This window comes from Xyrauchen texanus, chromosome 11 (genome assembly GCF_025860055.1).
Source record: "Xyrauchen texanus isolate HMW12.3.18 chromosome 11, RBS_HiC_50CHRs, whole genome shotgun sequence".
NCBI lineage: Eukaryota > Metazoa > Chordata > Actinopteri > Cypriniformes > Catostomidae > Xyrauchen > Xyrauchen texanus.
This window is the reverse complement of record NC_068286.1, coordinates 14225717-14297805: the sequence shown is the minus strand read 5'-3', so window position 1 is coordinate 14297805 and position 72089 is coordinate 14225717. Positions and strand designations below refer to the sequence as shown.

At 38.3% G+C, this 72089-nt stretch overlaps 4 protein-coding genes and 1 pseudogene across 6 annotated transcripts in view; 4 read left to right on the top strand and 1 right to left on the bottom strand.

Moving 5' to 3' along the window:
* Nucleotides 1–9052, bottom strand: part of LOC127651829 (uncharacterized) — a 9933-nt gene extending 881 nt beyond the window's left edge. Inside the window, exons 1-4 of the mRNA XM_052137860.1 lie at nt 8745–9052; nt 8298–8449; nt 2709–2820; nt 1–1641 (exon numbers count right to left, since the gene is read on the bottom strand). The exon at nt 1–1641 is cut by the window's left edge and continues 881 nt beyond it. Of these exons, the coding sequence (XP_051993820.1) occupies nt 1–1641; nt 2709–2820; nt 8298–8449; nt 8745–9000 (2161 nt within the window). The 5' untranslated portion in view covers nt 9001–9052. The remainder of the gene's footprint in view (nt 1642–2708; nt 2821–8297; nt 8450–8744) is intronic.
* Nucleotides 9053–13177: 4125 nt separating this feature from the next.
* On the top strand, nt 13178–22353 carry LOC127651308 (zinc finger protein 879-like; annotated as a pseudogene).
* A 1413-nt stretch (nt 22354–23766) lies between these two features.
* Nucleotides 23767–28400, top strand: LOC127651835 (zinc finger protein 229-like). The gene is made up of 3 exons (XM_052137868.1): nt 23767–24488; nt 24575–24699; nt 26134–28400. Exons 1-3 carry the CDS (start codon nt 24206–24208, stop codon nt 27244–27246), a joined length of 1521 nt encoding a protein of 506 aa, XP_051993828.1. The 5' UTR covers nt 23767–24205; the 3' UTR covers nt 27247–28400.
* Nucleotides 28401–40877: 12477 nt separating this feature from the next.
* On the top strand, nt 40878–54295 carry LOC127651833 (zinc finger protein 16-like). Of its 3 annotated transcripts, XM_052137867.1 has the most exons (7): nt 42427–42545; nt 42940–43313; nt 45171–45721; nt 52210–52287; nt 52380–52469; nt 52607–52711; nt 54021–54295. In XM_052137867.1, the coding sequence occupies exons 2-7, from the start codon at nt 43031–43033 to the stop codon at nt 54093–54095; spliced, it is 1182 nt and encodes a 393-aa protein (XP_051993827.1). In that variant the 5' UTR covers nt 42427–42545; nt 42940–43030; the 3' UTR covers nt 54096–54295. The 3 variants fall into 3 exon arrangements, with proteins under 3 accessions (XP_051993826.1, XP_051993827.1, XP_051993825.1); XM_052137866.1 differs by lacking the exons at nt 42427–42545; nt 52210–52287; nt 52380–52469; nt 52607–52711; nt 54021–54295 and adding an exon at nt 40878–41474 and having other exon boundaries at nt 45171–50509; XM_052137865.1 differs by lacking the exons at nt 52210–52287; nt 52380–52469; nt 52607–52711; nt 54021–54295 and having other exon boundaries at nt 45171–50509.
* A 381-nt stretch (nt 54296–54676) lies between these two features.
* Nucleotides 54677–71794, top strand: LOC127651832 (zinc finger protein 14-like). The gene is made up of 7 exons (XM_052137864.1): nt 54677–54756; nt 58143–58538; nt 58832–58934; nt 60628–61680; nt 61788–61855; nt 61966–62009; nt 70952–71794. Exons 2-7 carry the CDS (start codon nt 58245–58247, stop codon nt 71019–71021), a joined length of 1632 nt encoding a protein of 543 aa, XP_051993824.1. The 5' UTR covers nt 54677–54756; nt 58143–58244; the 3' UTR covers nt 71022–71794.
* Nucleotides 71795–72089: the final 295 nt, after the last annotated feature.

Here is a 72089-nt window from a genome sequence, read left to right as displayed (position 1 = left end):
CTTTACAAGGAAAGGGCCTTTCTCCTGAGTGGATGAGCTTATGTTTGGTAAGGGTAAAGTGGTAAACAAAACTTTTTCCACACTCCTCACACTGATACCGCTTCTCTTCTGTGTGGACTTTTACGTGCCGGTTAAGACCTCGTGCACTAGGGAAGGCCTTTCCACACTGAGAACAGGTATAAGGCCTCTCACCTGTATGAAGTCTCATGTGGTTCTCCAAAGCAGATGCATTGCTGAGCACCCTTCCACACTCAGCACACTCAGTACTCCTCTGCAGTGTTTTGCTTGAAGCTTTCGTTAATGCTTGACTTCCGTAATTTGTGGAAAAACTTGTGCCACAATGTGCTGCTTCATTAAACAGGTCGTTCTGCACCCCATTTATCCCCATATCCTCGAAAGTGAATGTGCTGACCTCATCTGCTAAACTTATTTGTCTGGATTTGGAAAAAGCTTTTCTCTGTTTTCTCAGTCTAGACTGGAGTGTGGGACTATTGTACTCACTATACTCTGGGAGGTCTTCATCATCATCTGTGGCAACTGATTTAGTCTCTCCAGTATAGACTTCAAAGTGATTGACTGGAGAAACAGCAGTCTCTAAAGGTATAATAGGTACTCTCCCTAAAACACTTGAATGGGTGGAAGTTGCAGCTCGCTGTTCCTTCAGTGTTAGCAGAGGTGCAAGTGGCCCTGATGGCTGTAAATGGGGCATAGACGACTGCTCTAGGGCATCTTGGGGCGTCATCAAAATGGGTGAGTGCAAAGGCAGAGTATCCAGAGATTCAAGCAAACATGTGGTGTTATCAGGTGGAGGAAAAAAATGGTCCAAAGAGGTGAACTGATCGGATTGTGCTGAATATTGTGATTGCAGAAGTTGAGGTGGGGTTGGAGTACCAGTTGACAGAGCTGGAAGTGAGGGGACAGATCCCTGAATTGGTGTAACTGGATTGTGGGAATAAGAAAATGGAACATGTGTTGGCAGATAAGAAGGCTCAGCTGCATGAGACGGATTGTGCTGTGGCACCAAAGGGAACTGTAATAATGGACTTGAACTTGCAGAATGCACTGGCATTATCTTTGGTGATGAAGCAAAAACCTGGGTTTGAGAGACTCCAAGACTGGTCGAGAGAATTGGATCCTGGACTGGTGAAATTGTATTTGATGCTGAAGTATCTGGAACATGGTTTAATGGCATGAAAGCTTGTACTAGTGGAGTCACCTCCTGGGCTAGTGGCATAATGGACTGTGGTGAAATGGTCTTGTTTATTGTTTCATGATTCTGATTTGGTCGACGGTGAACCTGAGTTATTGGTGTGCAACCTGGAGCACAAGACAGCTCAATCATTGGAACAGACAACTCAACCGAGGAAACAAGATTCTGGGTTGAATTGGCGTGTTCTACTGAAGTAGTTGATGTCTCGACTGGTGCAAATGCACTTTCTCGTTCTTTTTCATTTTGGGAAGACAAGCCATCTCTGTTTTCTGATGTTCTTTCAGCTGTACCTCGGGCTGGGCAGGTAGACTGGTTGGATTGGTGACCACAGGGATTCACTCTGTGACTACATGAGGAACGAGTCACTAATGAATTTCCTCCAGAGTTGCCATAGTGCCTGCTTATTGTTTGAAATGTTGTTGGGATCACAACTGTAGATAAAGAGAGGTGAAGATTCAAAAGAGGAGAACATGAAAATACATGGAAATATAGAGGATGTGTCTTTTGGTTACTTTGACTATTCAGGGTGGAGAGGGGCAATAGAGCGAGTTAATGCGATTTTCAATTGTTGGTGTATAAATATACATATGAATTAGATGAATGTCTTTGGCCATAGCATTAAGTCTTGCTGTTTTTTCAGTGTAACACAGATGGTGTATCAAGTAAAAACTTTAAAAACCGTGTCTCAAGACCCATGCATTCTGTTCCAGTTAATTTAATCAGTTGGGCTCTGTCTAGTAGTTCTGAAAACAACAACATCCCTAATCCTCTACAAAAAGTGTTGAGTGCTGTTGCTGTCCCGACTCTAACAAAGCAGACATCAAGGCACTTGGGATGTGCAAAACGACACATTTTCATAATCAACAGATAGTCAGTGGGTTGTTTGAATAACTAGTTGTCTAGTCAGTGTTAAGGAACCCATGTAATTAGGCTATGTTACGCTGCCTGGCCAAAAAAAAAACAAGTTGCATTCCCTAATATTTTGTTGGACCGCCTTTTCCCATCATCCAAGATCTCGGCCAAAAATGAATGCAACTCTGGATGGAAATAAATGTTGTGACATTGCATAAGGTTGTCGAATAATGCCATGATGAATGAGCACCGTAATCAAAGCTAAAGGCGTCCAACAAAATATTCAAATTACCCCAATCAGACACGTTTCAGAGGGATATACGGATGCCAAGCACAGCACTTAAACATAGTAGCTAAAGAATATTTAATAAATAAATAGGCTAAATAACTATAACATCTTTTTGCAGAAAACTATCAAAGTAACAATTGTAAGAGATAAGAAAGGCTCCAATACAGAGCAGCACAAAACCACTTATGCACATCCTGAAAGCAGAATGACGTGCCTCAATGTACTCAGAGTGCTTTACGGCAAGTAATTGGGTATTCTTGCCCATCCTTAATAATAAGTAAGTTTTTTCAATATATGGAGGAACAGCATATAAAAGCTGAGAAAATGTTCTTCCCAATTTATGATATACTCTTGTACCTCTTTCCATGGTATCGTTATTTGGCTCTCTGCGCACCAGTATTGGCTCAGCACCCTCTTGCTTAAGTAGAAAGTATCCTGGTTTGTAGTGGTCATGTTCAGTCTCTTGAGGCTAAAGATCAAGAACAAAATTTAAAATGTAGTGTGAATATGAAAACGAAGATAAAAAATAAAAAAATGTCTCATCATTTACTCATACTGCCCCAATCTTGTATGACTTTCTTACTTCTGAAGAACATAAAAGGGTTGCTGCAGAGATTTTAAAATCAAATTTATCTGATTTCAAGACATTTTTCAAGACCTAAACAAATTAAATCAACACTATGCCCATACAAAACAAACACACACAATCTCAAAATAAATCATGTATCAGACGCTTACTTAAAAAGGCAGAGGCACACATTCAACATGGCCTTAACAATGCTTATCAGTAAAACACGGTACAATTATGTTAAGTTAAAAATTCAAGTTAAATATGTTTTCCACAAACAGTATATATCAAATTCAAATTGGTGTATGTACCATCATATAAATAAATACAAATTAGAGGTCGACCAATATAGGATTTTGCTAATACGATAAAGTGTTGTTAGAAAGGCAATTAATCTGCCAATAGTTTTTTAAATAGGTAGCTTATATTAAATATTCTTAGTCTTTCCTTCCTGAAATAGGGAGGGTCCAAAATTAATTACATACCAGATGCAGTTTATGGTGAAACCAAAATACCATTTACCAGGGGGAGGGTTTAGATTCATAGTGCAGAAATCTTTACTTTAAAGGCTGAAATACACCGGGACTCTTATTTTGAAATGTATGCACTTCACTGCTTCCAGCTGCTCATTCAAACAGATAAGGGAAATAAAATGATCACTCATACAATAATTGTATTACAATATAAACAAACATATTACAATATAAACAATTAAAAGTAAACATTGTCATATTTCTGCTTGACATATGTTTCCGATATGGCCTAATGATTGTGAACTGCTCTGCAAAAGCAGGAAACACAAACCCCAGCATACTTGGAGAAAACTCTGCAGGACGTACATGCATTTATTTAATCAGATCATAATCTTTTGAAGTTGGATAATCACATTAATTCATAGCAAGATTCCTGTCTTTTCGCTATAACTCGATGAATGATAATTGAGAATTTTGTTATATCATTTAAGATATTTAAGACTTTTTATGATCTTAAATTTTGGAAAAATTAATTAAAGACATTAAGACTTTTAGTATCCGTGAGAACCCTGCATAAATGAAGATATTTTGAAGAATGGATGAGTTTTGTATTGTCCATGTCAATAGGGTCCAAAACTTTCAAGCTCCAAATGGGAAATAAAGGCAGCATGGTTTAATCAGAAGCTTACTTACACCTTAGCCAAATACATTTAAACTCAGTTTTTCACAATTCCTGAAATTTAATCATAGAAAACATTCTCTGTTTAGGTCAGTCAGTTAGGATCACTATTTTAAGAATGTGAAAAGGATAACAGTAGAGAGAATTATTTAATTTAGCTTTTCTTTCTTTCATCATATTCTCAGTGGGTCAGTAGTTTACATACACTTTGTTAGTATTTGGTAGCATCACCTTTAAATTGTTTAACTTGGGTCAAACTTTTTGGGTAGCCATCCACAATCTTCTCACAATAATTTGCTGGAATTTTCGCGCATTCCTCCAGACAGAACTGGTGTAACTCAGTCAGGTGTGTAGCCCTCCTTGCTCGCACACAATTTTTCAGTTCTGCCCACTAATTTTCTATCGGATTGAGGTCAGGGCTTAGTGATGGCCACTCCAATACCTTGACTTTGTTGTCCTTAAGCCATTTTGCCACAACTTTTGAGGTATGCTTGGGGTAATTGTCCATTTGGAAGACCAATTTGCGACCGAGTTTCAACTTCTTGGCTAATTTCTTGAGATCGAGCTTCAATATATCCACATAATTTTCCTTCCTCATGATGCCATCTATTTTGAGAAGTGCACCAGTCCTTCCTGCAGCAAAGCACCCCAACAACATGATGCTGTCACTCCTATGCTTTACGATTGGGATGGTGTTCTTTGGCTTGCAAGCTTCACCTTTTTCCTCTGAACATAATGATGGTCATTATGGCCAAACAGTCAAAAAAGATATTTTAATCAGACCAGAGGACATTTCTCCAAAAGATCTTTGTCCCCATGTGCACTTGCAAACTATAGTCTGGCTTTTTTATGGGGTTTCAGAGCATTGGTTACTTTCTTGTTGAGTAGCCTTTCAGGTTGTGTCGATATTGGACTCATTTTCCTGTGGATATAGATACTTGTCCTCCAGCATCTTCACAAGGTCCTTTGCTGTTGTTCTGGGATTGATTCGCACTTTTCGTACCAAACTACATTCATCTCTAGGCATCAGAATGCGTCTCATTCCTGAGCTGTATGATGGCTGTGTGGTCCCTTAGTGTTTTTACTTGCTTACAATTGTTTGTACAGATGAACGTGGTACCATTCAGGCATTTAGAAATTGCTCCCAAGGATCAACCAGACTTGTGGAGGTCCACAATTCTTTCTCTGAGGTCTTGGCTGATTCCTTTTGATTTTCCCATGATGTCAAGCAAAGAGGCACTGAGTTTGAAGGTCAGACTTAAAATACATCCACAGATACACCTCTTATCAGAAGACAATTAGCTAATTGTTTAAAGGCTTAAAATCATTTTCTGGAATTATCCAAGCTGCTTAAAGGCACAGTTAACTTAGTGTAAGTAAACTTCTGACCCACTGGAATAGTCATATAGTCAATTAAATGTGAATCAATCTGTCTGTAAACAATTATTGGAAAAATGACTCATGTCATGCACAAAGTAGATGTCCTAAACGACTTGCCAAACCTAAAGTTTTCTAATATTAAATCTGTGGAGTGGTTAATTTTTTTTTTTAAATGACTTAACTAAGTGTATGTGAACTTCAGACTTCAACTGTAAATCTTGACATCTGGTCAAACTGGACCAAAGAGCAGGCTTCAAGAGGGAAATGCTTTTTGACAATGCCAGATCCTCAATCCAGTTATCATTGTACATCTATGAGACATTTCATTTTCATTTTGTAGCATTTACCTTTAACATTTTTGTGCACTGTGGTACATAAAAGTATCAACCCCCCCCTGTATTTTCAAAACAGAAACTGGATGTGAAAAACACAAACCTGGCCACACTGTGTCTGATTTTTCAACAGCAATCTGTGCATACATCAATCATTTACATTTATGCATTTGGCAGACGCTTTTATCCAAAGTGACTTACAGTGCTCTTATTACAGGAACAATCCCCCCAGAGCAACCTGGAGTTAACCTGGTCACAATGTGGCTGTGGGGTTCGAACCAGCGACCTTCTGATTACCAGTTCAGTGCTTTAGCCCACTACGCCACCAGCACTCCTAGAGAAAATCACTAGGAAGTATGTGAACAAACCTCACACGAACGTGTCATGGTCAATGCAGATGCCAAGATTAATAGAGAATAAATACTTTTTACCCAAAGTGATCGAAACTTCAGAAGACATGGATTCAACCACTCGCGTCGTATGCATTAATTTTTTGCTGCCTTTATGTCCTTTTTGGAGCTTGAAAGTTTTGGACCCCATTGACTTTCAATGTATGGACAAAACACTTCCTACATTCTTCAAAATATCGTTGTTTGTGTTCCACAGAGGCAAGTAAGTCATATGAGTTTGGAAAAGTATGAGGGTGAGATGAGAAAATATTTGATGGAAAATGTTGGGATAACTATTCCTTTAAAATTTAAACACACACACACACACACACACACATGTGTAATATATATATATATATATATATATATATATATATATATATATATATATTAGGGCTGTCGATTTAACGCATTAATTCAGTGCGATTAATTTTATTAAAAATAATCCGCAATGCCCCCAGACCATAATAAGGACGATTCTTGAGAAATGCAAGCTTGTAGTACCACCTGTTTACTTCAGAGGGCAGTAATTGAAGTTTCAGCTGTATGGGCAACATGGAGTTTATACAGTGACAAAAACAACCCACAACACAAATGCATGTGCCTTATGTTCTTGCATTCAAAACACTTGGAGCGCAAATCCGAATGAAGGGATCTCAAGCTGTGTTATAAGTATTAAACTATATTTATCTTGACACAGTGACCTAAAAATGTTATGTTTATGACGCAACGCACCCAAGACGCTACACAAGCATGTCTGACGTAGGTGTAAATTGACGGGCCCTTAAACAAGCCCTCATAATAAATCTCGAACTGATTGACAAATTCACTTGTGAAATGGATTGCTGTGAACTGTATGCCAATGATTATGTTCAATAATATGGTAGTAAACAATACATTGTATTCTAAAGCCGCTTTTTGTATTGCCTTATCAATGATTAACACTTCTGTCACAAGAATGTAATGCACTTAATTATCTGAATATATATTATCATATATATATATATATATATATATATATATATATATATATATATAGGGCTGTCGATTTAACACGTTAATTCAGTGCGATTAATTTGACTAAAAATAACGCGTTAAAAAAATTTACGCCATTAATCGCAATGCCCCCCGGAACGTAATATGGAAGATTCCTGAGAAATGCAAGCTTGTAGTACCACCTGTTTACTCCAGAGGGCAGTAAGTGAAAATTCAGCTGCGTGGCAATGCACAGTTTATATAGTGAAGAAAAGGACCCTTGAGCAGCAGAACAACACAAACATGCATTACGTTCTTGTGTTCAAAACACTCGATGGAGTGCAAATCCGAACTAAGGGATCTCAATATGTGTTCTAAGTATTAAACTATATTTATCTTGACACAGTGACCTAAAAATGTTATGTTTATGATGCAACGCATCCAAGGCACTACACAAGCATGTCTGACGCAGTGTTCATTGACGGGCCCTTAAACAAGCCCTCATAATAAATCTCGAACTGATTGACAAATTCATTTGTGAAATGGATTGCTGTGAACTGTATGCCAATGATTGGATTATGTTCAATAATATGGTAGTTAACAATACATTGTATTCTAAAACCGCTTTTTGTATCGTCTTATCAATGATTAACTCTTCTGCTACAAGAATGTAATGCACTTGAATTATCTGAATATGTTTTTATTTTATTTATATATATATAAAATTTTAAATATTTAAAGATAACTATGTATCATTATTTCATCATTATATATTGAGTTATTGTTATATTATGGGCTTTCTCAGCAAATATTTGTATATAATGATTAATCACGAGTAATTAATCGGGACACCATGTAATTCATTTTATTAACATTTGTAATCGATTGACAGCCCTAATATATATATATATATATATATATATATATATATATATATATATATAAGCTAAAAATAAGTGAATAAATATATAATTATAAAATATAATAAAAATTCTTAGCGTGTGTGTATGCGTTTGTGTGTGTGTGGTGGGTCCAGTTGAAAAAACAAACAAACATATAATAAACTAAATGTCCAGAAAGCACATACATGTGTAGTAGTTTATTTTTTACTGAAAAGACTGTCAATGAGCCTAGATATTTCATTTCTTACCTCTTGTTTGATGAGGAGTAAAGCAAGCTGTCTATTTTCATCCTCATTGGTGCACAGCTCTGCCAGTTTATCACTTGTAATGTCTCCAACGTGAAGACGTTGTCCTATAAACTGAAGAGTGTTACAGCCCCGGTCAACGAAAACGGCCTTTTCTGTCAAACAAACATTAGGGGGGAAAGTATTACCCACTGTCGAAACCTGCAGGAATCATTATAAACGTTTAAAATACTAAATAATGGCGCGCGTAGTTGCTGCAGTTCGCCGGTACATTCACAAGATCAATTAACAATGACTGGTGTTCATAAAGAATACATTATAAGAGCAGTAAAGTAATTGCTTTGTGGTGCTTGCTTTAAGTTTCTATCCGCTGTTAAAAGTCGTTATAACTTTCCAGGAAGTGTTTAATGAACGCCACAACCCAGAAATAGTGTAACGAAAAAGACCTACCACACTGCACGCCAACATCGCGATTTTTAGAAGCATTGTCATTCCTCTGATTCCCAAATCCAGTGCATCTTGTTTTGACTTGGCTGGATGAATCACCTTTCTTCAGCTTGACATTCTCCCTTCTGAGTATCACCAGCTCCGCTTTCAAATGCTGCAAAGTGCCTTCAAAAAGTTGTGTTGCTTCCCTGACAGCGGTCTGTAAGACTGTTGCCATTATGGATGTGAACTGGGTTTGAAACACCTCGTAATCTTCCATCCTCACATTCGGATTAATTTAATGTGTAGATAGGAGCAGATGTTATGTCCTTTGTGACAGCTACGAGGTTAACGCGTCCAGGGGAGGGCGGTGTTTTAAACTTCCGCAATGAATTTTAAATACCATTTATAGAAGGCTTCATTGAAAGGGAAGTTATGGTGCCCTAGGGGTGCACAAAAAACCCCCACAGCGAACAAAAGTTGAAACAAATTTAAATAAATAAATAAACGACGAAAAAGGAAATAAACAACGAAATTAAGTCACAACGCAACGTACTAATTCGCAACATAACACAATTTTTAAACAATTATTTTTGTTGATTTTGTGCTTGCTTTAATTTGTTGTGGCTTAATTTTGTTGTGTTGTGAATGCCTTTTCTGTTGTGTAGTGGCTTAATTTCGTTGTACTTTTTTTTTATTATTTCGTTGTGTTTTCAGCATTTGCTTTGCTAATTTTTTTTTTTTTTTTTTGCACCCCTGGGCCACAGTAGAAATTGGATGAGAGTTGCATCCTTTAAAGGTGCACTTAGTATTTTTTTCCTCATTTAAAATGTTTAACTTTATTAAGAAATGAATTGTAATTTTAAAATATATGTATAAAATCATGAGCACTCACGTGAGATGAAGACTTCAAACATATTAGTAACCTTACAAATGCTGTTTTATTCAACCTTTTATTCTACATGGAGAGGGTCCACTCGTGGGTGCTGCCACATTATGATCACATGACCAGTCGAATACAACTTGCTTAATCTCAGTAAACATCCTGTTGGAACTCGTGGATTAAATTCATCATAGCTGACTGTCAATAGTGAATTTATAAAATGGCATCAGAAACCAAAAACTACTGCGTTTAAATAACGCTGCATCCACAGAGGTGCCAGTGTATGTCCAAGTCGTGATATACACATATAATATAAAATAAATACTGAGTGTAGGCCTATTGTTTAAGCCAATGAGCATTAAACTGTGTTGTCAGCAAGTCATTTCCAGTGCCACCTGCCTGCTACAACAGCTACCGCCTCGCTCTGTGGGACATTTTTTAACATACGTCGTCATGACATCACGGCAATTCGGACAGATTTGTACCGGCATGCACCAGCCGGTGATTGGTTCTGCGCAGAACTTGCTCTTCTCAAACAAGTTTAATATCGGCAGCTATCATGACAGAAGACACTGCTTTATCTCACAGAGATTGGAGTGCGTCTGCCGTTTTTCATTCCTCATTTGCATAAAGCAGAGGAATTTGAACTTTTTCGAAGCCCTCGACTGCCCTCAATGCTTTCTCCGCGCCGTTCTCATTCCCACAATGCACCACTCGAGCGTAGGGCTCAATTTCCATAGGAATTAATTAATAATGCTTGCTCACCTTCGCTCAAAATGCGCCAGTGGACACCTACCGTTATGATAAATTGAGTCCCCATGGGTGTAACCATTTGTACAATAGGCTACTACTTTTTCGCTAGAAATGGAATCAAAAGTTGGAAAAAGTGAATAAAAACATACATTTATCACAAATTGGCTATCAGCTGCTTCAGCCGCCTTTTTTTTCTTCAGTTAAACTACTGTGGATCTGCACGCACAGGATTGTGGGATTTCATTGGCAGCGAAGGATGCATCTATGCTGCCTTCAAAAAAAGATGAAGTTATCTCAGTAGACTTTTACAAGTTATTCTGTATCTCACTTCTAAATAATACTAATAATAATAATAATTCCTTACATTTATATAGCGCTTTTCTAGGCACTCATAGCTCTTTACATAGCATAATGATTACATAATGTTTTTTGGAGAGATTGCTGATAGATTAAAGATAGGACTTCCTAAAATAATTAGTGAGATGCAATCTGGATTCCTTAAGAGTAGATCAATACATAACAATATGCGGCTAGTACTTGACATCTTGGAATATAGCTACCTAATAGAGGATGATGGTTTTATTTTAATTTTAGATTTTTTTTAAAGCCTTTGATATGATTGAACACACTTTATTTTCCAGACACTTTATCACTTTGGTTTTGGTCCAAAATGTATAAATATCATCAAGATGTTAGAGACATATAGATTGTGGCTCTCCTGAAAGGAACATGCCGAGGATTTCAGGTAAAGAGAGGGATAAGGCAGGGTTGTGGAAGTTCACCGCTGTTGTTCATTATGGTTACGGAATTGTTAGCCATCCTAGTAAACAATGATAATATTGCAGGTATTAACTGAATTTATTGCAGGTATGAACACAAATTTGTTATGAGCCAACTTGCGGATGTTACCACACTTTTTTTAAAAGACCAATGGCAGATCCCTGTAGCTCTCATTCTGTAAAATGCTTCACTAAAGCATCAAGCCTTCAGTTATCTAAATGTGAGCTGATGGCTATTCATGAGCACCCTGCGTCCTCCATATTGCAATGAAAAGGGAGGTGAAATACTTAGGAATTACAATTTCTAAAGATAAGGAGAGATTGGAAAGGATTAATATTGATGAAAAATCAGATAAATGTAAAAAAATTATAAATATGTGGCTGATGAGAGATATTACAATATTTGAAGGAATATTGCTTACGAAAATAGAAAGTATCTCTATATTGATCTATTCTAGTTGTTCTTTGCCAATCTCATAGAAAAACAAAAGCGATTACGGTAATAAACTCAACTTTGATATCATTTGGAGAAACGAATATCATTATATTAGGAACAATTATATAATAAAAGACTATGAAGAAGGAGGGCTTAGGGTAATATACTTTGAAATCATGAATGTGGTTCTTAAACTCAAATGGTTAAGATCCTTTATTAAAAATGAAAATTCATATTGATTGCTATTCCATCTTGTCTGTTTAGAAAATGTGGAGGTATAAAGTTTGTTTTACAATGTGACTATCAACTATCAGCTTTTCATAAACAAGTCCTATTATATTGGAAAATGCTGTACAAACATCATTTCTGTCCACATAATGTATCCTTATGGATTAACCACTGTATATTATTCCAGAGAAAATCTTTATTGTGGGAGGAATGGTGGACAAGGGGGATTTGGTCTGTGTTACACGTTATGGATCAAAGAGGATGCGTCCTGAACCAGAATGATTTCTGCACAAAATTTCAATTTAACTGTGATAAAAAGGATTATATCAAAATTATTACATGTTTTCCTTTATCGCTATCTATTATGTTAAAAGTGTTTTTAACACATGATTTGATCACTCCCAGACTAGCTCAACTTAATTTAGATGATATAAGTTTTGTTGATAAGAAATGCACTTATAAGAGTATAAGAAAATGTCTTGTACAAGAATGCTATCCTGGTCGGATAAGAGGATATATTTTAATCTTAAAATGTAATGCTTTAATTAAATGATTTCCAAATTTGTAACAATGATACAGAAACAGTGGATCATTTATTTTTTAAATGTGACATGGTTAAACCACTGTAGACTGATATATTGAATTGGATATGTCAAAAAATAGTGAACTTGGATGATACAAATTTCAACTGTTATAAATTGTATACTTCGTATGTAAAAAAATAAATAAAAAAAACACAAATGTAAAACTCCAGCTTATAATATTTTAAAAATGCTTGTCTTATATATTGAGGCCTTAAAAGTAATGAGAAGTCACAGAGCCAGGAAACTATTTGAGTTATTAAATTATTATAAATGTTTGTAAACCCCTACAATACCTTCTTATTTATTTATTTTTGTTTTTATCTGTTTGTGGGATAGTTCCTTGCTGAAGAATGTACTTTACACATCTGTATCTCAGTCTGCTGTGATGCATATATGTTAGCCTAAAATGTTCTGTTATTGTTGAATTTCAATATAATTTTATTAAAAAAAGAAAGAAAGAAAAAAAGGTTTCTCAGTAGACAGGATGTGACATGAACATTGGATTCGGACTTGCCTTGGTCTCTTCCTACATCAGCATACAGCCTCCAGATGCAGCAATTGATTTAATGCTGATACTAATTCAAGTGGCCTCTCCACATTGTGCGTGTGTGTGTCTATGCATTCATTTGTCGTTCATCGAATTTAGAAATTAAACGGGCATTTTGAAAACCACGTGGAAATACAATTGATGTGGAATGATGCAGTTCTCAGCTCTTAAAGTTGTTCCTAACTTCCATCCGTATATTTACTACAAAACAGGAAGTACGTCCAGGTATTCCATTGCATGACAAGAATGCTGCTGCATCAACATCCAGGATATAATTTATTCATCATAAACTGTTTGCTATTCAGAATGTTTGAATGTTATGAATGAGTAATAAACATCCGTTTGCGTTGTAAGACTTAAAGCAGGAGAACAGACCGTCAAACAGTCGTCGTCTGTGTTGTTATCCTTTGCTTGTAAGTTTATGGACTACATTACACCAACACCTGACAAAACTTAAAGACGATTCAATTAAAAACGCAGTGAAACCTGCATCGCGTCGTGATACGCCTGCAAACAAAAGCAGATGGTCTGTTTTGGTTGATACTTCTAATGAGGAGCTGAAGGAAAATTATTGTGTGTTTATGATCAAAGGAAGGCGCTAAACCAGTATTGGTTGGTGTAAGTCTTGTTTTCCACCGTCATTATGTCCTATGTCAACCTCACGTTTCAGTCTCAGCTGTCTGTGGTCATGAAGACCGTTTTTAAAGCTGCCACATTTGAGATAACCCGGCTCGTGGAGGAGAGTTTCCGTAAGGAAAGAAGCTGTGAGTTGAAGACTACTGAAACACCTTTAGTAAAAGAGAGATCAGAAGACCAAACCAGATCCAGTGACACAAGAGAAGTGAGTAGCCATCTAGACCAGGATCGGGAAACACTGCTGTGGCCATGTTTCATAGTGAAATGTATCAATTAGTGACTTAATTTGTATACAAGTGATATTCGAGTTTTGTGACCCTTTTATGAGTTCCTGATAAAATATAAATTGCTTGCAGTAATTACAGTACAGATTTGCATTATTATGCCAAACACCAGCTAGCCAGCTATAATTAATTGTACAGAAATAATATCTCCATTTAAGGAATAGTTCTACCAAAAATAAGAATTCTCTCATAATTTACTCACCCTCATGCCATTCCAGATGTTTGACTTTATTTCGTCTGCAGAACACAAACAAAGATTTTTAGAAGAGTATCTCAGCTGTGTTGGTACATACAATGCAAGTTAATGGTGACCAAAACTTTGATACTCCAAAAGGCAAATAAAGGCAGCATACAAGTAATCCATAAGACTCCTGTGCTTTAATCCATGTCGTCTTACGCAATCTAAATGATTTTTGGTGAGACTAGACCAAAACTATAACATTATTTTTTAATTTTAATTTTTTGACTGTACATCTTGTCAATGCAGTCTCTAGGCAAAATCAGGATTTCAAGCTCAATAACACTTCCTAGTGTTTGATGCCCTAGGAAGAGTAATGTCAATGTCACTTTTATTTATAGAGCACTATTAAAAACAACAACAGTTGACCAATATCATAACATAATATCATGAAAATATAATAGAACAAACTACAGTACATGATGTACATAATATGGTACACAATGATGTACAGTCATAATACACAATACAAACAATGCATAACGTGTAAAACAGCAGACAGCAGAAAACATCATTGGTTGAAAAGCTATTGAAATTTTTTTTTTGGAGCTTTGATTTAAACTCGTTTACTGCTGTGGCAGTTTGAATAAAAACAGGCAGGCTATTCCAAAGCTGCTGTGCAGCTACAGCAAATGCACGGTCACCTCTTAATTCTGGTCTTGTCCTTGGGACTTTTAATAACCTCTGGTTTGAGGACATCAGAGACCATTGTGTGATACAGAGTGATACATTTAAGGATTTATAAGCGAGGAATAGGACTTTGAAATCAATTCTGTAGCGAACTGGAAGCCAATGTAACGAGAATAAAATAAATAAAATGGGTGATATGTTCACATTTCCTAGCAGCTGCATCCTGTACAGTTTGCAACTGGGAATGATATGATCGACTAATACCCATATAAAGTGCATTCCAATAGTCAAGCAGCAAAGTAATAAAAGCATGAATCGCACTTATACATTTCTTAAAAGAAAGATCTTCACCTTGGCCAATGCTTGTAAATGGGAAAAAGTTAACATCAGAGTTGACTTGTTTTTCAAACACAAGAGCATTATCAAAGAACACTCGATCACACACGAATTAACATTTGGAGACAGAGAGCCAAAATTATGATCAGAGGGCTTCACTGGGCCTTAACACAATCTCAGTCTTGCTTTCATTCATGTTTAAAAAATTTAAGGACATCCAATCCTTTAAGTCAGAGAGGCATGCCAGTAGCGAGTCAATACAATTCTTAGGTAATTTGCTTAATCAAATATTTTCATCTAAAATTACCCCTTTTAAAGGGATAGTTCAATCAAAAATGAAAATTCTCTCATCATGCCAGATGTGTAAGGCAGAACACAAAAAAATATTTTTAGTAGAAAATCTCAGCACTCTAGGTCCATACAATGCAAGTGAATTTTGACCAGAACTTTTAAGCTCAAATAAGCACATAAAGGCAATCCATACGAATATTTAAGTAATTATTTTACTGTAAATCTCCACTTTAACGTCCTTATTCAGCCACCTACTGGTTGGGGCAAATCAAAGGTGGAGATTTATAGTAAAAAAGACTTAAATATTTATCTGATTCTTATCCACACCTTTCATATTGCTTTTGAAGATAAATATTTAACCAATGGATTCATTTAGTGCTTTGTCCTTTTTGGACATTCTGAGTTCTGGTCACCATTCACTTGCATTGTATGGACCTATGGAGCTGAGATATTCTTCAAAAAAATCTTCATTTATGTTCAGCAAAAGAAAGTCAGTCATACACATCTAGGATAGCATGAGGGTGAGTAAATTATGAGAGAAATTTCATTCTTGGGTGAATTTTCCCTTTATTATACCCATGACATTATGCTCCTGTTATGATGAATAACTTATGCTCTTCTTACTTTGTGCTCTCTACAGACTGCAGATACTGAGGACAGGAAACAGGACTGCATACTTAAGAAGAGGCCTTTTATGCTACCGCCAATAATACAGAGCTTCAGGATGGGTGGACGCTTGATACTGAAGGTGTGGTTTAAACATCTGCTTCAACACACAAACTATCTGTGGTCCAGCCACTTTTATTTAACTTTAATAGAGGTAGCAGTTTTAAAATGCTGCAATTCACATTTGCATGCAATAAAGTGCTCAATTATACAGTATTATACACTTTTTTTTTTTACAAGCTAAAAAACATTGCACAAATACAGACATGTCATTTTGTATATGTAATCAAACGCTAAAATAAATTCAGATTAATTTGCATTTGTACACTGATTCAGAAATAGTCAAGAACGGCATGTGGCCTAGTTGATGATGATGCATAACTTTGCAACAGTGTTTCAAAGTAAAGACTGAAGGGGCGGTCACACTTGGCTTTAAGCACACAAATTTGTTTCGAAAAACGCAACAAACCAATAAATGATGTCACACGGTAGGGCTTCTGGCCTAAGTAAATGATACATCACAAATAATATTAGGAAGGTCAGGCCACCAAGGACGACACCACCCCTCACGCCTTGGACCCTGGAGGGTAGCGTGTGCGGCCGACGAACCGAGCTCATGCCTGGGCCATGGGGCATTCACGGAGCCCCATCTCACCGCGAGGATGTCTAATTCCCCCTTTACTATGAACACTTTTCCCCCTTGGACACTTTATTATCCTCCCTTTATGAACATTTTATGTTTATTATTATTTCCAATAAATGCCTCTCCGAGGCTTGATGTCACACCCACTGTGTCTGTCTCTTGCTCACCCCACCACAATATAGTGTCTACAATCTTTTATGCCAAAAAAAAACAAAAAAACACGCAGCTTTAAAATATGTATTCTTTGTATTAAGCCAAGAGGTCAGGGTGTGACGTTTCGATCATCAAATGGTCACACATCCTCTCGTTGTACAAATTAATGGTTCAGAGTTCACCAAGCTTGAATTTTGGTACACAACGTCATACAACAATTCTTAGCATGAGCTTGCATTTCCATTTGGATGCATTTGTATGGGAGTGATTGGAGATGTGAAGTGTAGTTTAACCGCCCCTTTATTTGGTTAATAGTTCAAGAGGACTGTAGCGCGATGATTTAGTGGATTTCATCTTCTACGACATGGACATCCATTACATAGTAGATTAAATCCATGTTTTAATGGATATAAAACGTTCTGAGCTGTAAAAAGAAGAAGTGAGCGAGTGCAATAATGATTGTATTTCCTTACTTTTTTAATATTAAAAGTATAGTATATAATACTAATAACTTTTGAGCATCGGGGATTTTAGTCTTCTAAAGAATATGAGAGGTTGCTGATTATTTTGAGTGAATTTGTTTCAAGAACATATACAGCCATATTCCTTTAATTTGGGATTAAAATCTTATTTTAATATAACGTCTTATACTCTGTGATGTATTTCACAGAGGGATCGAGAAATATATAGCCTTTATTTGATTCATACATTAATGAATATACCACAGTTAGTTCCGATCCTCGAATCTGATTGGACGAGAGACATTCCATGAGCACTGATGGTGTGACACCATCGTCACTCCGACGCTTCACTGTGTGTGTATCACTCCGTTTGTGTTTGTGCTGTACTAAACTAAAGTGTATCTGTTAGGAGTTACTGGCTTTATTTTTGAAATCACATATGTTAGCCAGCAGGCAGTGGCAAAAGATAATTTTTGTGTGTAATATGTAATATTCAGTTGGTGACTTGAAGTAAATCTGTTAGTCATTGTTTACATAGAACTGCACACCGTGATTGCTCGTATTACTAGTACATTACCAAAACTAGGAAATGGCTTTAAGCGGCTTTAAACGACAACTTCAGTATTAAGGCTCATGCTGAGAGACACAACAGACTGATTTATTACAGATCTCAACTGCTTACCTTTTATCAGAGTTTCCACATTGGATACATACTGTTTAAAATGGCGGTGGACATCGCTGTATCTATAGTGACTGACTCTTGCAGACCGGCTACCACGAAATAGAGAGGAATACCCCCTCTTGGACATCTATTTTCCATTCTAAAAGCTGACAGCATCTCTGATTGGGTGTGGCAACAGGTGATTGCGCGCGCTCTCTCTCTCTCTCTCTCTCTCTCTCTCTCTCACACACACACACACACACACACACACACACAGTAGTGTTTCCATGTTTTATGGGGACTTTCCATAGACATAATGGTTTTTATACTGTACAAACTTTATATTGTATCCCCTAAACCTAACCCTACCCCTAAACCTAACCCTCACAGAAAATTTTCTGCATTTTTACATTTTCAAAAAACATAATTTAGTATGATTTATAAGATGTTTTCCTCATGGGGACCGACAAAATGTCCCCACAAGGTCAAAAATTTCGGGTTTTACTATCCTTATGGGGACATTTGGTCCCCACCAAGTGATAAATACATGCTCACACACACACACACACACACACACACACACACACACATCCAGCCATCTATCCTTGTTTATCCAATAACTTGTTAGAAACAGCACAAGCCGTGATACTATTTCTGAAGTCAACTTTTTGAATTACTAATGGAGGCTTGGACGCATCATTTGTTTTGAACCAGCAATGGCAGATTCTGATCAGTCGCGTAAGAAAGTAGTTCCATGCACAAATGCGTTTTTATGACCATACTCTGTTTTTCTTATTTTTCTAAAATGTACTTGTTCATTGAACTGTCGTATATAAGCAACATCACACTCACCATCATGCTATATGGCCCTAAATCAGCACTGCTGTAATTACCTACAGCACAGGCCTCGTGCCTGCGGCCGAATCACAGCAGTGCTGATGTAGGGCCATATAGCATGATTGCGAGTGTGATATTGCTTGTGGCATATTTTGGACTGCAAAAGATAATTTAAAAATACAAATGTGTAGGCTAGTATATTTTTATTTCCAAAACGATGTTATGTGGATTATGGACAACACATATATTGCTATAAAATATGACTTACTTAAGATGACAAGAATAAGAACAATCTTTATGTATGCTGCAGTGGTCGATTACGATATGGCACAAGTAGAGCAGTTTGTGGAGATAAAATGCAAATATCCAGTCTTTAAAATAAACACCAAACTTTGTAGCTTCCCGAGAGAGAAATAACATTTATTATATGGATGAATTTAAACATTAGGCTAAAGCTTATACAGACACTACTGGCAGAAGTTATACTAAATTTAGTTTGCCACTAGGCAAATATAATCTGTCAAACAAAATTGCGTATAGGCTATATGCCATACTGACAACACAACATAATATTGTAAAGAAAATCTAATGTAATATGTAGCTGTGGGCGTGTGCATTAAATACATCAAGTACGTCATGGAAATTGATTACATAGTGGATTAAATCCACTACGTCATCGTGCTACAGTCTGCAGCGAGGACAGTCTCAAATAGTTTGCAAATCAGTGTGTGACTTAATCAATTGATTTGCTCACTGACAAACAAATGATTAGTCTGTAATTTTAATGGTAGGTTAATTTGAACAGTGAGAGACAGAATAACAACAAAAAAATCCAGAAAACGCATGTCAAAAATGGTATAAATTGAATTGCATTTTAATGAGGGAAATATGTATTCGACCTCTCAGCAAAACATGAATTAGTACTTGGTGGCAAAACCCTTGTTGGCAATCAAAGAGTTCAGATGTTTCTTGTAGTTGGCCACCAGGTTTGCACACATCTCAGGAGGGATTTTGTCCCACTCCTCTTTGCAGATCTTCTCCAAGTCATTATGGTTTCGAGGCTGACGTTTGGCAACTCGAACCTTCAGCTCCCTCCACAGATTTTCTATGGGATTAAGGTCTGGAGACTGGCTAGGCCACTCTAGGAACTTAATGTGCTTCTTGAGCCACTCCTTTGTTGCCTTGGCCGTGTGTTTTGGGTCATTGTCATGCTGGAATACCCATCCACAACCCATTTTCAATGCCCTGGCTGAGGGAAGGAGGTTCTCACCCAAGATTTGATGGTACATGGCCCCGTCCATCGTCCCTTTGATGTGGTGAAGTTGTCCTGTCCCCTTAGCAGAAAAACACCCCCAAAGCATAATGTTTCCACCTCCATGTTTGACGGTGGGGATGGTGTTCTTGGGGTTATAGGCAGCATTCCTCCTCCTCCAAACAGCGAGTTGAGTTGATGCCAAAGAGCTCGATTTTGGTCTCATCTGACCACAACACTTTCACCCAGTTCTCCTCTGAATCATTCAGATGTACGTTGGCAAACTTCAAACGAGCCTGTACATGTGCTTTCTTGAGCAGGGGGACCTTGCGGGCACTGCAGGATTTCAGTCCTTCACGGCGTAGTGTGTTACCAATTGTTTTCTTGGTGACCATGGTCCCAGCTGCCTTAAGATCATTGACAAGATCATCCCGTGTAGTTCTGGGCTGATTCCTCACCGTTCTCATGATCATTGCAACTCCACGTGGTGAGATCTTGCATGGAGCCCCAGACCGACGGAGATTGACAGTTCTTTTGTGTTTCTTCCATTTGCGAATAATCGCACCAACTGTTGTCACCTTCTCACCAAGCTGCTTGGCGATGGTCTTGTTGCCCATTCCAGCCTTGTGTAGATCTACAATCTTGTCCCTGACATCCTTGGACAGCTCTTTGGTCTTAGCCATGGTGGAGAGTTTGGAATCTGATTGATTGATTGCTTCTGTGAACAGGATTTTTTATACAGGTAACAAACTGAGATTAGGAGTACTCCCTTTAAGAGTGTGCTCCTAATCTCAGCTCGTTACCTGTATAAATACATCCTTCAAAAATGATCCATAACAAACTCTCAATTTTAACATACAACTACTCTGAACACATATTTAATGTCATTTATAAGCATTTTGTGTAAAATGTTATATTTACCCAAAAAATTCTCAAACGATGAACAAAACCAGGAGCTCACTTGCAAACCATATGTTCTCACGTCTCTAACACGAGAGAGTGCCGGAAAGCAGTTGCAAAACTCCATGTCAAATGACTAGAGTTAAATTACATGAAATGTCTCCACTTGGCTAAGTATATAGTATATTTTGCCCACTTGTCACTTATTGCAATTGTTTCTTCTATGTTATTTTCCAGGAGCTGAGACCTCTGATTTCCCAGCGCACAGTTACAGTGAGCAGGAACTACAACAGATTCAGGAAGACTGGAGCTCTGGACTTGATGAGACCACTGACAATGAGCCTTACACAGATATTGTAGATGCCCAGGGATTGCCATACCAAACATGTTACAACACAGAGGAACTAGCAAGCTACAGTGTACATGAACTGAACATGGGAGACCTGGATGATCTTGGAGAAAGAACCGAAGGCAAACTGGGTAATGAGGCATTGGATGGGCCCATTCAAAATAAGCAGGGCATAGCTGAGGAAGGCGGAAGACATCCCAGCACTTCCTTTAGCAGTAAAATAGAGAATCTTTGCCTGCTGAAGTTAACCCTGACATGCACTGTTTGCTGATTAATGAAGAGTGCCACTTGCAGGACATGAATGTCCTCGTGGAAGCAGCTGGGCATAGAGGGCACTCTTTTTATGTTGGGGAAACAGCTGATGATGACACAGGACTTTATAAGAGACATGCATTTAATCACTCTTTAGAGCTTAAAGATGGGAGACAACAGGGCTTCCCTGACTGGCTACCTGTTCTCCCACCGAGTCAGTTCAAGTTCAGTTTACACCTGTAACCAATGTGGGAAAAAGTCCACCAACGTGTCCACCAGCGGGAAGGTCTTCATTTGTGCAATCATTGTGGCAAAGGTTACTCCTCCTTCAGTGACCTGCATAAGCACCGATGCAGTCAGACCGGAGACAAGCCTTACACCTGCACGCTTTTTTGGGAACAAGTTCAGTCGACTGTGGAATCTCAAGCTGCACAAACACATTCACACACAGGAGAAACCGCACAAGTGTACTATGTGCAATAAGAGCTTTACCCGGGCAGATATCTTGAAAGTCCATCAACGTACCCACACAGAAGAAAGACCGTACTGCTGTGGTATCTGTGGACTGCGCTTCAAATGACAAGACCAGCTCAGGTCACATCAGCGCAAACATAGTGTTGAACTAAACAATCTTAGAAAAAATGACACCATACAACCATAAAGACTTGTTTAGACTTTTACATTGTGGAAGGGTCAGAAAACCTGATTGGAATTTAGCATAATCATACAGCCACCTTCATTAATTTCAACTGAAACTGCAAAACAGTATCTACTGTATGTACAGTATTTGATTTTCTACAAACAAACTTTGAGAAACGATTTTTACTCTTTTCTTAGGTGTTTTGGAGTTACATTATGGATTGGGCAACTTTGTATTAGATGAAAATGTTTATAATGTTTAATAAAGAAAACAGCATTTATTCAATTTTCTCTTCCACACTATTTAAGATCTTCCATTGCTCATTAAATAATAACATGAAACATTATCAGAGTATATTTATTTTAATGTCACCGAACATGTGTCTTATAAAATTTATATTAAAACTTGCCATTTTAATCCAGTTATCCGTTTCAGCACTTCGTTTGCAAAATTAAATCACTTTATTGCCTCTCAACCATATACACAAGTGCAACAATGGGTGAAAGTCTTGGGTGCAGTTCCTAGCAACATAGCAGTGAAGAGACATATACCAATCTACTATAAACATCTAAGTTACACATAACACAATTTACAGTATGCACCTAATAATATACAGTATACAATATACACAATATAAAATACACTGTCTGTCTACAATAATAAATCACAGTACCCCCCTCCATGGGAAACATTCTTGACAATGTAGAACTTACTAAATGATGCTGCAAATAATGCACGTTCCTATGCATACCATAGAAGATGCTCATTGCATAAAAAGGCATTGGGAATGGGAAGACAATTGTTATGCAAGTCTACTTTTTTTAAATTGGGATCTAATTGATGTTGAATTAATGTAATAGAAAACCTCGAAATATCAGGGAAACTTAAACTTGATTTCCAGGCCTGGTAAAGTCATGGAAATGTTTAATACCTATCATTTTGTTCTTGTTCTGCTAAGCTCTAAAACATTTTGTTTGCTAGAGCTCTTTATTATCTCCATAAAAATTATAATTTAAAAAGTCTTATTCAGTAGTCACAAACGTAATGAAAAGTAATGGAAACCCTTTGGTCATAGGTGTGGGAACCATATTTATAAAACACTAACTCATAATGCAGTAAAAAGTTATATTTGTAATTACATGATTTAAAAAAAAAGTCAGTGTTCAGGAACGACTAGGAATACTAATTGGAAGTAATGGAAATTCTTTGGTCATAAGGTGTTGTCATAGAATATTTATAAAACAGTAATTAATAATGCAATAAAAAGTTATATTTGTACCTTTTTTCTTTTTAAACTTTTTAGTATTCAGGAATAACTGTAAACGTTTCGCAAATATATATTATAAAAATATATATTTGCAATATAAAACAGTCGTTTTAAAAAATGCATGGAAAATTGTTGTTCAAGGTGTGGAAACTATGGAGTATCTATAATGCAATTCATAATGCAGAACACATTTCTATATTTTATATATTCATGATATATTGAATTTCATATAGTATTATCTCCTTTCAACTTTGAAAACAATGAAGGATTACCGTGCTGTCCATCAAGGCCACCGTACAACTCGTGACGTCACCCACAACAACATTATTATTGTCCGTCTGCCGCGCTCCGTCCTGACATGCTGAATGATACATTCCGTTGCTCACACAAAATAAAATTGATAGCATTTACTGCATTCATCTAAGCGCTATCCGATGAGTTATGCGTGCTTAGTGAGCATTTATTTCTTATTGCGGCTCGTACTGTCAAGTAAATCTTTTCAGCTACGTGCTAACACTGTTAAACCTGCTTGGATTTCATGAATCAAGCTTTGAATGACTGTCTATATAAGTATAAAGTGCCAGAGTACACCTGTTGGTGTGAGTGAAATTGTTAACCAGAATGTTCATGTCTAGACTTTGCTCTAAATTAATAAAACAAAACAGCTAAAACACAAATCAATATCAATGATAACTGTCAGTCGTCTCTCGATGCCCTCAGCGTTTAATTGATTTCTATTAAGTACGCCGTTTTCGACACTCGAGGACGTCAGATAGAGGATGACGGACACACTCGTCCTCTCATTCCAGACCCAGCTGTCTGCGGTCATGGAAACTGTCCTCAAGACCACCATGTACGAGGTCACCAGGTTGGTGGAGGAGAGCTTCTTGGACCAGATGGATCGCGGGAAACGCGAGGCGGAGGCGTTGAGAAGGAGGCTGATATTGTCAGAAGCCAAACTGAGAGAACGGGAGAGGTTCAAGAGGGTGCGATGTGTTGACTGTGGCCGGTCAGCAATCTCCAAGAGGAGAATACTAAACAGAGGCCCAGAAACACAGAGCAGTGAGTATAAAGCAATGACTTGAGGCTCTTCTATAGACCGGAATCTGTCACTGAATCTTCATCTTTTCTCTGTTCACTTTTTAAAGGTTTGGGCCAACCCCTTCTTCTAAAGCAGGAGAATGCCTCTGACAGTAGTTGGAGGCATAGTGCCAAGGGAAGCATGATGTCAAACCAAGAGAAGCCTTCAACTGTCCTAGAAACTCAGCAAAATGTGTGTTTGATGTTTTAATGCTATTATACAGTAGAGCCATAAGTATTTGGACACTTAAAGGATAGTTCAACAAAAAATGAAAATCCAATCATAATTAACTCACCGTCATGCTATCATAGATGTGTATGATTTTCTTTCTTCTGCTGAGCAAAACCAAATATTTTTAGAGGAATATCTCAGCTTTGTTGGTCCATACAATTCAAGTGAATGGTGACCAGAGCGTTGAAGCTCCAAAAGCACATAAAGGCAGCATAAAAGTAATTCCAGTGGAAAATCCATATATCCAGAAGTGATATGATAAATTTGGGTTAGAAACATATATTGAAGTCCTTTTTTACTATAAATCTTCACTTTTACTTTCATGTTCTTTCAGATTTTGAAAGTGAAAGTGGAGATTTATAGTAAAAAAATGACTTAAATATTGATATGTTTCTCACCCGAACTTATCATTTCTGAATATATGGATTTAATTGCTGGAGTCGTATGGATTAATTTTATGCTGCCTTTATGTGCTTTTGGGACCTTCTGAGTGCTAGTCACCATTAACTTACTCTGTATGGACCTACAAAGCTGAGATATTCCTCTAAAAAAATCTTCATTTGTATTCAGCAGAAGAAAGAAAGTCATACACGTCTGTGATGGCATGAGGGTGAGTCGACTGAGAGAATTTTAATTTTTGGGTGAACTATTCCTGTAAGACACAATGTATGAATGTTATTACTCAGGGGTTTTCAAACCGGGCTCTAGGGACACCCATGGGGCCACAAGAGGATGCTAGTGTGTCTGCAGAAAATCTGAAAACAATTTAAGTGTGAAAAGTTTCATTCTGCTTTCTCAAGACTGGTTGGAAATCGAGAATAATCAGGATTATTTTGTTCTATTGACCTCCCTAATTTTTTACTGTTAAAAATTAAATAATAATAATCTACATATAGGTTTGTTATTAAAAATGTGTGAAACTTTAGCTATCATTTTTAGCTTGCTCAATTTGGGTTGTAAGGCCATATTCTCAGTTAAGCTGCATTAGAATAATAATAATAATAATAATAGTGAATATGCCATACAAATACATTTATATTTAATTTAAATGGTTAAACATTAATAGTGAAAATAAGACCATAAAAAGGTAAAAACAATATAAACTTAATACAAATATAAATAATTTGGAATATTTTTTATAACAAAAAGTATATTTTAGGAACAAGGGTCCTTCAAGGTAAAAGTAAAAAAAAAACTGCATTAGACAAGATATCAAACCAGGTGAGATTTCTTTTAAAGAAAGATAGCAGATATTTTGTTATTTATGCAGTGAAATTCATAAACTAAGTGTGTCAAAATACTTTAGTTTGCTAAGATGTTTTGTTTGAAACTGAAAAGTTACAGGTAAATTTGTTTTAAATGGTCCATCATTCATGAATATTTTGTCCTTGGCAGGCTGTTCAAGTGGATGGACCCAAGGATGTAGGAGAAGTGAAAGAGGAGGCCTCCGTGGCTAGAGACAATCAAGCTTGCTTAGTAATGTGCTCTCAAATACACAAACAACAGGATTCACAAAGCCGGTTGGAAGAAACCAATGGACTCAACAATACTGATTCTGACCACAGGCCACTAAAGGACAAACCATGTGGTGGCACATCTTGCAATGAGAAGCCTGGGAATGAGGATGAAGGGTTACACAGGAACCAGACAAAATGGTTTGGTTCTAAAGCAGATCCTCCTTGTCAGCCAGAAGCAGTCAAGACTTCACCATCTTCTCAGTCTCAGGGATTGAGACCACATGTAGGCAGCCTAGATTCAGGACCCATTAAACAGGAAGTTGTAGTGATGCTTCCACCAGACTGGGAAGACATGGAGAGGATTAGGCCTCCAATGGTTTCTTCTCACAACAATGCTAAAAAGACTCAGTTGGAACTTCAGCCCGGAGATCCCATCTCAACTAGACCTCAATTTGAGGAGCGAGCTCCACGTGCTGCACCTCCTGTCATGGTTCAAGGCCTTGCGCCACAAGCCATGCAGCATCTGAGATCGCCTGTTAGGAAGAACACAAACGTTGTTGTACACCCCAATGCGGTTGTATCAGATCAAGGTGCCATTGATGTAAACAGGGTGCATTCTATCTGCAAAGGCCTTCCTGGATCAAAACCCTCTCAAGTTCATCAATACCCTGAGGGAGCTGGTACAGGTGAAAGAAGCTTCAGCACTGTGCACCCAGAAAGGAGTCTCCCACAAGTGGTCAGTGTGAGGGTTCAGGGAGACATGCGGCACCATTCGGAGAGGACCATGCACAATTGCAACCAGTGTGGAAAAGGCTTTACTCACCTGTGCCACCTTCGAGTTCACCAACAGATCCACACAGGAGATAGGCAGTTCTGCTGTACAATCTGTGGCCGGAGCTTCACAAAACTGAGTAACTTGAAAGCTCACCGCAGGGTCCACACAGGTGAGAGACCTTACATCTGCACAGACTGTGGAAAAAGGTTTACCCAGAAATGCAACTTGAAAAGACATCAGAGAATTCACTCTGAATTCATACACTCCAATATATGACAAGTGGATCTGTAATTGGTGTACAATGAATCTGCCACTAAAGGAATACGTCCTTCATTTATCGGTCTCACACACAGGAGATATGTGGAGGCTCTTTGTTTTGTTGACTGGCTGAATTATTTTTAATATCATACATCAGATTGGAACTCATGCTAATTTTCAAACCTCATTTTCATAGAGAGACAAATGACTAAATCACTCAGGGGCAATTTCCAATCATATAATGATACTGTGACAGATCTCAGGTCAGTTTCGAGGGCAAAATGAGGAAGTGAGAACCAGCGCATGCTCTTTAGCGTCGTTTATTTTCCAGCACACACACCAACAAAAGAAACACTCCGTAGCTCAATGATAAACACAACAATAATTCTTGACTCACACTCATCTTGGGACTCTGATTCCTCTCTCTCCCTCCACTGTGGCTCTGGGTGAACCCTTTATCTCCCTCCAGCTCTCACTGTAACACAAATCAGCTGTCAGAGATAATTTCCCACAGGTGATAATCCTTACCGCTCTCCTCTCACAAACTCGCTCTCCATTCACAAACTGGTGCTCGACCATGCCCCCACCATCACAGATACATATGGGAAGAAAAATAAAGCAGGACACTTTTCCTGCTTTAAGAAATGATATTTTACCTATTATATTATTTGCATAAATGAAGCCTATTTTTAGGACCAAGATTGTTTGCATCATGACATTATATTCATGACAAGTATATTTCCATAAATTAAAATAGTCTCATAATTTACTCACCCTCATGCCATCCCATGACTTTCTATTCTTCTGAGAACACAAAGATTTTTAGAAGAATATTTTATCTCTGTGTGTCCACTCAATGCAAGTTGATTTTTGGTTGGAAATTTGAAGCTCCATAAAGCACATAAAGGCAGCATAAAATGTATCCATATGACTCCAGTGGTTAAATCCATATTTTCTTTAGCAATATTATAGGTGTGGATGAGAAACAATTTGATATTTCATTACATTTTTACTATAAATTCTCCTCCCGTACCTGTAGGTGGCAATTTGCATGAAGACTGGGAATCGTCAAAAACAAAAGAAGAAGAATTTGGAAGTGAAAGTAGAGATTTATACTTAAAAAGATCTAAAATAATGAAGTTTTTCTCACCCACACCTTTCATATTTCTTCAGAAGACATGGATTTAACCACTGGAGTCGTTGTATATTCATCTAAAACTCTTCATTTGTGTTCAGCAGAAGAAAGAAAGTCATACACATCTGGGATGGCATGAAGGTGAGTAAGTGATGAGAAAAGTTTTTTTTTTTTTGTGAACTATCCCTTTAAGCACATTTCCCCCCAAAAACTCTCATTACTGTAACGTGAAATGAAAATCATCCTGTCTGGAAACAAATACTAAACACAACCATGATGTATACTTATAATTGCAGTTTCTTTACCCATGATATGATGTTTTTGTGAGATTCACTCAAGTTTTTGGAATTTTTCCCTGCTTTCTTGTGCGATTTGGTTGTTTGTATCATTTTACATGGGACTTTTTTTTGATCGAAAAAAACTTTTTTGAAACTTCTTAAAATAATATTCCTGGTTCAATACAAGTTAAGCTCAATAGACGGCATTTGTAGCATAAAGCGAGGCACTTACAATGAAAGTGAATGGGAGCCAATTGTTTAATGTTAAATACATGCTGTTTCAAAAGTTTAGCTACAAGATGTAAACAGTATGCATGTTAACATGATTTTAGAGTGATAAAATTGCTAAATAAGCTTTTCTGTGTAATGTTAAGGCCAATTTTACATCATTGCCATGATGATATAATGTTAACAAAACCTAAAATCCTAAACAGTAAAAAATTATGATTTAAACAACTTTACAGCTCAAATAATACATGAGTTTTAACAGAAAATGAATGTAAGTGCTTTTATAAAATTATAAGCTTCACATTTCTGCTTTCACATTCCACATTTCTGCATTCATTTTCATTGTAAGTGCCTCATTGTAACCTCCATTTTTGCTTTTTTGTTTTAAAGGAGGGAAGAGTCTAAATTAATTTTTGCGGTAATCAACATTATGCCACAAATGCTGTCAATTGGGCTTAAATTGTACTGAATCCGGAACATTCCTTTACATTTACTGTGAAATTAGATTCATTTTGTTTTGTTTGTATATTCATATCTGTAGCTTTAGTTCTCAACTGATGCAGTTCTCATTACTGTGACCGCCTTATGGGTTGTTTTCAAGCTAGGTTGTTTACACGACTGCTAGATTGTTTTTGATTTGGTGGCTGGCTATACTATTTTTAATATCTCACACCTGATGAAACATTTAAGTAAAACTATTTTCTTGCTCATGCATCAATGCCCTATGTCAGTAATATTTTTGTAGAACATGAAACTAAATGTTTGATTTAGCTTATGGATTGTGACAGTAAAATATTGAAGTATGTCCTTAGGGTTAACAGGGTTACATGATGATATTCAAATGTCAGTGGTTGAAGTGACCTATGAAAGCACCTGTTAAATATCAAGTGAGTGTTTTAAAATACATTATAGTTACATAGCATGTTTCAGTGTCTTTTGGAGGGTACATATTCAGGCTGATATGATACAACAGCCGTTTACACACTGATAAATAGATTTTTGGTAATTCAGGTATGTATTATTTTAATTGGCTATATTAATGTAATTAAACTGGTAAAAAAAAAATATTTTCTTTATTCCTGCGAAAATGACAAATCTAAGTGAAGTGGGCTCCAATCAATAACATAACATTTAAAATGGACCAAATATTCAAATTGGACTACAGAGCAAGATCTCTTAAATCTTTGAAACCTTTCCCCCAAAATGCACTGTTGTGTCTTTAGTTTCTGTTTTGTTGTGGCATTTGTCATTTTGTAATGTTCATTTTAAATAAAATAAAAAAGTTTCTCCTGACCTTTATTGTTGCCTGTGCACATGTTGTGTGTGTGTGTGTGTGTGTGTGTGTGTGTGTGTGTGTGTGTATATATATATATATATATATATATATATATATATAAATATATAAAATAATAATAATAATCACAAACATTTAAAACTATAAATCTCTCTTCACTGCCCCTCCCCGAGAGCCTTCCAAAAAGGCCAAATAACTGCCCCATTTCTTATTAAATAAATCCCAGTTGCCTTGCCTTCTATATGACATTTCTTCAAATGCCGCTACCCTGCCCATCTCTGCACCACTACTGAAATGATTGTGCTCCAGCCAACTTCCATCCCCTAAGCATGTCCTGTCTGCTGATCATAAAACTGTTTAGGACCCAGTTTTTTATGCATTTATCCCCTATATTAATGACCGCCCCTTGCCTAAAATACAGAGTCAAGGGCAAAATGAAATTTGAGTGCCCAGTACGTCACATAAAACTGTGAACCCTCAACCAAAATTCTTGGATCTTTACACACCACCAAATATCATGGGTTGTGTCCCCATCTTCTGATTGGCATTTTTCAGACCAAGCCTATACAATCTAGAGGGGTCCAATAGAATCTATGTAAAATCTTAAATTGCATAAAGTGCACCCTTGCATCTCTAGATGTAGACTTGATGTTTTTTAGAGTTCTAGCCCACACTCCCTCCTCCAATACCAAGTTTGAATCTTTCTCCCATAATCTCTTGAGAGAAGTTGAAGCTCCATCCCCGGGACTCTGAATTAGCAGGGAGTAATACACTGATGCCTCATGACCTTTTCAAAAAGCAGTAATCACCACTCCCAGAGTATCTGCCGTTTTAGAGGGGTGTACGCTACTCCCAACAATAGTACAGAGCAGGTGGTGCAGTTGTAAATACCTAAAGATTTGAGACCTGGCAATCCAAAAATAATGAACCATATTTTCAAAGGATCTCAACTCTCATATAGGTCACCAAGTGTTTGAACCTCCCTCACTATCCACTCTGTAAAGCAGAAAAGGGACTTATTAATACATAATTTAGGGTTTAACCATATGCTTGAAGCAACATGTTAATAACTGTCTGAATTAAACACTCTGGACACTTTTGTCCATACCGTGCTCAAATGCGAGATAACGGGGTGTAACTTAACTTCTCCGGTTAGTTTGATAGAAAGGCTTCTGGGACGTTTACTATTCCAAATGAAGGACTTCGCTATGCTATCAAATTGCTTGAGATAAGAGAGGGAGACATCTACAGGGAGAGACTGTAGCAGGTAGTTGAATTTTGGAATACAATTCATTTTAATAGCATTAACCTTCCCAATAATAGATAAATGTAATGAAACCAACCTGCCCACATCGCTCGAAAACCCTTTTATTAAAAGGTCAAAATTAACTCTAACTAAATAACACAAATTTGCTGGAAATAAAATACCCAAATACTTAATGCCCTGTTTGGGCCACTGGAAGGCGCCTGGCTGAAAAGGTGTTACTGGGCAGTACGCGGTCAGAGCCAAAGCTTCGGATTTATATAAATTAACTCCTGAGAACTTAGAAAAGGAATTAATGATTCTTGGAGGCAAGGCACAGATCTAGTGGAGTCGGAGACGAATAATAAAATATCATCTGCGTCAAGCAAAAGCTTATGACCACACCTCTCGTCATCACTCCTGGAAAATCATCCTCCTTTCTTATCGTGGCTGCTAATGGTTCCAGGGCAAGACAGAACAATAATGGGGAAAGAGGGCAACCCTTCCGGATGCCCCTATCAGAGTAAAATAATCTGAATTTAATCCATTTATTTGTACCCCCGCTACCGGGTGTCTATAAAGTAACATAATCCATCCAATAAAAGTATTCCTGAACCCATACATTTCCAAAATATTAAAAAGATAATCCCATTCTACCATACCAAGTGCATTTTCAGCATCAAGTGAGACCGAAGCCTGATCATTCGCCACTGACCACACATTTACATTTACGCATTTGGCAGATGCTTTTATACAAAGCGACTTACAGTGCACTTATTACAGGGACAATCCCCCCCGGAGCAACCTGGAGTTAAGTGCCTTGCTCAAGGACACAATGGTGGTGGCTGTGGGGTTCGAACCGACAACCTTCTACTTACCAGTTCAGTGCTTTAGCCCACTAAGCCACCACCACTCACATATTGATAAGACGTCTAATGTTATCAGAAGAGCTATGGCCTAGAATACACCCCACCTGATCTATATATATATATATAAGAGATGTCATAACTTTACTTAATCGGTTAGCAAAACATTTTTTACAGTATTTTAACGTCTAGCTGGATCAGGGAAATTGGACAGTAACTCTTACTCTCGCTTGGATCCTTGTCCTTTTTAACAATCAGACTGATCCAGGATTGCGTCAAGGTTGGCGGAAGCTTTCTATTCTTTAATGATTCCATATAAACTTCTTGCAAAAATGGAGCCAGATCTGTATCATAAGATCTCAAAAATTCAGCAGCAAAGTCGACATGCCCCGGAGACTTGCCTGTAGACAAGGCCTTAATTACCTTGACAAGCTCCTCCAAGGTTATCTTAGAATCAAGAAAAAAAAAAGAAAAAAAAACATTTAGGAAATTCTAATGGTCCCATAAAGTTTACAATATCTTCATCAGTAGAGAATATGTGGAACTATAGAGATCAAGATAGAATTCTTTACAAGCGTTATTAATATTAATGGCCGAAGTAATTATTTCACCACCAACAAATTTCACTGAGGGAATGGTAGAAAAAGATTCTCTGTTTTTGTATTCTCTCTCTCTGTTATCTAGCCAGAGGTTTCCCTGCCTTGTCAAAGTATGACTGTCTTGCTCTGAATAGCCAAAACACAAAACAAACTCCAGCCGCTAGAATGAACCAGCACAAAAAAGTGTGCAGATTCCCCAAAGAGTCAAGCGAATATTCAGTGAGCAATGTACAATGTGAGTACAACAAGATGACTTACTCACTCCGTTGACTTTATTAATAACATTGCTTGCTATGGGCATGTGAATGTTTTACAGCCATTCTTAGCAATCAGTTTGGCCGGGAATATCAGTGCAAAAGCAACCTTCCATTGATGTAACTGTTTCTTGCATTCCTCGATCACGTTTCTCTCTTGTCGGTTTCGCAAAGTCTGGGAACAGAAAAATGCTGTGGTTCTTCCAAGAAAGACTTCCTTTTCTCCTCGCGTAACACAAGATCTTTAGTGGATGATCTCAGAAATTTGTCCATAATTGATTGGGGCCTGTCTCCCTCCGCAGATCGCCGAGCAGGAACCCTGTGGGCTCGCTTGATTTCCAGCTTATGGCCTGTTATGTCGAGCAGAAAGAGCCCATTCAGGAATTTCACCATAGCCTGTCCCTCAACTCCCTCTGGGACTCCAATGATACAGACGTTATTCTGCCGGCTACGGTTTTCCATGTCCTCCAACTTCTCCCAGACATGCTCCAAATCCACATTGGTTGCTAGCGGATTAGCAGATAATTCCCTCTCCGATGACTCCAGGTAATCAATCCTTTTCTCGACATCCCCCACTCTTTTAACCACATCAGTGAACTTCGCCTCCATGGCAGTGATCGATCAACGTATCACAGCAAGATCCTCCAAGTCAGCAACGACCTTCATCAGCATTGCCGACATGTTCAGCATCTCCTGCTGCATTCACCGCACCTCCCCAACCAAATCGACTCCCAGGCTGACGTAAGTGTCTTTTAATGTCTCCAGAGCCGGAGGATTTTGAATTCTTTGACATATTATCCTCCTAGAACAGTTATGGAACAGAGTGTATCCAATCTCACAGGTTTTTGTCATAAAACGTATTAAAGCTAGCAAAGTGCACAGAGCTCGCCGTTCACACGTCCGATCATCGCATGGCATCACGTCGAGTCATGATTTGTCCTTTTAATTTTTTTGTGTAATTTTTTAATGACTTACTGATTCTGTTTTCTTAATGTCCACTTTTAAGTAATAAGTGTTTGCAACTTGATGAAACAGATTTAACATTTAATATTATATTTAATATGTATAGTACGTTGCTTGTTTGTGCTTTCCTCACTGTTTTTGTGTGTGTGTGTATGTCATAGATGCTTGGATTATTGTAGTATTGATTTTTTACTGTCTCGCTGTTTGAATCTTTAATCATCAATGCGGATCTAATATCATCGTGTTTACGCTGTGCTCAACCTGCTGTCATGTCTCATCAACACTCTTTGTGATTTTCCCTTGCATGAACATTTTGGATTTACCTGCATTGTCATTATAACTTATTGTTTACTGTTTGGATATTACAGTCACCACCGCAATCTATTTTTGGGGCTACTCTTCACCTGTCCTCAGGGCCATAGCTAGTGGGGTGAAAGTTGGTAAAGATTCTAGGGACCCACAGATTCACAACAAATTCTAAACTTAATTTTTTTAATAAGAAAGGGGCCCTGACCAATATATAGTCAGGGGGCCCAGAATACCTTGCTACGGCCCTTCCTGTCCATTATAAACTTGGATAAACTCTGTACCTGTGTCTTGCTTGCTTACATGCTTGGAATTACATTGTGTGAAATGTTTTATTCGCCTATGCTTTATAAAGCATCCTTGGGTCCTTGAATAAAATTTCATTTTTATTATTATTATTATTAATATTTAGGCCTGTGGGTCACAATAAACGTATGCAAAGAACTGACTCTTTTAGAGTATTACGTGTTGTTCTTATGGTCAACAGTAAATTATATTGATTTTAAAAAGGCAATCCCTCTCTCTTTAATTACATGTTAATTAGTGTGGACATAATGCTTAGCTGTGATGAAGAATAAGAGCCATTATAATAATTATATACCAAATTGGCTTCAAACAGTATTCTAACATATATACCATACTTATAAGTACACAATTACACAATTCAATTGAAATCTGTAAAAATTGGCTTTTACGTTCACATTTTTCTTCTTTTGTTTTTGGGGATTACCATTCTTCGTACACATCCCCACATACTTGGCAGGGATTTTTTTTTAAAAGGACTTAAAAAATATTCAAAGTTCAATAAAATTTAAGCTCTGTTGATAGCATTTTTGGCATAACCTTGATTACCACAAAATTAATTTTGACTTGCCCCTCCTTTTCTTTAATAAAAAGTGAGGGATTTACAATGGAAGTGAATAGGGGCCAATTTTTAAATGTTAAAATACTCACTTTTTAAAAACTATATCATGATAACATGATTTTAGTGTGATAAAATCAAGTACTAACCTTTTCTGTGAAACGTTATAGCTAATTTAACAACTTTGTTTCCAAGCTGATGTAATGACAACAAACCCTAAAACGACTGTAAAAAACACAATTTAAACCATTTTACTGCTCAAATAATATATATATTTTTTTACAATACTTTTTATTTTAAATAACCCTCCAAAAATTGTCCAAATTCACTTCCATTGTAAGTGCCTCAGTGGCTACGTTTACATGCACCCTCATTTGCTATTGGAATTATCCTATTTTCCACTTCTGAAGTGGAAATTATGAGTACGTTGTGTTCAAGTTTTTGTTTCAGGTTCATTCATTCATTTTTCTTGAGGAACTTTTATTTTGACAGCATAATACAGTACTCAGTCAGCTTGTTGATGATAACGGCATTTTTGGTCAAATTCAAGCTATTTTCACTGTGTAAAAATGTACAACATACATATAATGGTCGCTGATATACATAAATTAATATGACCAAAACGCCAAGCGCTAATGATTAACTGTTTCTCGAAAAATTAACAAAACCTGTCATTCAGTATAGACACTGATCTCTCCTCCTCCATGTTGAAAGTTTAGGACTCCTCCCATATCGGAACCTCAAAATTATCTCTGAGTTTCCCAGAACTTGAGGGTGTCATTCTTGTGCAACTTCCAAGTGGGAAACTCATATTTACGATAATTCCAATAGTAAAGAAAATATGGAATCCATACCTGTTCAATCTGAAGTGAAATACTTAGGTTTAAAAATGGTTAAAGAAATTCATATGAGAGAATTAGTAAATATAGAAGAGAGAATTGATAGTATGAAAAAATCCCTTAATCATTGGCTTATGAGAGATCTGTCTATCATGGGCAGAATACTCTTGACCAAAGCAGAAGGCATATCTAAACTGATTTACCCATGTTACTCTCTGTATGTTTCTCCTCAACTGATAAAAAAGGTAAATTCTATTTTGTTTAATTTTATATGGAAAAACAAAACTCATTATATTAAAAAATCTCAGATAATTAAAGATTATAAAAAGGGAGGTCTAAAAGCCTCTGAATTTGAATCGATGGTTGGAGTACTTAAACTGAATTGGATTAAAATGTATTTAGCACAACCCAACTCAATGTGGTATCATATTCCAAAATCTATATTCGAGCAAGTTGGAGGACTAGATTTTTTGCTGAAATGTGATTTTGAGGTTTCCAAATTGTCAGTTAAGCTTTCAAAATTCCACAAGCAGATTCTGTACTACTGGAAATTGATATTCACTCAAAATGTTTCACCACATTGTTCCACATTGTGGAATAATAGAACCATTACAATAAATAGAAAGTCAGTATTCAAAAAGGAGTGGTATGGGAAAAATGTTATACATGTTGTTGATCTTTTAGATGAAACAGGTCTAATTATTCAACATAATGCATTCATGGAGAAATTTGAGATAAAATGTTCCATTAGAGAATTTAATACACTGTGTAAAGCCATTCCTCTTGCTTTAAAACAACAAATCCAAAGCACTCTTACATACTCAAAGGTAACTGTTAAACTGCCCGAGTTAAAGATTGGAGAAGTATATATTGGAGACAAAAAATGTAGTAATAAAGTAATAGGGAATGTATTAAAATGTAAGTTGTTTTCAGATTACAATAAACCTTCAAAATTTAAACAATTTGAAAATGAAACTTTTAAAAACAAATTCTGTAAGTACCTTAAATGGCCAATACTACCTAAAATGAAGGATATTCAGTTTAGGATTATTAATAAAGTGTATCCCGCTGCTGAGGTTTTGCGTAAAAGATTCCGTTTTGAAGTAGATCCTTGTGTTTTTTGCTTAGTAGAGCCCGAAACCATTGATCATTTATTTTATTCTTGTCCAGTAATATTGGAATTCTGGCAGGATCTTTTCAGTTGGTTAAACATTGATATCAACACTGATATTCCATCACTAAATTTGTTTCAGATTTTGGTTTATGCAGATGGGTTTTCAAAAAGTTGTCTTATACTTTGAACATTATTATTACAATGGGTAAATACCATATACACAAAAGTAAGTGGAATAACAGTAAGCCCTCTTTAAATTACTTTAAAAATGAATGCAAAAATTATTTAGAATCTTTAAAACATTTATCCAAAGAGAATCAAACCCTTGAAGAATTGTATAAATCCATGTATGAGTCTCTTTCCTTTTAAGTTTGGTAAGATTTAAATTTTTTTTTTTTTTTTTTAAATGTTTCCTTGCACCCCCTAGATAATAGTTAATAAATTTTGTTTTGTTTGTTGTTATTGTATGTAATATATACACATATGGACATTTAGGATGGAGATTTAAAAAAAAAAAAAAAGTGTATATTTGTATTTGGCATTTGATTGTTCCCTATTTGTTTTTGTAAATTGTTATTGTTCAATAAAAAAATAAATAAATAAAAAAAAAAAAAAGATTGGAAAGATAATTCCAATAGTAGGCGGTGGGCCGAATCCGTCTATCTCGTTTAGTTTTTGATTTGATAGTTACCCAGCAGCTGTCTGGCTCATTTTTTTATTTGTCTGTATGAATAATTCACAAAAAGATTACCGATTGTTTCCAACGCCAATTGTTGCACATTAAAGTATAAAAATAGATTTAATTTCGCTAGCTGATCACAAACGTTGGCCGGAGTGAGATCCAATCAACGCTTGTGTTGTTACCTTGTTGAATTGATTTGGCCAATCACGTTATTCGTTGAACCGGCGTCGCGTGACCCGCGTCAGTCTGAAGCCAAAGTCTACAACCCAACCTGGAGAGACCGGTGTGTCTCGGCAAGACAACGTCAAGGTAACATTTGTTTTACAATGATTATACACCCCTATATCTTAATGCTTTTCATATAAGTTGTATTTAAGACTGCAAGCTATACTTCGTCGTGAATATATGCGTTGTCGTTGATGAGAACAGTAGCCACGAAAGAATGTTGGTAGTGGAGCAGTAAAGCTAGGTCTAACGGTATGTTGTTTAGGCTAATCCAAATCATTCGGTACATACACAATGAACGAAGCAAAGAGTATTCAAATACGGGATAATTACGGGTAAATATTTAAACGGGAAGACAGTAGGAAATAATTTGACAGGTAAGTCAAGGTTGGATTGGTTTATAGCAAGCTACCTAGGCTACAAGTAAGCTAGACTAATTATCAGCTAAAAAGAGTGCAAAGCAAAACAAAGAAATGATTTCAAATCAACTTTATAGTGGTAGTCATGGAGTTATATAAGCCATTTATGGTTGATTGTCACAGTTTAAACAATGACACAATTCTGTGCATGGTAGCTTATGCTTTTTGCAAGTGCAGTTCCCTCCCACACATTTAAGGGTTTTGCATTGGCAGTGCACCAGCTCTAAGACACACTGTGGTGCTGGGGGCAGTGTCATCCAGTGCACTACCAGGTATTCTCCCTCCATCCATGCTGTACCATGGTTGGGCTTCACCTACATAACAGAACAGGTATATGATGGAATATGGTGGAAAAATATTTTATTTAAAGATGGCTGTTTTTGAGCTATTTAACAAAATGATTTGTGGTCAGAACTGCAGTAGTCTTGTCAAGCTCGTTTAAGATGGTTAGCATCTTAATACAAATGTCAAGGTGAAAAATGTGATTTAAATTTATCTAGTAATGTGTGCTTTCTGTGTTTATTTATCTGAATATAATTCAGTTGTTTATCTAACACACAGACACGGACAGGACAACATCATATCTCTCCACACCCAAATGACTACAGAGGTGATCGTTGACAATCATCACATCAACAGCACCATGAATGGAGCAGGTCAAGATCACAGAGTTGCTTAGTATCCACATCACAGATGACCCGTCTTGATCTATCGACACCACCAACAGAACCTGGCCAAGAAAGTCCAAAAACCTCTGCACTTCCTCCCACAGTTGAGGAAGGCTCATCTCCCACAAATCCATCCCCTTAACTTTCTATAGGGGAATCATAGAGAGCCTCTTCCTTCCACCCCCACCCTCCAATAACCTAAGGGCAGCTGATTGACTCTTGCACAAATACACTGGTAGTTTACACTATGATGCTGCTACATTGGTTTATTTTTTTTATTTTTAAATTTGCTATGAACATTTGACCCCACTTACACACATATTGCACTGCCTTTTGCTACTTGTCATGTCATCCACTTGCACTGAAATACTATATTAATTAGGGATGAGTCACGATTTTCGAATATTCGATTAGTTGATTTTATTATAGAATATTGAATAGGATGTGCGGGATGATTGTCTTTAAAAAATCCCCATGTTTTAGTTGTGGTTATAAGTTGCAATCCTAAATTCACATAATATTTTTATACATTTTATAAATATATTCTTAATATTTGTTGTTTTTGTTTCTATGTTTGAGCTTATATATCTCAATATTAATAACAGTCTGGTTAATTTTGAGTCTTGAAATGTAAACTCTCAAGGGTTGGCTTTCTAAATATATGTTGGTTATGTGTATATTCAGAATGACTTCTGAGCAGCAACCTTTTTATTTTGGGGATGTCATGAATGCATTTGCCAAAATTGGGGCTGACTAGTAAGGGGTTAAATGTATATAAATGAAACGTTTTATATAAAAATTATACATTTGATACAAACCTTCACTGTTGTTAGCTGCATTTTCTATCTTCTTACGTGCTCTTCTTATGTGTTTTTTGTTGGTGAAGAGCATGTAGCATTCTCTGTGAAATCCAACATTAGCCGGCACATCTTGGACGTCTTCGGAATTTAAGTTAAATGCCAATACGGCTTTTTCAGCTACTGTACTCTCTGTGGTTTGCAGGTTCACCCATAAATTTGTACATTGAACAATCTTTGCCCAACTTGTCTGGGAAAGGGGGTTACAGGGCTTTTTACATTTGAGGCTAAATGGATAAAACACCTCATTTTTACCTCAGTATTACTGAACTACAGAACTAAATTTACATTTTTAATGATTTACAGCAAAATTGTAATTTTAAGAACGCAGCTTCCTGGTCATCTGTGTTCATTATTTACATTGGTTGTCAAGGAAACGGGAGGTTTTCTAACGTTATGATTAGTACTCCTGCTTATTTGCCGGTTTAAAAAAGTAAGAGTTTGTAAGGACATTTTGCGTCAAATGTGCAAACAACAAAGTTGGAAACAATGTCTGTAGTACTTATACGATTTTATTACATGACCTCAGCAAAAAAAGACTTACACAGCTGTGAGGTAAGCATTAAATTCATAATTTCGAGGTCCGGCCCACCGCCTATAGCACGTGAAGGCAGCACAAGGCCAAACTGCAATTAAACTGTTGCTCATGTAAACAGAATTTTGCAATTTCATATTTTAATAGCTTTACACTGGCATGTAAACACTTTAATCGCATTTCTTCCACTCTGACCAAAATGTTGCAGACGGATGATGTTACGAAAACATCACAAAACGGAAGAAGCTTCACTTCTCAGCGTCATGTGAAATGGCTGTTTCTTTCTTTCTTTTTCTCCCCAGTTTGGCATGCCCATTTCCCAATACGCTCTAAGTCCTCGTCGTGGCGTAGTGACTCGCCTCAATCCAGGTGGTGGAGGACGAATCTCAGTTGCCTCTGCTTCTGAGACCATCAACCCATGCATCTTTTCACATGGCTTGTTGAGCGCGTTACCGTGGAGATATAGACAGTGTGGAGGATTTACACTCATCTACGCGGCATCCACACACAACTCACCACATGTCCCACCGAGAGCGAAGCACATTATAGTGACCACGAGGAGGTTACCCTATGTGACTCTACCCTCAACTGTGCCAAGTAGGTTGATTTGGAGACCTGGCTGGAGTCGCTCAGCACACCCTATTTTCAAACTTGCGACTCCAGTGGTGGTAGTCACTCGCTTAGCTTCCCAGACTCCTTTGAAATGGCTGTTTCTTGCACTGTTTTCCAGCATTTTTGGGGTGCTCCCCACATGCAGAATCTACAGCCCCACGGCAAAAGCAAACATATTTTCCCGAGCTATGAATGTCCGTTTGCAGTCTGATTTGTACATCTTTCAAATGAGTTTGTCCTTGCGGGCGGAACACAACAACATCCAGCGTATGTATTCCAATTCACAAACAAGTGACTCTTATGAACCGATTCTTTTAAAGTGAATCAAAACAGACAGCGCATAGTCGAAAATTATTCTTATTAACCGATCTTTTAATAAAAACATTTAAAAAGATTCACAAACGGACACATTTTCCTTATGCCAAACTGTACTTAAAGATACATAATTGCAACAAGATATTTTTGTTAATATTATTTTATAAAAAAAACATTAAAACATTAAATTTCTTAGTGAATATTCAGAGTATAGACAGGTATCATGTAAACGGGTTAGAGGTTGGCCCAAATCATTTAAACATCGAATTATTCGTTATACTCTGATTATTGCAATAACCCGAGTATTGGCATACATGTAAAACCACTGTGATCAAGAATAGTATTTTTTGTGAAAAATTTAAGAAAAGTCAAAACTAATTTTTGTGGTAATCAACATTATGCCACAAATACAGTCGAGTGAGTTTAACGTGTATTGAGTCCGGAAATTGATTGTTTTCTAAACCACACTTATCATATCGCTTCTGAAGACATGGATTAAACAACTGGAGTTTTATGGATCACTTTTAAGCTGCCTTTATTTCCTTTTTGGAGCTTCAAAGTTTTGGTCACCATTAACCTACACTGTATGAATCCACAGAGCTAAAATATTCTTCTAAAAATCTTTGTATTTAGCAGAAGATAGAAAGCCATCCACATCTGGGATGGCATGAGGGAGAGAATAAATTATTTTTGGATGAATTATTCTATGATATGCCCTTTTCTACGATGGAATAAATGTTCCACCCGTTGTTCCTTACAGGCTCCATATGTTGAGAATTAGGGTATTGACGGGTTTAGAGCGTCTGCTGCCTGCCAGGAACAAACCATGATTTTCTCGTACGATATCACATCCTCCATTCCACTGCGGGGCACTAACACAGGCCACAACCAAAATTTCGTACATCCGGGGAAGACGACACTGTACGCTTTAATCGTCTTATTACTGTATTAATAACTTCTATATCCAGATCATTCAGCGCACGGTCTTTGCGAAATCCGCTGCGCGAGGATCGTTTTCATAAGGTATATACCGTCTAAATATTATTGTGAATCATGTGTCATTGGCTACTTGGTTTCTTTTACATAAAAAGGCCTGAAGAGTGATTGCTAGCAAGCTTGCTATCTATATTAGTGAACCGAAAAATATAAATATATATTTATGTAAATATTTACACGTGTTTATAATGCTGTTTAACTAATGAGACTGTGCTGCATCATGCACGTGGCTACACAAACAACAAAAACAGAAACGAAACGCCCACCTGGTGACACAAATTATGTCTTTTCGATATATGCTTTAACGCATTTGAAACCTGGGCATCAACGCTGCTTTCTTTATTTGAAGCGCTGCCTGTAGTATTTTCATGGTAATTTAGTTATTAATGTGTAATGCCGCAATTTTCTGTTTCTTTTTCAGGGTCGTTGTTTTCCTCTGAGTCGTTATTATTCAGACATAAAAAATCTACATTGGATCACACAATCAAAGGTGCCCTCAAGGTGACGGGACAATGTCAGAAGCCCTTTTTCTCACATTCCAGTCTCAGCTCTCCGTTGTCATGGAGACCATCCTCAAATCAGCCATGTTTGAGATAACCAGGCTGGTGGAGGACAGCTTCCTAGAGGAAGTTGGTCGTTGTAAACAGGAGGTAGAACTTTTGACACTAAGGCTGCAGTTGTCTGAGAGTAAACTGAGGGAAAGAGAATGGGAATGGGGGAGAAAGTGCACAGACTGTGGCCGAACAGGAGACTCCAGCACCAGAGAAGAGAGCCGACCTGTAGAGACAGTTCGAGGTGAGTTAAAACACACAGGACCATAGCTGGACACCACTGTAGAATAAGAAACAGTTCACCCCAAAATGAAAATTCTCTCATCATTTACGCACCCTCATTCCATCCCAGATGTGACTTTATTTATTTTGCAGAACACAAATGAGGATTTTTGGAAGAATATTTTAGCGCTGTAGGTCCTCACAATGCAAGTGAATGGTGACCAAAACTTTGAAGCTCCAAAAAGCACATAAAGGCAGTATAAACGTAATCCATAAGACTCCAGTGGTTTAATCGATATCTTCAGAAGCGATATGATAGGTGTGATTGAGAAACAGATCAATATTTAAGTCCTTTTTTGTAAAAAAAAAAAAAAATAAAAAACAATTCTCCTGCCTGCCCAGTAGGTATATGTATGAAGAATGCAAATCGCCAGTGAAAAGTGGAAGTGGACATTTATCGTAAAAAAGGACTTAAATATTGATTTGTTTCTTACCAACTCACCTATAATATCTCTTCTGAAATCATGGATTTAACCACTGGAGTCGTATGGATCATTTTTGTGCTGCCTTTATGTGCTTTTTGAGCTTCAATGTGTTGGACCCTGTTGACTTGCATTGTATGTACCTACAGAGTTTAGATGGTCTTCTAAAAGTCTTCATTTTATTATCAATTTAAAATCTTTTTTTCAGTAGATTTCCTCTTGGACAAAATATTCACCCAAAAATGAAAATTATGTCATTATTTATTCACCCTCATGTTGTTTCAAATCTTTATGCTGCTTTTTATTTTATTTTTTAGCTGAACACAAAAAGAGAAGTTTCAAAGTATCAAGCCTTTTGCAGTCAAGAACAGCTCCATAAAATTAGTCCATACGGCCCATTGCTATATTTTACATACGATAGCTTTTTGTGAGAAACCGACAGAAATTTATGTCAGTTTTCACTGATAATCTTTATTTATGTCAGTTTTCACTGATAATCTTTATTTATGTCAGTTTTCACTGATATTCTTTCCCTAATGCCAAACGCACTGGTATCACGTTCATGTTCAGATTAAAAAAGAAGCATGATTATGTCTGATAACGAAGGCATGTCTGGCAGTTCTGGAAGGTTGGAATGTATGTGGTAAATGTGTTTCATCATTATTTATTTGTCTTCTTATCAAATAATTAAATTATCCACCTAAAGCGAGCGTATAACTTTTATGTGCTTTTTTGAGATTTTATTAAACCTTCATGGGGTTTTCATTCAGCATTTTTAATACAACATTCCAAAATCTGCGAAAAAATACGTGGACAGAAAACCAGCTTATGATAGCAAACACCATTTGTTTTTGCCTAACTGAACAAGACATGCCACATGAATGTGATATGTATGAGATTTGAGAGTTCCATCTGTGGGGAAGATTTTCAGTGTATAAGGACTTAAATTTCCATCTTTTCTTCACACAAAGCTATCATTTATCTACAGAAGACATAAAAAGACAAATGGACTACTTTTATGGTGCCTATTCTTAAGGTTATTTTTCAAGTTTGACAGGCAAGTTCACTATGAGCAAAAAAAAAAAAAAACAACAAACATTAAAAAAACAACAAACATAAAATAACATTTTAAAATACAACAAACAGATCCACTGAAAATATACATCTGGAACACCTGCTATGACTTTGTCATCGTTTTCACCTCTTATGAGTTTGCATCCCTGAAAATAACTGCTGATGGTTTTGGAACGACATAAAAGTGAGCTAATAGTGACAGAATTTTAATTTTTGGGTGATCTATTCCTTAAAATATTTGTGCTAGCAGTGAATACTGGCTTGATGTATTGCACACAAAAATAAAATCATGTTATTTGTCATTTGGTTCCCCCTTTGTTTAGGCCTAACCCTGAGAGATCAGTCTACCAATGGACCTCCATTGACTGAAGACACATGGAGTACTAGACAGCAACAGGAGTCTAACATAAACACAGCAACACACTCACTTTCTAAAGAGAAGCGTGATGTACACAGACAGAGTGCTAAAGAGCTCACCCCACCTCACACAAACGCCAATGCACAGATCCCTCAGGATGTTCTACAGAGACTTCTGGGCAATGCAGCTGTTCATTGTGAGTCCACTAGTGACTTTAGATCCAGAGTGTGTGATGTAGACAAATCTGAAAAGGACTTCACTCTTGATAAGGAAATGGACTTAAATTACTCAAGACTTTTACAAAGTCCTTTGGCTGAGGATAGGCATGAGGATTTGGCACTGTCTTCACCAAACAGTAGAGTAAAATCAGAGACAGTGCTGGATCTTCAACCAGTCAAGGAGGAGGAAGAGATGGTTCCGGTGTGGGAAAGCGATAGAGATGACTGTTGCCATGCAGAAATGGCTGATCCAAGTCTTGGAGTGCTCAGAGGGTCTAGTGATCAGGAGGAGAAACAGGTAGAAAGCTTTCCAAGTCTAAACTCTCTCGAAATGCCAGACGGCGCCTCATTTTTCACACCTTATTCAGTGAACACATTGGTACATCAAGGTATTAGGGCACAACATTTAAGTAATTTAAGCACAACAGAGCTGGTGCTATCCAGCTTACCAGGAAGGTCAAATTCACTTGTCCAACAAGAAAACAGACCAACTCTTGGTTCAGAAATTTCTGTCCCCTGTTCTCATGATGATGTTTGTCCAAGCAGGAAAAAAATCAGCCACTCACAACACGCAAAGCGTGAACAAATCCATGCAGAAAGATCCCACCGTTGCACCCATTGTGGGAGAACTTTTGTGAGAGCTTGTGACCTCAGGGCTCATATGCTTATCCACAAAGGAAAGAAACCTCTAAATTGTACCCAGTGTGATCAGACGTTTGCATACAACTTTGAGCTCAAGGTTCACCAGCAACACCACTCAGGGGAGAGACCTCACGTCTGTCCACACTGCGGCAAGGCCTTTGCTCGGCTGAGCAACTTCAAGCAGCATCAGAACATCCACACACGGGAGAAGCTCTTCAGTTGTAATCAATGCGGGATGAGGTTCAATCGAGCCACCAACTTGCGAGTCCATCTCAGAAGACACAGCCACGCGGGGAAGACTTATAATTGCCCTCAGTGTGGAAAGAGCTTTCTGGGTCCCAGGCAAATGAAGGCTCATTTACTGAAAATCCATGGAAGAGGAGGGAAATAAATCCATCTACATTTCAACTTAAGAAACTCAACATTCATAATCTTATTTGACTTCAAATTCAATTTGAACTGATCCTCAATTGGTCTGATGTTTACATGCTATCAGTGGTGTGCCCTGTTGGGGTATATTAAAATATCCCCTGTCCACACATGTTTGATCCTTGAGAATGGAAACTCCCTTTTACTATTTGACCCAAATCCCATACCTGAATCCAGCGACATTATAATACACCCATATAGAGCTAGGAGTGGTGATTGCTCAGGGTGAGCCAAACTACAGTTGCAACCAGGCACACAAGCAGCAGAAAGAACATTGGTGGACATAACATGCTGTAAATAATATGAACAATCCATTTGCAATAATTTACATCTTAAAGACACCTAAGCACCTGTAAAGCACCAGGACAAATCCTTATGCATGGATCTTTTAAATAATATATTAATACTAAATGAAAACAATAAAAAAATTTTAGCAGTTAGTTTGCTACTTCAATTTCCACAACTATATAAGATTCCCTATAGTTTCAAGACCCCTAGCTTTTATAGAGTGCAACAGTCTGGTTCCAGAAGTAAATATCCTATTCATGTTTTCTATTGGTGAAGTGATTAATAATGATAACTTATAAACCTTTTAAGACAGGCCTACCATGAGCTCAGAGCTTCCTTGATGGTATAGAGCTTATTCACAGTAGCGCCATCTTTGATTTTTAATGGGAATGAAAACAAGGCTATGAGGGACATACTTATCTCTTCAATGGCACGTACAGTACAAAGCAGTATAAAGCTTCTAGATCACATCTGATTTTTCACAACCCATGTTGTCTGGAGTTCTTTGTATACTGAATGGAAAGATATTTTTATGTTTTATGTTTTGATCACAGAATGATCCATAAAAACTTTAAACTGCAGGACAGCCCAGTTAAGAGACTGTACATCTGTCCCTCAAAGCCTTGTTGTTATTCCCGTCAATAATCTAAGATGGCGCTAGTGTGAATAAGGTCTATTTGCTTCTGTTGAAGTTAACAATCTGCATGATTTCAACTTCATTTTTTTAATATTGTGTTTACTAGTGCTTTTTACTGATAAAGAACTACATAATCCATATTCCAGCACAGAAAGATCCACCAATCTGAGAATCTCATCCAATAAAATACACCGAAAGAGCCTAGTAGCAACCTTCCATTCCCATGACGCACTGTAAATGACGTCAGTATGTACACATTTTTGTACCTTTTGTCTTTTTGTCTGATTTTCAAATACTTTTTTGTTTCAAATCAAAGTTTGAAATTATGTCATTTACCTTATGAAATCCCTATGGATAATGTGAATGGGATAAATACAGTTGAAGTCATAACTTTACACACACTTAGGTTGAAGTCATTTTTACTCACTCCACAGATTTAATATTAGCAAACTATAGTTTTGGCAAGTCGTTTAGGACATCTACTTTGTTCATGACATGAGTCATTTTTCCAACAATTGTTTACAGACAGATTGTTTCACTTTTAATTGACTATATCACATTTCCAGTGGGTCCGAAGTTTACATACATCAAGTTAACTGTGCCTTTAAGCAGCTTAGAAAATTTCAGAAAATTATGTGAAGCCTTTAGGCAATTAGCTTCTGATAGGAAGTGTACTGAATTGGAGGTGAACATGTGGATGTATTTTAAGGCCTACCTTCAAACTCAGTGCCTCTTTGCTTGACGTCACGGAAAAATCAAAAGAAATCAGCCAAGACCTCAGCAAAAAGAATTATGGCCCTCCACAAGTCTGGTTCATCCTCAGGAGCAATATCCAAATGCTTGAAGGTACCACGTTCATCTGTACAAACAATAGTACGCAAGTATAAACACCATGGGACCACGCAGCCATCATACCACTCAGTAAGGAGACGCATTCTGTCTCCTAGAGATGAAAGAAGTTTGGTGTGAAAAGTGCAAATCAATCCCAGAACAACAGTAAAGAACTTTTTGAAGATGCTGGAGGAAACAGGTAGACAAGAATCTATATCCACAGTAAAACGAGTCCTTTATAGACATAACCTGAAAGGCTTCTCATCAAGGAAGAAGCCAGTGCTCCAAAACCACCATAAAAAAACAAGACTGCCGTTTGCAAGTGCACATGGAGACAAAGATCTTACTTTCTGGAGAAATGTCCTCTGGTCTGACGAAACAAAATTGGAACCTTTTGGCCATAATGACCATCGTTTTGTTTGGAGGAAAAGGGTGTGGTTTGTAAGCCGAAGAACACCATCCCAACCATGAAGCATGGGATTGGCAGCATCATGTTGTGGAGGTGCTTTGCGGCAGGAGGGACTGGTGCACTTCACAAAATAGATGGCATTATGAGGTTGGAAAATAATGTGTACATATTGAAGCAACATCTCAAGACATCAGCCATGAAGGTAAAGCTCGGTCACAAATGGGTCTTCCAAATGGACAATGACCCCAAACATACCTCCAAAGTTGTGGCAAAATTGCTTAAGTTCAACAAAGTCAAGGTATTGGAGTGGTCATCACAAAGCCCTGACCTCAATATGATAGAAAATCTGTGGGCAGAACTGAAAAATTGTGTGCAAGCAAGTAAAACCTGACTCAGTTACACCAGTTCTGTCTGGACGAATGGGCCAAAATTTCAGCAACTTATTGTGAGAAGTTGTGGAAGGCTACCCAAATGTTTGACCCAAGTTAAACAATTTAAAGGCAATGCTACCAAATACTAACAAAGTGTATGTAAACTACTGACTCACTGGGAATGTGATGAAAGAAATAAAGCTGAAATAAATCACTCTCTACTATAATTATGACATTTCACATTCTTAAAATAAAGTAGTGATCCTAACTGACCTAAGACAGTGAATGTTTTCTACAATTCAACGTCAGGAATTGTGGTTTAAATGTATTTGGCTAAGGTGTATGTAAACTTCTGACTTCAACTGTAATTCCGTAACCAGGACGGCTGAAAATGTAGGACCGTAACGCTCTATTTAGAATCAGAATGATTGAATTACTTCAACAGAAATTGTTTTGCTGTTGTATTATCAATGTAAAATAATTTTTATATTTTATATAATGTTTTTGTGTGCCCTCAATATCATATCTGCTAATAATATTTTAGTATAATTTTATGCAAATGATGCCCTGGCATTCTAAATTGTGATCTATAAAACTTAATTGTCAATTCAAAACATATCTTGAAAATATAAAAAAAGTAAAATAAGTATTGATGCAACATTCAAAGTATTCTGTTGAGAAAAAGTAAATTAACTTTTAAGATTTGCTGATTGAGCAATGACTGCAGCTAAACACACTATATTCCATAGAAATCCATTTCACCCACTTCAGTCATTTTTCCATTGTACCTCATTGTATTTCATAGTATTATGCCTTGATTTTTGTCTTGAAGTGATTGTTATGGGACAACTGCTCCTGGGTAGAATAACACTAACAAAATAACACCAATTTCTTACATGTACTTTGTATACCTGCCTAATGATGTATTAATGGAGGCCCAAGTCTTTACTAATTACTATTTAGTATTTGCTGGAAAAAATACATAAATAATGTTTTTATTATTTCGTTTTTTTTGAAGAAAGGTTCAATCAAACTGACCAAAATATTAAGAATAGGCACATCAGATTCAAGTGATCCTTAGCAAAAAGGACATTAAATGATGGAATTGAAAACTTTTTTTGACAAAAGCAGTGCATGTAAGCAAGATGTGTTCAAAAAGACTTTAAATTATAGAGACATTTAATTTGATAATTGTTGTTTATTTAGATCTTTTTTATTAATTTGACTTAAATGGAGAAAATGTCACCAATGTGACACTGAAACAAGACTACAGATATTTCTAAAATGTTTACAAACAAACCTTCTGCACTTCATATGAAATATCGTCTTAAATGAATTTTGTCTCAGCTGTATTATAGCAGACCTGATATATGTCTTTAATAAAAAAAAATAAACAGACATAGAAAAATAAAGTGATCTTTGCATTATTCAGCCAGTAAACAATATATACAGTGCATCCAGAAAGTATTCACAACGCTTCACTTTTTCCACATTTTGTTATGTTACAGGCTTATTCCAAAATGGATTAAATTCATTATTTTCCTCAAAATTCTACAAACAATACCCCATAATGACAACATGAAAGCCATTTTTTTGAAATCTTTGGAAATTTATAAAAAATAAAAAATGAAAAAAAAAAAAAAATCACATGTACATAAGTATTCACAGCCTTTGCTCAATACTTTGTTGAAGCACCTTTGGCACCAATTACAGCACCAAGTCTTTTTGAGAATGATTCTACAAGCTTGGCACACCTATTTTTGTCAGTTTCTCCCATTCTTCTTGGCAGGACCTCTCAAGCTCCATCAGGTCGGATGGGAAGCTTTGGTGCACAGCCATTTTCAGATCTCTCCAGAGATGTTCAATTGGGTTCAAGTCTGGGCTCTGGCTGGGCCACTCAAGGATATTCACAGAGTTGTCCCGTAGCCACTCCTTTGTTATCTTGGCTGTGTGCTTAGGGTCGTTGTCCTGTTGGAAGATGAACCTTTGCTCCAATCTGAGGTCCAGAGCACTCTGGAGCAGGTTTTCAACAAGGATGTCTCTGTACATTGCTGCATTCATCTTTCCCTCGATCCTGACTAGTCTCCCAGTTCCTGCTGCTGAAAAACATCCCCACAGCATGATGCTGGCACCACCATGCTTCACTGTAGGGATGGTATTGGCCAGGTGATGAGCGGTGGCTGGTTTCCTCCAGACATGACACTTGCCATTCAGGCCAAAGAGTTCAATCTTTGTTTCATCAGACCAGAGAATTTTGTTTCTCATGGTCTGAGTCCTTCAGGTGCCTTTTGGCAAAGTCCAGGTGGGCTGTCATGTGCCTTTTAATGAGGAGTGGCTTCCACCTGGCCACTCTACCATACAGGCCTGATTGGTGGAGTGCTGCAGAGTTGGTTCTTCTGGAAGGTTCTCCTCTCTCCACAGAGAAACGCTGGAGCTCTGTCAGAGTGACCATCGGGTTCTTGGTCACCTCCCCGACTAAGGCCCTTCTCCCCGATCGCTCAGTTTGGCCAGGCGGCCAGCTCTAGGAAGAGTCCTGGTGGTTCCAATCTTCTTTCGTTTACGGATGATTGAGGCCACTGTGCTCATTGAGTGACCTTCAATGCTGCAGAAATTTTTCTGTACCCTTCCCCAGATCTGTGCCTCGATACAGTCCTGTCTCGGAGGTCTACAGACAATTCCTTGGACTTCATGGCTTGGTTTGTGCTCCGACATGCACTTTTTACTGTGGGACCTTCTATAGACAGATGTGTGCCTTTCCAAATCATGTCCAATCAACTGAATTTACCACAGGTGGACTCCATTCAAGTTGTAGAAACATCTCAAGGATGATCAGTGGAAACAGGATGCCACTGAGCTAAATTTTGAGTGTCATGGCAAAGGCTGTGAATACTTATGTACATGTGATTTTTTTTTTTTTTTATAAATTTGCAAAGATTTCAAACAAACTTCTTTCATGTTGTCATTATGGGGTATTGTTTGTAGATTTTTGAAGAAAATAATGAATTTAATAAATTTTAGATTAAGGCTGTAACATAACAAAATGTGGAATAAGTGAAGCGCTGTGAATACTTTCCGGATGCACTGTATATTAATACAAAGCAGTTAGTCTACATTCAAAGAATATCATTATAGAAGAATTATACATAACTTTCACTAATTTGGTGTTGTGTTTGTTGTAGATTGTCCGAAGTTTTGCTGAATGTCCCTCCACAGAACAAGGAACACAGCACCCCATAAACAGGCAGAGGACATTCAGTGTAAGCAATTATGCAGAATGATTGAAGATTCATTTCAGGCTTTTGAACAATATTCAAACCACCTGTTTAATTTGTGACTGTTTCTTATACAGGTTGTGGCCAGGGATGTCCTGACACAGTTTCAGGTTTGGCAGAGGGCATGCTATAGCAGGAACATTGAGTGGGGCCCAATTACAGCAAAGGTTAGAGCCTCCATTTCATAAACTGATCCATTTTCCTGTAACTGGTTTATAGATGAAGCTTAGATGAACTGGAGTTTATGAAGATGAATGCATGTTTTAGAATAATTGTACATGTTTTGTGCTTTGTCCTTGCACAGATAATTTCTGCACTGCCACATTTGTATGGAAGGGAGACAGAGGTGATCGTTCGATGTACTAAGATGCTACACAATCGCAGGGATTACCTTAGAAGGAGAGCAAAGGTTAGTGCTCATTTGCTAAAAGATTTGATCTCTTAATTTCACTAGCGTAGGCCAATATCTTTTTATGAATTCATCATATTTGTAATATATCATATTTAGCAATAAATACACAAGACGGTTCACAGTCTGGAATATGTCAGTGATTAGCAACAATCATTAAAAAAAAAACACACACACTCAGGTCCTTAGACAAAAATGACCCCATTGAAACGTCAATATTTGACCCTAGAGCCATTAAAGCATAGATCATTAATTCTATGACATTATGCTTTCATTCCAGAGCCCTGGCTTCAAAGTTTTTCTATTTTCCACCAGATGGCACCATTTTTCTAATGTTTTTTTTCCTCATGTCAAAAATCTACCATAAACTGATTATATATTAATATTATTTTCCACTTTCACTGACTTCGATTTTGGAACCAACATCAGTCCTGATCATAACTAGCAAATATTCATTCATTTTCAGGATTTTAACCCTTTAAATGCCAGCTTGTTTACATAATGCCACTGTTGTGTTTTACACACACACACACATATGTTGGGTTCCCATGTTTTATGGGGACTTTCCATAGACATAATGGTTTTTATACTGTACAAACTATATATTCTATCCCCTAACCCTACCCCTAAACCTAACCCTCACAGAAACCTTTCTGCATTTTGACATTTTCATAAAACATAATTTAGTATGATTTATAAGCTGTTTTCCTCATGGGGACGGACAACATCAAAAATGTAGGGTTTTACTATCCTTATGGGGACATTTGGTCCCCACAAAGTGATAAATACACGCTCACACACACACTTTCAAAACACACATATAAAAAATACTGACATCCATAACAACACACCCAAACAATTTTAGCAGCATAATTTATTTAATTGGCCTGCAGTGCTCTATATATATATATATATATATATATATATGGAAAAAGCATTTATTTACTCTGTATGCCACACATGAGAAAAATTGTGCCATCTGGTGGAAAAAAATTTTTGAAGCCAGGGCTGGAATGAAAGCATAATATAATAGAATTCAAGATTTTATGCTTTAATGGCACTGAGATCAACAATTGCAGTTTTAATGGGTTTCAATGGGGACATTTGTCCTTAAGGTCCTGAGTGTAACAATTTTGTGTACACGGTGTATTATAGATGTATTATAGGAATGAAGGTTAAAATATAAAAATTCCCCCAAAATACGCACCTTTGGCAAAATGTATGCCATTGGCATTAACACAGCCAAAATGATCGACAAAAATGTCCCAAAGATTGCACAGGGGTTAAACATGTTCTTTTCTGCTTGTAGGAAGCTGCTGTGGAAAGGAATCTGTTACCTATGAGCCAGAAATATCTTGAACAACTTCAAAATGTAAACTTGTGAATAAACTATAGTTGTGTGACACTGTGGGTCCTGTTTTGATTTTTGATCCTGTGACAATCAGACAATAACTCATGTTGTTTAAGTTTAATTAAGCCAGTCGGTGTTCATGCGAATCATGGGTGTCCTTTTGTTTGAATTGTGACTGAAAGATAAACTTATCATAGGAAATGTTTGCAGGAATTTAGAAGCGAGGTGAAAATAAAGGTGTAAAGAAAGATCAAATGTGTTAAAAGACTACGGTCCTTGTACTCATTGGGCTCGGGGAAGGGAGAGGCCCACCTATTACGTTTTATTTTCTAGGGCCTTGTGAACTTATGCTGTGGTCCTGGAATGAATGGGATTTTAGAAGAGTACTCCACTCTAAAAGCATGGCAAGAGTTTTACACACAATTTCTTACGTGTCACACAGCAGACACATTATTGTTCCAATTAATTATTTATTACAATTGACAACTGGGTTTCTAAGAACATGTACCCACAACGCTACATTTAAAAGTTTTCCCCCTAGTCAAAGTATGTTTGGCGGGGTTTGTTCCTGAGCGGAAATCAGGTCACAGTGTGGTTTGTTTCTCGTCGGTCCGATCTGCGGTTGCGCTCCACAGCGAACCAAAGAGTGTAGAGCGCCTTCCTCAAACGAGCAAAAATTATTGTTTTATTCAAGGTAAGTAACTCTGAAGAATTGCTTTATCTGTTAGTGCACACATGTTATTCGCGTTTCCAGAATAATTCGCTTTCCGGATGTTGATTCCGTGAGGAAAACTTAGCTTTTCTAGCAACGCAGCCAATCCGAGTGGCAATAACAATAATACAACATCTGGACCTTCTATTTTTGATAGTTTACTAAAACCAAGCAAATGTTTGTGTAGCCTCATTATATTAATTGAAACCAATTCTCCTCTTAGCTCACATTTAATGATGATAATGCCTCTTTTTAGAGGCATTACTTTTATTTCCAATTGAAACCAACAAGTGTATATGCATACTGCCCAAAGGAATTTCCCACTCATCCCCCAATCCGATTTTTTTCTCACGTGGAACACAAAAGAGGTTTTTAAAGTGGCGTTCAGACCGATGCGTTAACGCACTAAAAAGCTAGACGCAGAGCAATGATTAAAACAGAACGCACGTGTCTAGAGGACGGGGCTTTAAAATACCTGGCGAGAGAGAGAGCTATCCGTTAGCATCCGCATTAATCTCTATGACTGTGTTAAGCTAGCGCAGGGTTCCCAGAAAGCTAGCGAAATGGAGGCTGCCATCTTTGCTCATGGGGGCGCAGCTCCGTTATCTGGTGTCACGTGACTGATCACTAGTCAAGAGGAATAGATAGGAAAAAGAGCCTTTAAACATGCCTTTAAGAGCCCTTCAAAAACAATCAGTCGCAGAATGATGATATGCTATAATGTAATGAAATTTAATTTGAAATAGTTTTTGGATTTGTTTTTATTTCGTCATAAAACACGGCTACTTTTGAATGGCTGTCTATGGAGCAACATGCTTTTTGCCATCGGGGAGTGTAGTTGCAGTATCTACCAGCAGGCGCTAACAGGGACCTGCTGCTAACCAGCACCCCCTGGTCTGGAGACGCATTTATTTTTATTTTTTTTAAACTTGACGTATTTTTTAAACCTGACACGTCTAAAAACGCGTCGCGAGTCTGCGAATATACTAAAGCTACGTACACACTGCCAGCGACTTTATCGCTGCAAGTCGCTAGTGGGTGTTCCCACTACTGGTTGCCTAGTAACGTTTATAAATGACATTCACGGATGTCATTCCATTGCTGTTGACAGCGAATCTCTTTTCTTGCCACTAAAAACAAACATTTTGTAGGGAAAAGACTAAATATAAATGGAATCAGTACATAAAATGCTTTATATCAAAGATGAATGAGAAACAAGGCGTGCTGTTTGCCAGAGCGGCTGTTTATCTGCGGCGAAAATGCAAATGTCGGTCTGTATGGGTCCATAAAATCCCCGCGATCTCAGATACACCTTTCCACGCAGTGTTTTTCTTTAAAATGTCCTTGTACGTGGGAAGAGACATATCATAGAGCACTGGAACATTTCTAACAGCAAGAATTAGCCTTTCATCCATCTTTCCGTTACTGCAGGAGCTGAGAGAAAGAGAGAAGGATCACGTGAGCTCTCCCGTCGTCTCTGCTATTGGCTGTCACTTCCGTTAGTTGCTCCAAAGTTGAACTTTTCTCAACTTTGTCGCGTCGCTGGACACGCCCACATCTAGCGCCAAAGGTCGCGACAGCTCGTATCGCCGGAAGTCGCTGTGCTCGCATTGAAAATGAATGGTATTGAGTCGCTGTCGCGCGCGATGTCGCAGGCAGTGTGTACGTACACTGCCAGTACTGCGTTTCTCACAGTTCTAATATTTTACAGTTATACATAGTTCTCATATCAAATTTTCTTAAGGAATATTCCAAGCTCAATACAAGTTAAGCTCAATTTAAATTTAGTTGAGCTCTTTAAAAGCAGAAGTGTGAAACTAGAAACGTCCTCTCACTTTCAACTGCTATTATTTTCAGCAAACTTAACGTGTAAATATTTGTATGAACAAAGAAATATTCAACAACTAAGACATAAACTGAATAAGTTTCATTGACATGTGACTAACAGAAATTGAATAATGTGTGCCTGACCGGGCAGGGCAAAATCAAAAGTAACAATCAGTATCTGGTGTGGCCACCAGCTGCATTAAGTACTGCAGTGCATCTCCTCCTCATGGACTGCTCTAGATTGCCAGTTCTAGCTGTGAGATGTTACCCCACTCTTCCACCAGCGGCCGGCCCTAGCCCTCACCCTCACCTTCTGATCTAACAGGTCCCAGACGTGCCAAATAGGATTGAGTTCCGGGCTCATCGCTGGTCATGGCAGAACACTGACTTTTCTGTCTTGCTGGAAATCATGCACAGAATGAGCAGTATGGCTTGTGGCATTGTCATGCTGGACGGTCTTGTCAGGATGAGCCTGCAGGAAGGGGACCACATGAGGGAGGAGGATGTCTTCCCTGTAATGCACAGCATTGAGATTGCCTGCAATGACAACAAGCTCAGTCCGATAATTCTGTGACACACCACCCCAGACCATGACAGACCCTCCACCTCCAAATGGATCCCGGTTCATATTACAGGCCTCGCTGTAACGCTCATTCCTTCGACGATATACGTGAGTCCAACCATCACCCCTGGTGAGACAAAACCACAACTAGTCAGTGAAGAGCACTTTTTGCCCGTCCTGTCTGGTCCTGCGAAGGTGGGTTTATGCCCAAAGATAACGTTGTTGCCGGTGATGTCTGGTAAGGACCTGCCTTACAACAGGCCTACAAGCACTCAGTCCAGCCTCTCTCAGCCAATTGCGTACAGTCTGAGCACTGATGGAGGGAATGTGCATTCCTGGTGTAACTTTGGCAGTTGTTGTTGCCATCCTGTATCTGTCCTGCAGGTGTGATATTTGGATGCACCGATACTGTGCAGGTGTTGTTACACGTGGTCTGCCACTGCAAGGACGATCAGCTGTCCTTTCTGTAGCGCTGTCTTAGGCGTCTCACAATACGGACATTGCAATTTATTGCCCTGGCCACATCTGCAGTCCTCATGACTCCATGCAGAATGCATAAGGCATGTTCACGCAGATGAGCAGGGACTCTGGGCATCTTTCTTTTGTGTTTTTCAGAGTCAGTAGAAAGGTATCTTTAGTGTCCTAAGTTTTTATAACTGTGACCTTAATTGCCTACCATTTGTAAGCTGTTAGTGTCTTAATGACTGTTCCGCAGGTGCATGTTCATTCGAAAACATTGTTTAAACACTTTACAATAAAGATCTGTAAAGTTATTTGGATTTATTATCTTTAAAATACAGTGTCCTGAAAAAGGGAAGTTTATATATTAGTAAATAACTACTATTTTTTTCATTTTCAGGTGAACTATATTTAAACCCATTGTGACTTGTAGCCAATTCACGTTGCAACACGTTGTTCAGGAACCATTCATGTAAATAGTCTTAACATCTACATCTTGATATATCTTCTTTATTTACAGGCACCTTGAAACAGCATGCCTGCACAATAGGAAGATTGTGGGACACTGGCAGAAATCTGCCTTTTCATATCTGTGTATAGGACCCCACACCATCCAAACAAAATGGAAGTGGAGGATGCATTTGCGGCCAAGTTCAAGACTCTGGTTGAAGGACTCATGATGACGACAACCTCAGAGATAGTCAAAATGTTCAGTAAAGTGCTGCTTGACACCAGAGTGGAGATCACCCGGAGCTGGAAGGAAATTGACTCGCTCAAGCAGCAGTTGAAGCAGTGTGAGCAGCAGAAGGCAGAGGCCATCTTCAAGGTCCAGAGGTTGTCTGAATTAAAAGAAGATGACAACGATGTAGAAGTATCAAGTATGGTTTCTCAGCTTGACACTTCCAGCACGAACACTGTAAGACCAGGTGTCCGTTTGTATTGTTGATTCTGTGGTCTCATTCTTGTTTCCAATTTTCATGTTTCTATTGCAGGGTACAGGTTATATTAATAGTTTTTGTTTTGGTCTGTCTGTGTGTGCTGTTTTATTAAAAAAGTGGTTTACAAAAAAATACTTTACTAGTTAATATTTAAAAAATTTCCGCAGCTTTAAGAGTTAAGAGTTGGCCGCCTCATTTAAAATGGAAGTCTATAGGAATGCCATTTTTAATCTTTGTTCATATTAATCTGCATTTTTGTGTGTGTTTACAGGAGTCTGTAGAAGGAGCTGAGAATGCCACTGTGGGGAACCGAGGTGTCATTCAGGGGAATTCTAAAGCCAGTGGCCCAGAGATGACTACGTCCAGTCAAACAGGTAATCTGCATTTTTAAGACAAGAGAGAAATGTGTTGGTTTTTGGGAGAAAAAGAACAGATTTTTTTTTTAAATTATGTAATATCTTTGGCATTTATTTTCTAACACAAAATGAGTCTGTAAGTTGATGCAGGCAGTGTCCGAATGCATAGGCAGCTGCCCTGATTTCACAGGCAGCGATTTTGGATATTTAAGGCACCTCGCAAGGACGCTGGTTTCCGACAGCCTTCAAAGGCGCCATAACGTCACGTCTAATGATCTAAATCTATTTTAAGTGAGCTTTGGACCTAATCAAGCAAATATCTAGAAACTACATGGCTTGTTTCTCACTAGAAATTGAGTCATAAGTTGAAAAAAAGGAAAAAACATTATATTTATAAACGATTTATTGCCATCACCAGCTCCATCAGACACCTTTTTTTTTTTTTCAACCAGCAAATCACACATGCAGGATTTTGGAATATCAAAGGCAGAAAAGGTTGGATATTTGCTGCCTTTAATAACTGACCAGATGTAGCTATCTTAGTAGACCGTATGTGGGGCTGGAATCAGATGTGTCTTAATGCCTACCTACCTCAATTTAAGCCTCCAAAAGCTGCAATTCTCAGCTTTCAGGCACAGCCACAGAATAACAATTACAATCACGACACATTTTTTTTATAGGATTTTTAAAAGCATTTTGCAATGAAGTTCTCACATAAAATATAATATTAGCTTAATAATAATATAATATTGTATTTTTTGAAGGAATTTATCACCCAAAAATGAAAATTCTGTCATCATTTACCCACTCTTATGCCACCCCAGATGTGTATGGCCTTCTTTTTTTTCTAAAGAACAAAAATGAAGAGTTTTAGAAGAATATCTCACTTGGTCCATACAATGCAAGTGAATGGGGCCAAAACTTTGAAGGTCCAAAAAGCACATAAAGGCAGCATAAAAGTAATCCATAAGACTCTATTGGTGTTATCCATTTCCTTTGAAGTGATCCAATCAGTTTTCGGTAAGAACAGACCAATATGTAACTCCTTTTTATTACTATTAGTCTTAACATGAGTCATTTCATTGGGGAGCATGATTTCAAGCTCGAGGACATTTCCTAGCGCCATCTAGTGCTCTGCACCAGTAAGTGAAATCAAGCTTGAAATCATTATCATGCTTCGAGACTTCAATAGCATGATGTACCATGCGAAAGGAGTTACCTTTTGGACTGTTCTCACCCAAAATTGATTAGATTGCTTAAGAAGACATGTATTAAACCACTGGAGTCTTTATTTATTTGCTCCATGTCACCATTCATTGCATTTTATGGACCTACCGAGCTGAGATATTCTTCTAAAAAATCTTTGTGTCCTGCAGTAGAAAGAAAAGTTGTACACATCTAGGATGGCATGAGGGTGAGTAAATGATGAGAGAATTTTCATTTTTTGGTGAACTATTCCTTTAAATTTAAGCTGATTTATTAGCAGTTTTTGCCATCACTGTTAATGTGAAATCAATTACTGAAATAATTGCTATAAATAGTTTATTGGGCTTATTTTGGTTTGCTGTTGAGAACATTAACTGCACAGTACCTTATGTGGCCACAACTTAAATGTCTTATTGAAATTTCTTATTTTCTTGTCCCTTTGAAATTATACATTCATGTGCTGTCACTAAATTTAAGCAATGATGATTTGTCCAATTTTGTGTAGATGCATCAGGCAGTGAGACCCAGAAAGGCTCTACAACTAGTTCTGCTCTAAAAAAAAGACCAAATCTGGTGTCATCAATGAAAGGGAGAAAAGCATCAAAGTTTCAGTCTCCTTCACAACCCATGTCTAAAACCACAGCCAATGGACAATCTACAAGTATAGGCATATCAACAAATAACCCCAAGTCAATGGAGATGAAAACTGTGATGAAAAAAAGAAAATATATCAGAAAGAAGCATGGTAATAATATCAGTGCTGCTCACGCTCTTCGAGACAGACAGCGCCTCAGCATGCAGAGAAGTTGCCTGTGTTGTTCATCGAACGAGTGCTACTTTCTGGCAAGCCCCTCCAGAGCCCATCACCCTAGTGTGTATATCTGTCGTAAATGTGAGAAAAGGTTTAAAACGCACCTTCTGTTCAAAACTCACAATTGTTCAATGCCTCAAAGTTGTAAGAGTTGTGGGCAGATGTTCACTACTGTGCAGGGTCTAGCCGCACACAATCGGGAAGTCAGCCCTTCGAGCAGATCTCTGTACCGCTGCAATCAGTGTGGGCAAACATTTGCCACTCAGTGTGCTTGGAGCTTGCACAAAAGGATCCACTCCAATGGCACACCTGCACAGTATGTTCATTCCCAAACCTTTTGTGCGCCAGAGTTAGAGGTTCGTCTTGAGAGAATTTCTGACTCTCAGCTCAAAGCTGCCTTATCCACAAAAAGATATTCGTGGATAGAAAACCCAACCAGTCATACATCTTCAAAACACTGCAGTGAGGAATGCACATCGGTGAACATACTGGAGACCAACAAGACACAAGAATCATCCCCCAGTGGGACCCAAACCTTATCAGATTCCAGTATCGAACAGTCAAATGTCAGGAAAGTATATGCAGTAATGGCTACTTCATCTTGCCAAACTCAAAAGAATAAAGATGCAAGTGGCTTTACGTCACCAAACATAGATGAATCTGACAAAGTAACGGATGACAGAAAACATTCCTGTGGAAGTGATGAGTCAGGGCTCGGTTCTCCTTCAAGAAAGCGTAAAATGGCTGGTAAGATTATAAAAATTATGAAAATGTTGAGTGGACAATATATATTGGAGGACTGGATTCAGTACGCGTCAGTTTTTTAGTCTGATTCTTCTCATTCTGATTCTTAGATTGTTCTCATGATGCATATGATGGTGTATTTCCTGTTGAAAAAATTCTGAGGTGGAGAAACAATAAGGTAGGACAAAATGAGAAGTACATTTTATGCATCATCCCAGCCTTAATTGATATATATTGATTGATTTAATGGAAACTGTCATCATGCTTTCATGTATTTCATTTCAAAAGGGAAGAAATGAAGTTCGAGTCAAGTGGATGCCATGCTCGTTGTGGTAAGTTTTGCTCATATTTCATAGAGATCTGCGTAGGCATTAAAGGAATAGTATAGATCTCATAGTATAGTATAGATCTCATCATTTACTCACTTTTATGCAGTCTCAAACTTGTATGACTTTCTCCTGAACACAAACCAAGATAGTTTGATTGCGAATTAAATATAAGGTGTTTTTGTCCATGCAATGCAAGTCAATGGGGTCCAAAACTTTCAAGCTCCAAAAAGGACTTAAAGGCAGCAAAAAGGCAATCTATTTAATTTTGAGTTGTTTAATCAATGTGTTCTACAGCGCTCTGCACATGTGTCAAGGAAATTGTATTAATCTTAAATCATGATTACGCCAATTAGAATGCAGATGGCAAGATGTACAGTGAAAAAGAAGTTATATTTGTGTCTGTTTTCACCCAAAACTAATCATATCACTTCGGAAGACATGGATTAAACCAGGTCGGGTAGGAGACCTCTACAGGATAGTTGGCACTGCCCAATCCTTCAGCCTATTTGTAAAGCCTGTGTTACATTATGACAATTTCACAGAACAATCTGTGCTGAAATTTGCCACGTAAGCTGAAATGATCAGAGATCTTGTTAAAAATAAACTTTAGTCACTTTTCTAATGTTGGGATCCTTCAGAAGGATATACAGTGTGTCAGGTGCTGCACATAGCCGGGAAGGGCTCAATAACCACTGGATGGATCAAGTTTCTGAACTCTGAATAGGTGCTGTTGAGGTGTAAATTTGTTAGTCGCGTCTTGGGTTAATCGAGCTGCCCTCACACCCAAATTTCAGTAGACTAGGGAGGAAGTTTTGAGTTCTGGAAATGACATTGGTTTCATAATACTTCAAACTCTTATTTGAAAAGATCAAGGAAAATTAGATTTTTAATGAAATTACCCTTTAAATCGATAGTTAATCTAAAAACAAAAATTCTCATCATTTGCTCACCCTCATGCCATCACAGATGTTTATGAATTTCTTTCTTCTGCAGAACACAAACAAAGATTTTTAGAAGAATATTTCAGCTTTGTAGGTCCATACAATACAAGGTGAATGGTAGCCAGACTTTTGAAGGTCCAAAGTGTATATAAAGGCACACATAAGGAATCCATTCCTGGATGAGAAAACAACATCAAGTTTAAGTCCTTTTATACTATAAATCTCCACTGTCATTTCACATTCTTCTTCTGTTTTGGCGACTCACATTCTTTGTGCATATTGCCACCTATTGGGCAGGGAGGAGAAATGTTATTAAAAAAGGACTTGATTTCTGTTTCTCACCAAGACCTATCATATCGCTTCAGAAGACACGCATTAAACCAGAGTTGTATGGATTACATTTATGTTGCCTTTCTGTGGTTTTTGGAGCCTCAAATTTATGGCCACAATTTAATTTTATTGTATGAACCTACAGTGCTAAGATGCTATTCTAAAAATCTTCATTTGTGTTCTGCTTATATGGAGGGTGTGTACATTTTCATTTTTGGGTGAACTATCCCTTTTATTTAAGGCTCCATAAAAACGCATCTGGGCAGCTATTCTCTATGGATTCAAATGGCATAAAAGCACAACTCCTATCTTAATGGGGAAAGACGTGAATTTTATAAATGGTTGGTCAAGATTACAAACAAAGAACGTTTTTCAAATCGGCAGTAAAATCAGATCACCCCATTGGGGAGCATCCAATGCTCCGTTTAATCAGAACTCAATAGAAAATCAAAATACAAATAGAAATGCAAGACGGTAGTGTTGTTCACAAGCAACAGATGAAATAGCAAAGACAAAACAAACTAAAGATGTTGAAATGAAAGAAAGGGATAGTCTGAGTAGAAGTCCATCCCCAAAGGGAAAAATCAGGGGAAATATTCCTATTTTTCCTACATGAAAAATGGAAAATGTTTTTATCTAACGGAACTGTCATGGACTTACGGCAAATTTTGCAGAGTTGCAACGCCTAGCTACAATTCTCAACCCCCCCCTGTTTTTTTGTCTTCAGGAGACAAATCTACCTCCAGATTTTAATTTCTCTTTTAAAAATGTTAAATACTTTTGGTCCTACTAATAGACAGACCTCTGGTGGTACAGCCATTTTAATCAGAAACAATGTGATTCATAGTCCCGTCAATGTGAACAATAATTTACAGGTAATAGCAGTGCGTTTTACCCTGCAGAGAACCGTTACAATATGTTCCATATACATTCCTCTAATCTTACTGTAACACACAAGGACCTGGATGGCCTAGTAGCCCAACTCCCTTCTCCATGTATACTCATGGGAGACTTTAATAGTCACAACACTCTATGGGGAAATACCCATTGTGACACCAAGGGCAAGGGAATTCCTAGGAAATCATGCCTTATGTCTTCTAAATGATGGATCCAGCACTTACCTACTCCCAGGGCACCGAACATACTCTGACATTGACCTAACAATTTGTGAACCCGAATTATTTTTAGACCTTTCATGGAAAGTATGTCAGGACCTATGTGGTAGTGACCACTTTCCATTAATACTAACCCTAAAAGGAAAATAAGAAGCTCTAAGAATACCAAGATGGCAGTTAAAAAAGTAAACTCTTTGCTATGAAGGGTTTAATGAAGTCTCTGAAGATGATCCAGATGCTATTAAACAGTTCACCAGCATACTCATAGCAAATGAGACCATTCCAAAAACATCATCAAATGCAAAATTCAAACTTATGCCATGGCCAACAAATGAAAATCTTGATACGGTTAAAATAAGTAGGGCACAAGCTCGAAGAATAATAAATGAACCTAAATGGAAAAGTTGGAGACAATTTGTATCTGGTCTGACATCAAGTACCTCAACAAGAAAGGTCTGGAATCTGAGAGGATGGTTAATGAACGTCTAGTATGGATCCTGGAATCGCAACATCTCATAAGTAAAGTTCAGTGTGGCTTCAGAAAATGGAGAAGTACTGTAGATCATCTCATCAGCCTTGAAAGTTACGAACAAGATGCTTTCATCAGAAAAGAACATGAAGTGTCTTTTTTGACTTGGAGAAAGCTTATGACACCACTTGGAAGTTCAGTATTTTAAAGGATTTATATCAACTTGGTTTTAGAGGACACTTACCCATTTTTGTTGCAAATGTTCTATCAAACAGACATTTTAATGTCAGAGTAGCTAATACCCTATCTGACCCTCATTAACAAGAGCTAGGAGTACCACAAGGAAGCATTTTATTGGTTACCCTTTTTAGTATCAAGACTAAAACTGTTTGTATGCATTTTTGCCAGCTACGCTCTCTCCATTTTGACCCAGAGATATTCATAGATGAACACATCAGAGTTGTTAAGGAAACCAAATTCCTTGGGAGTAACTCTTGACAGTAAACTGAATTCTATCCCTCACATAAAGATTTTAAAAGATAAATGTCTTTTAAAGCCTTGAACATTTTAAAGAGCAACATGCAGGTTGGACACCCCTATATAGCATAGTGTATGTTGATGATAAAACAACTAGATTTTCTGAACTGGAGTAATATATATTTAGCCATTAACGATATTTTGAGATAAATTGTGATAAAATAACTTCCGCGTCTATAAAGCACTAACCGGAAGTGACGATGGGCGAGGGAGTCTGGTCAAGTTCAAGCTCAGGTTACAATGAATGCGAATGAAGAAACCGAGTTCTCCGGTGTGGACGAACATTCCTATGATGGCCCACAGGCCTATAATTATGAGCAAATTAAGAGTTAAAATAATTAAAAGTAAGACTTACTCTGCTAAGTCCTCGTTTTCGTTGCACAGAATGTCTGCTAACGTTAGCACTTTGTCCTCCAGTCCAGCCCGCGCCAAAATCCGGTGTACGCTTTGACGGTGGACTTGATTCCATCGAGTGCACCGAGGGAACAGCATCAGTAATCAGCCTCACGTGGTCCTTACTCCGAAATCCCATCCGAGACTCCAACAAATATCCAGGTCGATAATTCTCCGGAGTGAAATGTGCGCCACAAACGACCGAGTGTGTGGTAACAGACGCGGCAGTGAAGTCTGCTCTCTTCACCTGCACAAAACACACTCAAGACCGAAAAGCCTTGTTTTTTCTAGAAGGAAAATGATGGACACGATGTCCTGACAGGCTGGAATTCGTGCAACCAGCACAAACACAATAATTTACCATTATAGCTTCTCTAAAACTTTCTGTACTGCTCTAACTACATCAACACCCACAATGAGAGCTGACCGCGATCTCTTTTGTTTGCCTCGCCCTACGTCATATGACGCGTTGATAGCGGGAAAGGCGTATTCCAGAGCCTAGCACATTTTCATCAAAATCTCTACATCAAATGAGATTTCATTAGTAATTTCTACATATGTGTTTTTAAAAGACCTCTGCAGACAATATAAAGTATTAATTCAGTTATAAATTCAACCTGCATATTGCTCTTTAAAGGTTTTAGCTAAAACAAGGTGAAGAAAGTTCTGTTCTTTTAAATCTCTACAGAGCACTAATTCGATCATGCCTGGATTATGGAATTATAGTGTATGGATCAGCCAGGAAGTCATATATCCAACTCTTGAACACCGTACATCATCAAGGCATATGTCTGGCTTTAGGGGCCTTTAGGACATCGCCAATTCAAAGTTTACATGTAGAAGCAAATTAACTTTCTCTGGAGAACGGATGCCTCAAACTAGGCCTACAGTATACAACAAAGCTGAAGACCAACAAAGAAAACCCAGCCTACTATCCTGTTTTCTCAGCCCTTCTTCAAACCTACGTATATGAACAAAAACCAAGACATATCCGACCTTTTTGACTACGGATCAAACCACATTTACAAAATCTCAAAGTAGATCTGAGCATACTGGAACAGACACACTTCAGTAAAATTCCCCCCTGGAAGTTTAAAAAAAATACAAATAATCTTAGACTTAACAAAAAACACAAAATCTGAAACCCACCCAAATGTCTTTCAACAACAACAACTTTTCATTAGAGAAATATTTCCAATATATAGAGATTGATCAAAATATGAGGATCATGTATCATCTGCATTTGTGATCAACCATCAAAAAAAGGAATTTCCATCCCCAATCACAGCTCAATTGTTACAGCAGAGGCAAACGCTATTGTCTTGCACTGGACTTTATAAAGACTATGCAACAGAGAAACTGTCTGATAATTTCAGATTCAAAATCTTGTCTTCAAGCAATGTCATCTTTAAAAGAGATCACCCAATGCTTGTAAATATTCTATGCAAAATTTCAATATCTGCTTCTGCTGTGTACCTGGACACTGGAATCCCAGGAAATGAGGAAGCAGACACTGCTTCAAAATAGGCTTTATCAGCAGATTTCCAAATGTGTCCAATACCTCTGTAACGACTGAGGCTGACAAAGGTTGAGGATCCAAGTGCAGTTAACTTTATTTAAACGAATGGAAACAAACAGAGATGAACAAATAAAACTACCACGATGGGCAAAAATGAAAACAAAACACAAAAACACTGGAACTGGGAACACAGGCAACAAAACACGAAAACACTGGAACTGGGAACACAGGCATGGGAACTAACATCACCTACATACAACCACGTTCACAAACAATCAACGAAAGACAGGGACTGAACCAAAAACCAGGGTATATATACATGAACATAGAACTAAGGGGCCAATGAACAAACAGAACACCAAACAAGAAAACAAGATGACAAACAGAAGCAAATGGCAAACTAAACGAGGGCAGGTGAAAACAATGAACAGTGAACACGAGGGCTGACAGGAAGACTATGGAGGTACAAGGGTGACAACTAAGGAATAACAAAAGTGACAAAATGACAAACAAAGGGCAACAGTGAGACAAGACAGGGTAACCGTTACATAGCCCCCCCCTCAAGGATCGGATACCAGACGATCAACAAAAACAAAAACGGGAAGAACAAATGACCAATGACTGGGGGCATAAAGGGCAGACAGGCAGTCCAGGGGGGCAACGAGGGGCAGACAGGCAGTCCAGGGGGCAACGAGGGGCAGACAGGCAGTCCGGGGGGCAACGAGGGGCAAACAGGCAGTCCAGGGAGCAACGAGGGGCAGACAGGCAGTCCACGGGGGCAGGCCACTTGGCAAGGACAGGGACCGGGTCAGGGGGCCTGGGAGGCCGCCACTGGACAGGGACTGGGTTAGGGGGCCTGGGAAGAGGCCACAGTACTGGGACCGGGTCAGGGGCCCTGGGAGAAGGCCACACTAAGGGGACAGGTTTGAGTGGCCCGGGAGCTGGCCACAAGGCAAGGGCCGGTTCAGGGAACCTGGGAGGTGGCCACAGGACAGGGACAGGTCTAGGAGGCCTGGGAGGCAGCCTCAGGACAGGGACAGGTCCCGGTGGCGGAGCTGAGAGGGGCTCTGGAGGCGGAGCTGAGGGGGGCTCTGGAGGCTCAGCCGTAGGAGGCTCAGGAGACGGAGCTGAGGAAGGCTCAGGAGACGGAGCAGAGGAAGGCCTAGGAGGTGGTGCCGAGGATGGCTCAGGAGGTGGAGCCGAGGGTGGTGGCGCTGTAGGTAGTTCTAGAGGCGGAGGCCTGGAAGGCTCCGGGGACAGAGCCGAGGATGGCTCCGGGGACGGAGCCGCAGGAGGCTCTGGAGGCGGAGCCGCAGGAGTCTCGGGGAGAAGAGCCGGAGGAGGCTCTGGAGGCGGAGCCGCAGGAGGCTCTGGAGGATGCTTGGAAGGCGGAGCCGTGGATGGTTCGAGGGGCGGAGCCCTGGAAGGCTCGAGGGGCGGAGCCCTGGAGGGCTTGAGGGGCGGAGCCCTGGAAGGCTCAAGAAGCTCGGAAGGTGGAGCTCTGGAAAGCTTGAGAGGAGGAGCCCTGGAAGACTCAAGAGACTTGAGAGACTTGGGAGGCGCTGGCTCTAGGACGGTCACGGCTACTGGCGCTGGCTCTTGGACGGTCGAGGCTTCAGGCGCTGGCTCAGGGACGGTCGAGGCTACAGGCGCTGGCTCAGGGACGGTCGAGGCTACAGGCGCTGGCTCAGGGACGGTCGAGGCTACAGGCGCTGGCTCAGGGACGTTTGAGGCTATCGGCTCTGGCTCACTGACGTCTGAGGCTACTGGCGCTGGCTCGAGGACGGTCGAGGGGTCAGGTTCGCTCACCGTGGCTGACGAGGACTCAGGCTCGCTCACAGTGACGTGTGGGCTCTAGCTCGCTCAACGTGACATGCGTGGGCTCTAGCTCGCAGACCGGGGCAGGCGCGGGCCGGGAGGCGGAAGCCCGTCTTCTCTCCCTCCTCCGGTTAGACGAAGTGGGCCGCGCTGGCTCATGGAAGGTGACTGGCGACGCTGGAACGCTGTTCCTGGTCGTCGTGACTTCAGGCTCGCTGGCCGGGGCAGGCGTAGGCTCTGGCTCGCAGACCGGGGCAGCCGCACAACAGCAAGGTTAACTCCAGGAAGTCGCGGAGAGTCCAGCCGCGTGATGCCGGCGGCAGCCGCTCCTTCAGCCAGCCACTCAGGTTTTCCCTGAAGAAGACCACCAGGAGGAGTCTGAGAAGTCCGCAACAGCCGCCAGTTTAAGGAAGTCGCGGACGTGGGCCTCAATAGGACTGTCCTCTTGCTTCAGGCAGAGCAGGTGGTATCTGGCGCGTAATACTGCTGGATCCATGGTGTGGTCTTTCGTTCTGTAACGATTGAGGACTGAGGCTGACAAAGGTTGAGGATCCAAGTGCAGTTAACTTTATTTAAACGAATGGAAACAAACAGAGATGAACAAACAAAACTACCACGATGGGCAAAAATGAAAACAAAACACGAAAACACTGGAACTGGGAACACAGGCATGGGAACGAACATCACCTACATACCACGTTCACAAACAATCAACGAAAGACAGGGACTGAACCAAAAACCAGGGTATATATACATGAACATAGAACTAAGGGGCCAATGAACAAACAGAACACCAAACAAGATAACAAGATGACAAACAGAAGCAAATGGCAAACTAAACGACGGCAGGTGAAAACAATGAACAGTGAACACGAGGGCTGACAGGAAGACTATGGAGGTACAAGGGTGACAAAAGTGAAAACTAAGGAATAACAAAAGTGACAAAATGACAAACATAGGGCAACAGTGAGACAAGACAGGGTAACCGTTACAACCTCCCACTGACCTAAAACCCATAATACATTTATATATTAAAAACAAATGACAAACTGAGTGGAGGATCAATGCATCATGAACAAACTCCATGAAATCAGCCCTATTGTTGGCAAAAGAAGTTCCTCTCTGTCTACACCCGCTGTCATAGAAGCTGGCATGGTGTTAAAAAAAAAATATATATATATATATATATATATATATATATATATATATATTTAATACAAGTGCTCTGTCTTGGGATAAATGGTCTCTGGCTAAAGGCAGGTGTAAACAAGGTCCAAAACTTTTTGAGATTTGTCCACTTCAAACACATTCACAGGTGGTTGAAAATGCATGTGACCACATTGGACTGGTAGTGTAATACGCTCAACTGTTGGAACGAGTTTGAAACACAGCGAAGTGCTGCCTACTCGCCTGTTAACCAACCACTGCACTAAAACAAGAGTTTTAAACATCAGTATGTACGATATCAACATGCACAGACGTGAGCACAAAATATTCACACACAAGGAGCTCAGTTATTTCAACTGTTAAATCAACAGAATTCTACTTTAAGAAGTATGTTTTTGCTTACATTAAATGCACATACAATTGGGATATACAGTGCACTATACTGTGTATACTGTACACAAGACATAAGTTCATATAGAAAAGCGAAGAGGAGCCTGGCCTTAGGATGTCTATACACATCATCACTTGGTGGATTACTTTTATGATGCCTAAATATGCGTTTTGGTCCGTCAAAGAACTAGCAGCCTGATGGAATGAAAGGATTTTAATTTTTGGGTGAACTAACGCTTTAACTTCTTATGTCTGTCTTTTCTCAGTGGGGCAAAATTTCAGAACACATGGGAACCAGCAGAGAGCTTTCCAGGTTATTTGGATGACAAGAATTAAGAGCCATAGACATAAGAAAATGATCAAAGATGATATTATTAAGACCGTGTTTTTTTTTATGAATTCCTGTGGTTACACTACTAGAATGTATGCTTTGCAATGCAGTTAATTTAATGAATGTTCTCTCCAAACAAAAGTCATTTCTGCCATAATATATTTTGTTATAACAGGTTCCATTGTTTTTACCATTCCTTGCCAATAATGGCTGTTTAGTTAAATATGTGATGTTCAATTTAAAACATGATCTCGAGTGCCTGTGATTGGTTTATAGCTTATCATATTGTGGCTATCCAATAATTTAGGTCATGAATTTAAATGTATTTGACTGTGTCCACTTAATATTTAACTCTCTGTAATCTTTGTAACTGTAGCAATTGTAGCTTTCAAACAGCATTTTAGATGTTGCGCAGTGTTTTAGATGTTTGTGCTGAACGTTTTGTTCATGAATATTTTTTAGTTCACCCAGCAATACTATTTGTGGGTTAATGTACTACACTACCAATCATAGTTTATTAGCACAACCCAGTTAATGACGATTGCCTGCTTTCAACTTGTATGTTGTTTTGCTTACAGCTGGTATTAAGCATGATATTATTGCCTTTGCTGTAGGCTGGTAAAATAATAAAGCAGTACATACATTGAAGTATCCACATACCTGAATAAACAATTTTCAAACCTGCAAGGGGTTCGTGCTGCTGTACATTTTTAAGCTTTGCCAACTTAAGAGGTAAACAGAACATAAAGTTGACTTCAATCAACTTCTTTCTAATTAAAAATCAATCAAACAAAGAAAAGAAAACATTCACAGAATCTAAATTTAACCCCCACTATTACCCCTCCCCAACCCCACCCTGACCCTCAACAAGTCACATGAGTATACAAAAAACAAAATATATATAATCACACGCATTTAAATCTGTACTTCTCCACTGCCCCTCCCGAAAGCCCTCCAAGAACACCAAATAGCTGCCCCATTTCCTATCAAAGTTCCCCAGCCATCTACATGACATTTACTCGAATGTCACCACCCTCCCCATCTCTGCACCACTCTTGAAATGAGGGTGCTCC

Coding starts and splice junctions, on each gene's coding strand:
- LOC127651835 (XM_052137868.1), top strand. CDS start 24,206: ATGACGGACACACTCGTCCTCTCATTCCAGACCCAGCTGTCTGCGGTC. Junction 24,489..24,574: donor AGGCCCAGAAACACAGAGCA/GTGAGTATAAAG, acceptor CACTTTTTAAAG/GTTTGGGCCAACCCCTTCTT. Junction 24,700..26,133: donor TCCTAGAAACTCAGCAAAAT/GTGTGTTTGATG, acceptor TGTCCTTGGCAG/GCTGTTCAAGTGGATGGACC.
- LOC127651833 (XM_052137866.1), top strand. CDS start 43,031: ATGTCAGAAGCCCTTTTTCTCACATTCCAGTCTCAGCTCTCCGTTGTC. Junction 43,314..45,170: donor ACCTGTAGAGACAGTTCGAG/GTGAGTTAAAAC, acceptor CCCTTTGTTTAG/GCCTAACCCTGAGAGATCAG.
- LOC127651832 (XM_052137864.1), top strand. CDS start 58,245: ATGGAAGTGGAGGATGCATTTGCGGCCAAGTTCAAGACTCTGGTTGAA. Junction 58,539..58,831: donor ACACTTCCAGCACGAACACT/GTAAGACCAGGT, acceptor GTGTGTTTACAG/GAGTCTGTAGAAGGAGCTGA. Junction 61,856..61,965: donor TGAGGTGGAGAAACAATAAG/GTAGGACAAAAT, acceptor TCATTTCAAAAG/GGAAGAAATGAAGTTCGAGT.